Source organism: Copadichromis virginalis, linkage group LG19, assembly GCF_057382275.1.
Source record: "Copadichromis virginalis isolate Kocher_CV1m ecotype Utaka linkage group LG19, C_Virginalis_male_GT1.1, whole genome shotgun sequence".
Lineage (NCBI taxonomy): Eukaryota > Metazoa > Chordata > Actinopteri > Cichliformes > Cichlidae > Copadichromis > Copadichromis virginalis.
This window is the reverse complement of record NC_140636.1, coordinates 20190032-20261216: the sequence shown is the minus strand read 5'-3', so window position 1 is coordinate 20261216 and position 71185 is coordinate 20190032. Positions and strand designations below refer to the sequence as shown.

At 39.0% G+C, this 71185-nt stretch overlaps 4 protein-coding genes and 1 long non-coding RNA gene across 11 annotated transcripts; 3 read left to right on the top strand and 2 right to left on the bottom strand.

Annotated features, from left to right (window-relative positions):
* Positions 1-16587: 16587 nt before the first annotated feature.
* On the top strand, positions 16588-36999 carry spdya (speedy/RINGO cell cycle regulator family member A). Of its 2 annotated transcripts, none has more exons than XM_085442464.1 (7): positions 16588-16661; positions 34564-34825; positions 34916-34974; positions 35055-35140; positions 35284-35455; positions 35677-35887; positions 36497-36999. In XM_085442464.1, the coding sequence occupies exons 2-7, from the start codon at positions 34612-34614 to the stop codon at positions 36553-36555; spliced, it is 801 nt and encodes a 266-aa protein (XP_085298590.1). In that variant the 5' UTR covers positions 16588-16661; positions 34564-34611; the 3' UTR covers positions 36556-36999. The 2 variants fall into 2 exon arrangements, with proteins under 2 accessions (XP_085298590.1, XP_085298589.1); XM_085442463.1 differs by lacking the exon at positions 16588-16661 and adding an exon at positions 33808-33941.
* On the top strand, positions 20503-22535 carry LOC146685973 (uncharacterized). The gene is made up of 3 exons (XR_014916829.1): positions 20503-20930; positions 21014-21370; positions 22002-22535. It is a non-coding gene; the product is annotated as an uncharacterized LOC146685973 (long non-coding RNA).
* On the bottom strand, positions 28282-32707 carry pcare1 (photoreceptor cilium actin regulator 1). Its single transcript, XM_085442455.1, has 2 exons — positions 29352-32707; positions 28282-28405 (listed from the first exon to the last, which is right to left on the bottom strand). The coding sequence occupies exons 1-2, from the start codon at positions 32681-32683 to the stop codon at positions 28282-28284; spliced, it is 3456 nt and encodes a 1151-aa protein (XP_085298581.1). The 5' UTR covers positions 32684-32707.
* On the bottom strand, positions 36746-54112 carry trmt61b (tRNA methyltransferase 61B). Of its 6 annotated transcripts, none has more exons than XM_085442461.1 (8): positions 54049-54112; positions 39621-40471; positions 39423-39525; positions 38323-38513; positions 38106-38197; positions 37351-37553; positions 37204-37275; positions 36746-37111 (listed from the first exon to the last, which is right to left on the bottom strand). In XM_085442461.1, exons 2-8 carry the CDS (start codon positions 40371-40373, stop codon positions 37077-37079), a joined length of 1449 nt encoding a protein of 482 aa, XP_085298587.1. In that variant the 5' UTR covers positions 40374-40471; positions 54049-54112; the 3' UTR covers positions 36746-37076. The 6 variants fall into 6 exon arrangements, with proteins under 6 accessions (XP_085298587.1, XP_085298588.1, XP_085298584.1 ...); XM_085442462.1 differs by having other exon boundaries at positions 39621-40444; XM_085442458.1 differs by lacking the exon at positions 54049-54112 and adding an exon at positions 42762-42816 and having other exon boundaries at positions 37204-37272.
* On the top strand, positions 42850-63344 carry wdr43 (WD repeat domain 43). The gene is made up of 18 exons (XM_085442456.1): positions 42850-43109; positions 44008-44142; positions 44339-44460; positions 47807-47927; positions 48121-48239; positions 48350-48452; positions 48742-48806; positions 51843-52002; positions 54080-54166; positions 54319-54444; positions 56010-56156; positions 56422-56508; positions 56885-56916; positions 57542-57605; positions 58074-58187; positions 59980-60049; positions 62016-62074; positions 62334-63344. Exons 1-18 carry the CDS (start codon positions 42903-42905, stop codon positions 62466-62468), a joined length of 1953 nt encoding a protein of 650 aa, XP_085298582.1. The 5' UTR covers positions 42850-42902; the 3' UTR covers positions 62469-63344.
* The last annotated feature ends 7841 nt before the right edge of the window (positions 63345-71185 follow it).

The following is a 71185-nucleotide window of genomic DNA, read 5'->3' as shown; positions in this document are numbered from 1 at the left end:
TCTTAAGGATCTGGGAACAAAGATGAAGATGATGGCAGGATTTACAATACCACAATACATGTAATTAAAACACTTTATTACCAGACACTGGTTTACAAACAGCATGATTCACTGCCACCATGTTGCTCTAGCTAAAATAGCAGTTCAACACAATAATTAGTTAATACAGTTAAAGACAGGCCACTTGGGGAGGCAACCTACAGGGTGGAGTGCTACCAGTTTCTCACCCTGGACGTCACAATGCAATTCTCACTGCAGCTTAAATGGTGCTTTATACTCATATCATGGTGTTTACACCCATATGCATAAGAGGGAATCTCACCAAACATACCTCACCAGACTGTGTAAAACAGGGAGGTATTTAAATTCATTTTTATATTGATTTTTGGCTGACTTTTTGTGTTTCCTGAAGTTATTTGGCTGCAGAATTACCAAAAATATCAAGAAATGGACTGTAACTTGTTCCCTTATCATGTTTTACATTTTCTTTCATGTGATCTTCAACATCCAACATTTAATAGTTTGATTATTAAAATCTGACAATTCTACATTTTTCCATTCATCCAATAATCTCAACAATATTTGATGTCGATGCCAATAGTAGTTCTTGACACTGGTTAGAAATATGATAGGCTTGCCTACAGGGAATTGTTTATTCTGTCAATGTTCATCTGCAAACATGTTCTTTAAAGTTTTCTTAAAACACTTTTTTTCCCTTTTTATTTTGGGGTCTACAGGGACGTATTGTTTCAGACTTGCGCTTGCATACGTAGAACAAAGAAAGGGCTGTTTTCCAGGCAAATATCAATCTCTGGGGAAATTGCAATGTTGCCAAAATGATTGATGAAAAATAAAGAAAAACAACACCATGGAATGTATTTAAGGCACAGCACTTAGTACTTCACTGCAGTGTATTATACAGTAATCCAATTCTAATTAAAAGTTTTGGTTCAGTCAGAGAAAGGTTTGAAGGTGCGGTGGGGTCAGATCACTGACCTCTGGATAGAAACAAAGCTTTGGGAGTGGAAAGAGAATGTGAAGTTAATCCTTTTCTTAAATATGTTGAAGTCATGAGCATAATGGTAACATAACTGAAAAGCAGCTATAGGATATTAATTTTATTTTTTAAGCATAAATACAAAAACCCTTCCAGTCATTTCAAAGTCTATAGGAAAATGGCTTTCTGTCTTCCTGCTGAGTTCATGGGCTCACTCACACATTATGGGTCATACTGACTCATTTATTTTTGGTATGAAACTGCATGCTCATTGGATAACGACGTGTTAATCACGCGCCTTTAGCCAATAAGCGCGTGGTTTCACAGTCAGACCTGCTCACATCTTTTTTTTTTTAACTAAATGGCAACGATTGCAAAAAAAATCTTGAGCCTTCAGCAGCTTCAGAAACCAGTGGGTGATGTCACAATGACTGTGTCCATCATTTATGCTGCCTGTGGTAACTAGGCTCTCTTGTCCATGACAGTAGGTTGCTTTCCATCCAGATTAACTGTATGTAGTGAAAGCAACTGACAGTGTATGCCTTGCAGCTATCGTCGATTATTACCACACAGAGTGCACACTTGACAATGAAGGCTGTATACCTCCCAACAGATTTGTATTAATTAAATGCCCTGAGGGTAGGTACCACCACAGTGTTATTCCTTTTTATTTTCCTACTTACACATTTTTATCTCTCTTTCACCTACCTAGAGATATCCAGTCCTTAAAGTAGACTTGGTTTAAATGGATACCATCGAATCTGCCTAGGGAATGCAGGGGGGACAGAGAAGCGAAGTCATGTAGTGGAACATTGTTTTAATAGAGCCACTACAGACAAGAGGAAGCAAAAGAAGCACAAAGGGTCAAGAGCTACAGCAAGGCTAAAAAAAGACAAGCTGAAGGAGGAGGAGGAGGGAAAAATAGGATATGCTGACTTCATTAACGCAATCTGCAAATGTACACCAGAGGCCATTGAAACTCTATTCGAATCTATAATAATGAAATTCTTTGTAGCATCAGGTCTTTCAGTGGGTAACTCTCTGGATTACATGGGGAAAATGTAAGATTACAGATATGCAGATTTAAGCTTTTGTGTTTTGCTACATGTTGAATTTCATTTGCAATTCTGCTTAAATGTTTAGTTTTTAATGTAATTAACATATCTCGTTTGATTTTAGTATGTACTTGGTCAAACCTGATGTATTCACAAAAATGTGTATTAGGAGAAGCTGTTAACATGAACAGATATTCACTCATTCCATCTTTAAGTCTGAGATTATCTGGCTTCACTGATTCTTGTGAAGCTGCTTGTAAACTCTGGGTGTATTGATTGGGTTTTGAGCATTTTCATGTTAATGTGGAGGAGTTGTTGGAAAGCATGAAGAGTCAACATCAGAACCATGAGTGATAGTACAGGTTAATTAAGCTTGACTTTAGTTATATTGAAAGTGATACTCCAGGAGGAGAGCTGTTGGCTCAGACAGTAGTCTTTCTTGTTAGTTATTTTGTTTAATAAAGTCTGTTTTATTTAAATAAATCTTTTGGGTCAGCTCCTTTTTGTCACTTTCTTTGAGCAAGTTTGTTGCAAATTTCACATAATGAGAACAGAAGAAGATGCAGAAACCGGAGACCTAATTTCCGAATATTTAGGATATAAATAGAGTGCTAGAGTTATTAGAAAAGGCTAATAATGAACAAATGTGATTTACTGAAAAGAAAAAAATGTCATGTCACACTGTTTCTGCTGCCAAAACCCAAAGTAGAGGAGGAGGAGAAAAGTAGTTAATACCAGACCTTGTAATCCTGGGATAATACAAGACAACCATTTCCAGTTATCATCACAAAGACTCCTGGTCTTATTCTGAGCTTTCTGTGAAGAAATAAGAATGTAAATGCTTCAACATTGACAGGTACAGAATTAAAGTAACTGAGCCTAGAAGACTGGAACAACAAAAGAGTTTAGCTGATGAATGAAAAAGTCACTTTATAAACTCCTGTTTCCTGTCAGGGTATTTTTGAAATGATGAATTTGTATTTGAGGGTGAGTTGTTGAGCTTTATAGATGTTTTAATGGGATCTTCTAAAGATAGCTGCACAGCACGGGTCAAAATGAAGATCTGTACCAAAAGTGTGAGTGAAAGTTAACCTGAATAACCTGATTGGGTTCGTATAATCGTAAAGTTCCAATTTCAAGCTATACGTTGAATACTGCAGGAGGCACAGTGGTGCACTGTTGCCTCACAGCAAGCAGGTCTGTAAGAAGGCTGTATGAATGGTGGTCTGTCTCTGTGTTAGCCCTGTGACAGAATGCCAGCCCGTCCAGGCTGTACGTTGTTTCGCACCCACAGAGATAAGCTCCAGCCCTCCCGCAAAACTGAATTTGATAAGCAGAAGGAAATAGGTGGATGGAAATTGTAGACGTATTGTAGACATCATCATCTTGTTTCTATAACACTCAGACAAGAATGAAAATGTGTTGTGGTTTTGACTGACAGACTAAGGATACTGCAATTTGTCATTAACAGCCAGGCCCTGAAGCATAGTTTAGAAGATGGCTTTAAATCCCAGATCCATGGAGTTATGTCCATCCTTTATATATGTCCAAAAATAGTTGAATAGCCCACTGACTCTTTGTGCTGCTTCTGTCAGACAGACACAACGAGTCAGACATTAACAACATATATTCCTCCTTCATACTTCCATATTAACATCACTTGTCACTCTGCAAAGACTAGAAGCTAGTTAGCATATACTCTGCATGGGCTTTAATGTTCCCCACATTGGGCTCGCTGGAAAAATGGTAATGTATTAGTGTTTCTGTCTAACTCGTAGACATCTCCTACAAAGTAGGAGCTTTCCATCAATATCTCTTAGACTGCAGTTCAAATTTACTAAAGAAGTATGCCACCAACTTGAGGCTATGTTTAGTCCATACTTCTCTAGATCCTGTTATCTCTCACTCCAGGACCAATGACCCTTGCCCAGTCCTCCACCACTAGTGGCATTATCCCACCAGATAAGATCCTCTGTCAGTCGCATCAACCTGTGCGACATTGTGACATTTGGCGAGACGATCAGTGCCGCCGCTTTTTTGCTGACCTTTCACAAAGGCTTCAGCAACACTGTGTCACAGGAGTTGCCCTCGACTGCATTTGTGGCCGACACAATCCTGAACTCAATTTGCGCTCTTGCTAAAGGGTGTAATGATTTTGCAGGTCTAAGAGATGTGCTTCTTTAATTCTCCACTTGCAGACAGGTGCATTCTAATCTTCAACTATAAACATGGATGAGTGAAGGTATTATATATAAACAAGCAAAATATCCATCTTCACATCTCTAGCATTAGATTAAATTGTGCCTCTTATTGCAGCATAACAACAGCGATGGTAAATTTGAGCTTCCTGTAAATAATTGCAAACCTTTATGAGACGTAAGGTATCGCGACAAGAATGCCTTTGGTAACACTGCCACCCAGTGTGCAGAAGAACAGCTGCAGCTATTTACTGCTATTTTTCTCAGTATCAGTGCCTAAATGCTAATGCAGCTCCTTCATAGTGCCAAACTGAAGTGACTTTATTCATTCCTTATATGAGCGCTACTGCAAACATTACACAATAAAAGACTTTTAACTGCATTTATCTAATCAAGTCTGCTCCTAGTTTGTTGATATTCTCAGTCCAGCAGAGTTTACAGACCTTGAATGCTAATGGTACTATTAGAATGCAGTGCATGTCCGCACTGTGCAGGGACTCCAGCCTTCTTGCAGTGAGCAAAGCCCTGACATGTATACACACGCGCTGAACTCATAGTTCTTTCTATAACATATAAACCCACTATTTGTCTTAAGGGATGCTTGGGCATCTTGAAGCTTAAAGATCTATATTTCCTTCTTTGCTCACCCAATCCCTATAACAGTGACCTGTTTGCCCTTCTCTTTCTCCTCTATGTCTTATTTTTATTATTTTATTTTCATTATTGCTTGTTATTACAACGACATCTGATTGAACCTGTTCCTGTTAATCATCAGTTTTCATCCAATCATCGCTCAGACACTTAAGCAATCTGAAAATTCTAACTCTCACATTGTTGCAGATCTTTGATTGCGCTATCTATATGCAAATGATGTGTGAAATTCGACCACAGCTCGTATTTTGCAGGCTTTTGTTGGGAACCTGTGTAACTCAATATCATCTATTAAAAAACCAAGTCACATATTCGGTAAGTTATAAAGAAGCTTTGTGGGGGGGGGGGGGGGTATTTATTTGCAGCAGCCTTGGATAACTGTAATAACAATTTTCAGCACCAATCCATTCAACACATAGTGTGTATGTGTGTTTACAGTTGCCTAGTTGCTGAATGTGCACAGCCTCGCGTTCTCTCCCAGCAGCTGCGTGTTTCCCAAGGCTATCGATTTTCTTATACAGCACATAGCAGAACAGCATGCAAATCTTCCACATGATCAACTCTCAAATAGGAATGAGGTAAGTAACGTTTAATAATTGCTTTTCATGAGGCTTCATAAAAGCAATTATGTTAGATGTCGGATACAAATGCAGAAGATTCAAGAGAATCAAATTCATATAACAGGATAACATGTGCTCACATAGACTTAATTCAAAATGGTTTAGTGTCATCATCATGTTTGAGATTTGTGTATTTAGAACCAGGATGTATCTTTATTAAAATGCAAACCAAGCTATTTTTAGAAGACTACTTTGATTTAATAGAGTGATTGTCTAGCGCTGGTGTGATTATACCAGCTTCAGTTATTCTAGAGGATCAGATTAAGTAGTAGTAGCCAGTATAGTGTAGTATATTACAGCTTCAGAAGTAAAACAGCAACCCTCATCCTGGTGCTCTGATGATGTGGACAAGGAAAGGAAACGTGGGTTTTTTTTATTTTGTTTTGTTGCTTTTGCTTGTTTGTTTGTTTTCTGACTTTTCCTTATCCATACAGCCCAGATTTGTTCATTTTGGCTTTACAGTGATGGAGCTTTCTTAATGGACTTGAGGATAAATTGTTCAGAATGTAAACTCTAAAGTGGCCCAGTGCAGTTAAGGGACTGTACAAACTCATTTGAGTGGAGTCAAGTATAAGACATTTTAATGTTGTATCTGGTACAGAAAGAGAAAGCTAATTAAGACATTAAGATTTTTTTTCTGTATTCTGTCAACTAATATCCCAAACCCAGATTACAGGGTATATAAGTAACATAGTTCCAAATTTTAATTGCAAATGCCTTATGTCTCCAAATCTAGCTACTGTTTACCACAATATTCTCTAATATAAACAGTAATAAGTTAATCAAGTTAATGTTTGCACCCTAGGCACCAATATGTACATTAGTAAGATTAGAAATGTCCAAATGTCAACACTGAAAAGTTATGCATATTCCAGTCAGTCTAATAACTTGTTTTTGCTTTCCAACACTATTAAAACTCTCATTTGCTCTGCCTTTTTCTGACACCTGGTCCTTGCAAGAAATAAATCTGATAATGAAGGTATTTACATAAATGTCAACATGTGGAAACTGATGATGAAGAAATGAACATTGCGAGACTTGCTGTAAGTGCCACTGTTGATCAGTGAAAAAGAATCAGTCTGAGGCGACACAGATTAGATAGGAAGGAGCAGCTGATGTACAGTAGCTACAGTAGCTTCTCTCTTGTGTCTTTTTTACATTGCAAAGCTAACAGCAGCCAATATGTCAACAATGTAATGCTCATGTTCAAATAGATACCCATTCAGGTAACTCTAATAATGTATATATATATATGGCTTATACCACTAATCTTGAGCGTACATATGGTTTCCTCCAACTTTGAGGAATAATCTAAGGATAAATGCAGTACTATAGTGGCTTTTAGCAGTGTAACAGGCCCTAATAATCATATGATTATGTAACTACAGTTTAGCAAGAGTGAAATTTAGAAGAAAGAAAATTTAAACTAACATGTCTCATCTGCTTAATCAAATTATAAATGGTTTAGTAATTACAATGCCTAACATAACAATGCTACATCCATGTCAGTCAGGTGGTGCTACACGGGCTTGTAAAGAAATCTCAAAAGATTTAGAAAAATATTTAATCTGTTCAAAACCTCTTAATTAGTTCACTTGCACTTCCAAGCAGTTCAAAAAAACAAAGTGTAAAGGTAAGGTGATTTTTATTTTAGGAGGTTAACAGCTATTATTTATCATACAGCAACATTTTTATGCAATAACATATCCGTGAAATAGGCTGGAGATGACATCATATACAACCATATATCATAGTCTGACTAGTTGCATTGTGCAGCAAGTGCAGATACTCAAGTATATATAGGAGTTATTTTTCAGCTGTAGCTGCATTTTTGCAGAACGTATATTTGCATCCGTTTGCCTAAAATGTGAGAAACCACATTCATCTTTCTTAAAATGCCAATAACAGCAGCAACATTGCCTGTGCCTGCTATTAGTCAGTGATTCAGGCATGCAGATGAGATGTCTCAGTGAGCCGTCTTGCCACAAATCTCTGCACGCTTGTCACGCTCATGCTCGCCCATTAGACCATGTTTTCTACATCTCTGCATCTGCATCGGTGCGTCGCAGCTTGATCTAACCTTCAGGTTAAGGCCGTTTGACACAGACGGTTATCAGATAGTATTATCATGGAATTGCCATGTCCAGACGAGCACTGAGCACATACAAGGTCTGATAAGAGGCATCCATGGCAGTTGGTGGGTCGTGTTTTTTCTTGAGCCCCACCGGACCAGAGTGTTCTGTAGTTGTAAGCCAGGTGGAGGAGGCAGCCTGTGTAAACTGGATAAAGAGAAACTCTGTTGACCTATGTATTTGCTTTGGTCTAGAATTTTGTATAATGATTAGGCTCTGAGGCCAGTTCAGCAAGATAGTAAGAGCTTTAAATCATGATAGTGGGTTTGCTGGTACAACAGCTGGTGCCATCTTGGAGTACTAATGTGTCATGAGTGTAGAGTTGCCTGGCAGGACTGTATGTGACATTAAAACTAAATTAAAAGTAAAAATACCATTCATTTTTGTTTGTTATTCGTTCAACAAACCTCCAATAGCAGATGGATTACAGAAATACTTGTAGTTTCAAATATTTTACAGTTATAATTGTTTTAAAAATTCCTGTTTTGACTGTTTTTGTACCACACTGTATTGTATTGGTCCCACAATCTGGAAGGTTCTCATTCTTTAGCCTACATCTGAGCTATGATTTTGTAGCAGTTGGCAAATTTTGCTTGTGTGCGAGCATTCATTTCCATTAGTATTCATTTCAACCCATGTTTCAAGCTACTAAATTGATATAGCTCCGACTCCGAAAGTTCAGCTCTATCCGTGCTAAATTCCTCGTTGTTCACTAGCTAGCAGATGTATAGCTGTGTGTGTTAGGATGCCTGGGTCGTTGACCCAGGGTTTTTGAGTTTATTATATTATTTATAATTTCTAGTCTTTGGGTTTTTGCTAGAGTCATGTCTTATGGTTTGTCTCTGTGTAATCCTTAGTTGCTGTCTCCCCTGTCCGTTATATCCCCGTGTCCAGTCAGTGTTTGTGTCTGCCCTGGTCCCACGTCTCTGTTCCCTCTGTTGTAGTGCCTGCATGTGAGTCTGTGTCTTTGTTCAGTCTGTGTTATGTGTTTCCTGTTTTACTTTGAAGGTCTCTGTCTTATCTCAGTGTGTTCAGTTTATGCTTCCTTGTCTCGTCAGTTCTGATTTTCCCCAGCTGTGTTTCCCTCCTGTTGTCCATTCCCTGATTGCTCCCTCTATGTACACTCTTAGAAAGGATGTGTTAAAAAATGACACAAAAAATGTGTTGTTACACTATTAACACATTTTGTGTAAATTTTAACATAACATGTGTAAGAAAATGTGTAAACATTGAAAAAATGTGTAAAACGCTTAACACACTTGATGTGTTGCACAGTTTAACACATTTTGTGTGTTATTTTCAGAATCTAACAACAGGACCTAAAATTAGCAGCTCAGTAATTTGATGCTAGCCCTGTGTTTAGTGAAATAAATTGTAGATTAACAATGTATTATAACTATATTAACTGAATAAATAAAATGTTTAGTTATTGTTTGTTTTCCTTAATCCTTTCCTCATTACTTTCAACAAATAAAACATTTTATAATGTAATGTGGACCAAGGTGTATGGTGTACTAAAATTCTGAAAGAGGATTAATTTTTTATTTCTCAATATGTATAGCATACCAATTAATGGCCATGGCTATACTATAAGCATAAGTATCCACAAAGAACAGGCTTAATTTTGACCGTAACATGTGAATACAATTGAAGCAAAAGTAGAAAATGAAATGAGTAAGAACACACATGCTTAAAATTGAAACAAATTCTGCCCAGCAACATGACATACCGGCGGCGGGAAGGGGGCGCTATCTTTCGCGCCAATGAGACAAAGGAGACAAAGATGGAGGTTACGTCGCCTAGTATGTTGTCAGACCTTACAGTAAGTATCATTTACCAGTTTATCTTAATGTACTGAAAATATGCCGGGTTTCTGGAAGAATGTGAATTTATATAAAATATAGGAGTTTAGAGTTTAAGTTAATTACTGCTTAACTATACCTAGCTAACCTTAATGTAACAGTCTTGCTAACATATCCTACTCTTAATTTTATTATTAGTTCTTGGATTTCGTGCCATACTCCATTAGAGTTAATGTGTTTTGGTAGTATTTTTATGTATTACTTTATTCATGTATTTATCTATTTACTTTATTTATGTATTAGAGTATTCAGAAATTGCTCTTAGAACCAGTGTGGTAGTTGGCTAGCGGCTCCGACAGGCATTATGTTGTCTATGAGCAACGCCAGAGTCAGCACCTAACCGTAGAAGTGTTGAGTAAAATGACAATATTGTCGTTAGCTCTGAATATAGCAAATGTAGTTATCACCGCGACCATTCGTTTACTAGCAGAGAATAGGAATAAAGACTGAGTAACTTTAACATGAAATATACCTCATATTGAGGAGATAATTATTTTTTCAAGCAGTTAAAGCAGTTTTTGCATCTAGTATGATTAACTAAAGTATGTGCACATTCTTTTTTAAGGCTTATTGCTGGAAACATGCTCTGATATAGTTTCTTTTTTATGCAGAACTTCTGAGGAAGTAATAGTCAGTGTTATTTAAAAAACCAAACAACAGCAACTTGACTATGCAAATTATCTTACTTATTTAGCCATGTGTTTCATTTTTTCAGCACACATATGACAACTTAGAATCTGTCAAAGTCCTTGTAACCACTTTTATAGATGAGAAAGAAATTTGTAAAAAAAAAAAAATTCTTATTGTCAGCAGTGCCACAGACATCAGACATCACTATTAGTCAGGATCAGATTTATTCACCAAGTAGCAACTAGAAGATAAAATCAATTTATTTATTATTCAGAATTTCTTTTAGTCATTGCGTTATAATCACGTAGTTAAGAAACCGCCTTCTTCTGCTGCAGCTTTTTGAGTAAACTCGTGCTTTTATGCTCTGTGGAAATTTGCTGTCATGACTTTGAAGATTATTGCAGAGAGGTAAAGTGTCTGGTGTTGCCTTTACACAGTCTACCATTACCACAGAAGAACAAAGTCAACCCCTGAAGTCACTCAGGAAAGCCCCACAGATTCTTAAGGAGTATGAAACCTGTCGGTGCCATCGAGGAGGCTCCTTGTGAAGACTTGCATTGGGGATTTGGTGGAGAGGTGTGGTTAGTAAGTATCGCACTTTACTGTACTTTGTTAAAATTTTGCAATGAATGTTTTCCTTTAAAAATGTTGAAGTGCACAGAAGTAAAAAAGTTTACCTTTGTTTTCCAGTTACCCTCTTAGTGCAGAGAAGCTAACTGTAGCAAAAAGCATCCTCACCACTTTTCCACCCTTAAGTGGCAGGACAGGGGGAAGGATTTGTAAGTAAATTTAGCATTTTAATAATGTAAATTCCACTACATACTGTAAATTGCACTTGTTCCCACTTACTGTGTATCGTTTAACCTTTATCTAATTATTTATTAGAGCTTTTTTTCTCAGTTAAAATTGCTCAGTTGTTACCCATATACCTCTGTCCTTTCTTCCTCAGGAGCCATAACTTCTCCGTTTTGTGGTAAGCTTTTCTTTGGCTGTCACTTCTTCACCCTGACCTGTCTTATTTGGCTCAGCAGAACTGAAATGCTTTTACACACTCACTCACAAAAACTCAGCGATTCTCTGCGCGATCAACCTCTCACATGTTTAAGCTTGCTGCGGGAGATTTCACTTGTCATGTTTGCATAGTAAGCTAACGATTAATAAGACGATGTCAGAGGAATTGGTGCACAAATTATCATCACTCACAGATCAGTACTGTCACTCTCTATACACAGTTCGCACGATTGCAAAGTGAAAGCAAAAAAACAAGCGCAAATTCAAACGCGACTTCAATATGTCACATATTGACAGTGGCTCACCGATGCCAATGACATAATTACCCAGCTACATTTCCGAAAGAATGCAAAAGCATTGACATATATTTTTCCTACAATAGCCCGACGGGCAGGGAAGAGATAGATTTTGGTAGCCCGACTGAAAAAATCGCTAGCTCCGGGACGTCGGGCTAGCGATATTGCAAGCCCTGTATCTGATTGAGGAATCACTCATCTTTGGAAAAGAGAGTTTATTACAGAGAAATGGCTCTTTCCAAAATAAAAGCTATACTATCCGCTTCTTCTGGGCTATATTCTCAGCAGCATAAGGAGAATCATGTGCTAACAGCTGTCTAAATGACTCGGCTAAAGTTAGTAGCATGCTTGCTTTTTTTTGTCTGCTTCCACTTGTCTTTGCACTAGGATGATGTCGGCGTAAATGTGCAGTCATATTCGTTGTGTTCCCACTAGTGCTTTCAGGTTAATCTCGTTGAAATGACCTTAACGCCACAACACGGCAAATCTCCGTTAACGAGCTACCGCCTATCGCGCCGTGCATGGGGCTAGACGGCCAACACATTAACGAGCTAACTGCGCTAACACACTAGTTCACACCAATGTAATTGAGCATTGCATGGCACATCCAACATACTGTTTTACTTTAGTCCATGACTCGCTTACCTTCAGGGTCATACGTCACATGAAAACCAAAATAATTCCAAACGCCAGATCTGAATGAGAGTGGGGGAGGTCCATGTTGCAAGGAGAGCTTAACTTCTGTCTCACTAGCTTGCCCTGCGCTCTTCCTTCTGACTATGCTGTCTGTGTTGAGCGCTCAGTGGATCTGCGCTCGACAGTGCAGCCTAGGCGGAGTAGTCGAACACAGATTCACTGAGCGCTCAACACAGACAGCATCGTCAGAAGGAAAATTGATAAAATAAATTACAAATGTTGTATTGTTCGATACATATGCGTACCGAACCGAAAGCACTGTATCGAACGGTTCAATATCGATACGAATATCGTTGCACCCCTAGTATTTACCTGAGGAAAGCATTTGTCTACACCTCACTGAATACTATCTTTATCTTCCCCCATCTCCAAGCCTGGAACAAGTATTGCATCGCTTTGCAGTGATCCTGAAGCATCATCCACAACACACCAACCCCAGCTGATATGCATCGGTGATCTAAAGAGGGCAACCAGGCAGTACATCATTGTTGCTAAGAATGACAGAGTAACCATTTCTCTGAATGATGGCCTGACGTGTGCTGTGGATAAGCTTTTCAAACTGTACTGGGTATGTAACTTGTCCTATCCAGCACCACTTGGCTCCGTCTTCACCTTCTTTGAGTTTGTCTATGACCTGCCGCTGTCCACCCAAAGGAAAACCAAAGTACTGGAGCTGATTGCACAGATTAAAGGATGCAAGTAAAATGTTCACCTGTCCAAAATGTAGAGAGTCTCTGTTCACAGAGGTGAGAAACCTCATTTGGCATCTTTGTCAAATACACTGCTTATCAGGACTGACCATTTTTATGCCTATGCAGTGGAAAGGTCAGACAATATGAACTGATTGGCTGAAATTTTTGATTTTTGTATTTAAACCCAAGGTACAAAATTGTATAACCTGGATGCTATATTCGCCAAAATGTATGTTTTTCTGTTTGCATGCAACTGCACATTTGTTAAATGTTGACAATTTGTTGAAGATGACAATTGTTACCTTTAAAAATTTTAATTCATGTATTGTCTGGATTATATCAGAACATTATATATATATATTGAAAAAATTGAAAAATTGAAAAAAGGGCAATCATATATATGATTGCCCTTTTTTCAATTTTTTTTGACATTTTAATGATCTAGAGAGATAGAAAGCTAGTCAGATATGAATTTTGTTTGATTTTGTAAAGTAAAAATTGTGATATAGCTTTGGCTAAAATTGAATTTAAAACATTTTAATTGAAAAGATTCTGACAGTTGTTGTTCATTCAGTTTGTAATGATTTATAATATGCCAAATAAAAAATGGAATTCAATAAGTGTATAATATATACCCATCTTTTTTCTCCTTTTTAAAAAAAAATTGAAATGTACACATTTTAACACATCTTTGTGTCAAAATAACACATCTTTGTGTTTACATTTTTTAACACAGAAGATGTGTTAAAGGAGCAGACACATTAATTGTGTTAAAACTGACACATCATGTGTTGTCCCTAATCTGATGCAGCACATGTGTTAAAATTTAACACATGATGTGTCAATTTTAACACATCCCTTCTAAGAGTGTATTTAAGCCCTGTGTTGCAGTTTGTCATTGTCGTGATCTACCCTTATCTTGTTGTGTGTTCTGTGTAAGGTTATTTTGTAGTCTCAGTTTTGTTGCCCTTTTTAAGTTGAGCATTAAAGCTGTTTTGAGTTCAAGTTTTGTTTCTGGAGTCTGCACCTTGGGTCCTTTTCCTGCCTGCACACAGCCGTCACATAACAGTGTGTGTCTGTTGCTTTGTTTGGCAACTGGCACTGATGGGGTTTTTTTAGAACTTTTATGCTCGATCAAAGCTGCTGAAAGCAAGCAAACGATATTAAAAAAATGTGCAGTCTGTAAATATTCAGGTTGAAACTACAACTACTGTAACAGTCAGAAAATGGACCTGCTCGCCCATGTGACCAGACATTCGACGGATACTGCAAGTCCTGTCTTATAACACTCGTGGCTATTTTCACTATTGCAAAAACTGTTAACTGATATAAAAATTACCAAAAAAAAACCAAAAACCTATTATATAAACTAAAGACTAATATTTTAATCATGTATAATATTTGATATTTAATATTTAATCTAATATTTTTAGGCATCAAGCCATTAAGTGATGTAAAATTAGAAATACCAAGGGTGGGTGGAGGAGCTAGAAAGGATACGAAAGGGGAAGCCAACAGTAATAATTGGAGCCCTCGGGGCTGAACTGGTAGAGTGACTCCAGCAGGTTCCAGGAACGACATCCGAGAACTCTGTCCAGAAGAGTGCAGTCCTAGGAACAGCTAAGACACTGCAAACTCCCAGACCTCTGGCAGAGGAGGAAACAGGGATCAAAATACTGACGGTCTCATCTTCTCACAGTTCCTTCATTCTCTTGCTCTCCAGTATTTTTTACTGTTCTCCTCCCTAATCCCCATCCCAGATTCTCTATTCCACAGATAAAGACTGACTCTCCATCCCTCACATTAAATTTTGGGGGACAAAGATGTCAGTGCTGTTGTCCTGACTCTCTAGAAAAGGCTTTCCTCTGAGATCACCAGAACTCGATCTGTGGACATTTTCCAAAAAGTAGTTGAAATAATAGTTATTCAAGCTTTGGGGCTTTGACTTGTTACTTTGTCATTATTATTATTATTATTATTATTATTATTATTGTTGTTGTTGTTGTTGTTAATATTCGACAACACATTCTACTTCCTAGAACACAGCCGCCATGAAAAGACTTGGATTGCCAACTGATAAAGAGGGCAGGACTTCCAGATATCTGCATGTGCAAAAACCTCTCTGAAAAACTTGTCCATAATTATACTGAGTTTATTTATCGAAATGTACATTTTATAAAGATATAAAGCTTCTCCATCACCTAGTGACCCTGAATTGAATAAACAGCTAAGGGGATGGATGGATGGATATGTTTTATAAAACTACTTTAATTGTGTGGTGCCTGTATGTAAAGTAATTAACCAAGAATAACCTCAGGCAAGGTTGTACTTTTCCATCTTAGGGGAACTATGAAGCTGCACCCACCAATTATCTTTAATATGAAGTGATTTTTAATTCAGGTACCTGAACGTAAGGAGGGGAAATAAAACTCAGCATAGATTGTAAAGTTCACAGACAGATGGTTAAATAATCAATTAGAAAAGATGCAGCATATTGGAGAGCAAAGAAAAGTAATGTGCCTCATTTTAAACATAAGTTTTATGTTATATTTTAAGAAGTTGCAAATGATGAAGAAGAAAGTTTCAGAGCTGATGGGCACTGACTGAAAAAAGCCTGCTCACCTCTAGCTAAAAGAGACATCGCTGTCCTCAAACACACCTAGCCTTTTGGCTGCTGGGCTGAGATTTTATAGACAGGGACCCGAGTTGTTTTGCAGAGAGGATATGGGCAGAGGGCAGGAAATAATTGTGTCAGATTTATTTCCATTTTGCTGGAGGGAGCTGTGGGACATCTAGTACTTGATTTCTGAAAGAGCAGACATTAGCTCCTGGAGGTTGCTTTAATCACTGTTTTCCAGTGGGACATAGATCTGGGTGCTGTATGCATAACAGAGATGATAAGAAAAAACTGTGCTTGCATATAATGTGTTCTAATACTTATAGGCCTGGAAAGGTGCTTTGAGCTGCATCGCATGCTAATTTAAAATGAACCAACTACAGCATGTTAATGGTGTTAATAATTGATTATCTTAATCAAAGCTGTGTATGTGCTGTTCAGAGATACATCAAACATTAAAGATACAATTTATTTTTCTAAACTTTTGCTAAAAGCAGTCATTTGAAATTCAATCAGTTGAAGAATGAAGAATAGCACTGGAAGAGGTCATAGAGGTCATTTTGCAAAGTAGTAATAGACTTATTGTTTAGGTTGGAGGGCTCATTCTCATGATGGATTCAGTAGACCTGCACCTTATTAGCCATTTACATTCATGAACCATCTTACACAATGGTTGCCAGAAGGCATTTAATCCCCCAACAGCTTTCTTGTTTTACATATTAATTGTATAACTGTTTAGTTCTACAACTATCAGAATTAATTTTCAGCTAGATGACATCATTAATGGATATTTCTGAGTGTGTCTACTTACTGTCTGTCCTCTACTTGTTTAGCCAGCGTGGGTGCAGCCCTATGTGAGGTGATGTGAGCCAGTCAGATGAAGACATCAAATGCCATTGCTGGAACCGTGACACCCACTGAAGAGCTGGAGAGCAGGGCAAATGTTGATTTCCCTTCCTGACGGGCTGAGCAAACATGCAATAACAATATGGAGTAGGTAATTATGATGGGAACTCATTCAGTAAATATCACTTTAGCTCCATCTCATTAACAGAGGAATAAACCACAATGTTGAACAACATTAATAGATTGTTTAACTCATCATTAACCTCCAGTGCTTAACTTGCCAGATTCCACATTGTTTTTGCGCTGGAAGGAGAACCGGCGTGTCGGTCTTTCAACACAGCAGCTTCAGCAACAAAAGGTACTGTCTGTACCTGGTTTTCTCAGCAGAGGAAAGCTGCCCACACATTTATTTTCAGATCTAGAAAACACCGGGTGCACTGGCAGTGTGTGTTTAACATCCCCTCTCTGTCATCGCCCACAAGAGATAAGAACTGTTAAACATTCAGGTGCTCATTTGAGTCTTCCAGGCTAGCTAAAAAGAACAGCTTTGTAACAGCGCATTGCCTATTTGCTAAATATACTGCTGTGACATTTGTTGTCATGGATTTTCTCATTACGTGTGATAGCACGTGAACAGAATGCAAATCCACTTTGTCTACAGTATATTTATTTATATATGATTTCTAAACTTGTGGGGATAGGTTAATTGGATAATCCAAATTGCCACTAGGTGTGAATGTGCGAGTGAATGTGAGTGTGAATGGTTGTTTGTCCCTATGTGTTAGCCCTGCGACAGACTGGCGACCTGTCCAGGATGTACCCTGCCTCTCGCCCTATGACAGCTGGGATAGGCTCCAGCGCCCCCCGCGACCCTGAAAAGGATAAGCGGAAGCGAATGGATGGATGGATTTCTAATATTCTATATAACTTTAATTTATAGTTACAACACTGGAGCTCATTGTGTATACAATATGTTATTTAAAACAAGTTTCACTGCATGCAGGTGGAATGTACTTACTGTACTCTTACTGTAAATCTATGTGCATGAAGCAATCAATTTGATGCTGGTGAAAATTATACATCAACCCATGCCTTCATCGATTGTTGGGGGGAGGTAATTTTCTCTAATAAAAAGTTAAAATCAGTTAAAATAAAAAATTCATAGCACAAATTAAAGCCAGTGATTAAAAATGTCTTGTTGATTAGAGGAGAATAGCCAGACTGTTTTGAGCTGATAGGAAGCCAATGGCAACTGAAATAACCACTCATTATAACTAAGGTATGAAGAAAGGAGTCTCTTGAAACACAGCATGCTTAACCTTGAAAGCAACAGAAGACCTGCATTGGGGCTTCTGAACACCATCTCCAGCGTCTTGTTGAATCTATGCCATGAAGACTTAAGGCACTTGTGAAGGCAAAAGAGGGACTACAAGCGAGGTGTAACTAACAAAGTGGCCAGTGAGTGTATTTGATTTTGACAAATTCATACTCTATGCCTGGCTTCTTCGCAGAACAGTTGTTTTTGTCCCTACATTTACATTAACCATTGTTAACTTTGCAGGTGATGCAACAGTAACTGGGCTTATGTCCAACATAAATGAGTCAGCCTACAGAGCGGAGGTACAGAACATGAAGAGCTGGTGCTTGGAGAACAACATGTTCTTTATTAAAACAAATGCCAAGTGGCTTATATTAACTATAGAATGTCAGAGAAGGCCTTTTCGTCAGAAGAGACAGTGTAAAGAGAATGCCTAACACATCTCACAGGGTCTCACGCAGTCTACCAACACTGTTTCAGTCTAGAAACTACCACACATGAGCTACTACTCCTGTAACTATACTGAGGACAGCTTACTTCATAGACACATGTTTACTACAGCATCACAGTAGTTCTATGGTATGAATTCTCAACTCGTCTCAATATCTAGATCTATAACACAGTGACAAACACTGTTATCATTATACCACAGTGTACAAGAGCTAACACATTTTATAATATTTACTTATTTTTTTACTATTACCAAATACTATTTTTTTGCTAGTTATTTTACAACAATTGCTTGGCAAACTTAATGTTGCTGAACGTGTGCAAGATTATTGAACTTTCTGTAACAAAGCTATGCTAGTCCCTTCTATCTTTATGTTCACTTCTATATGGAAATCCCTGAAACATGAATCATGGCACACACCAAATCATTTGTGCTCTAAGCAAATTTGCAATGTCTGTTGTTGTATTGTAAAACTCAGAATCTAAGATAACGAGTGAGAGAGACATGAGTTTGAATTATGCTGCTGAACTGTAACTAATATAAGCCAGCTGAGTGGAAACAAACAAAATAGTTCTCCCATTGTTAACTGTATTTCTACATGAAAATCTGTCCCATGACTGTAACTATGGTGAGTCAACATGTTCTTTAAGACTTGTTGTTAAAGAAAGTGTTGCACTTTTACTTTGACCTGTCATTTCAGGTTCTTGCATATAGGCCCACTGTCCCAGTAAGTAACTTCCCTTCTTCTGTATTCATAAGCCATGAAACAAAATGGATACTCCTTTCAATCAACTTATGGATTCTTGATGTTCACATTGTACTGGTCTAGATATTGTTAGTTCTCTTGTGAGTTTTTTGTTTTTTTTGCCTGTCCCGTTTGGCTCTTTTGACATCAGAATTATTGTCTAAAGGCGAAGAAAGATGCCCAACGTATTTGCTTTACCAAATTTTTACTTGTTAAATACGGGACAGACTGTGGAAAAGAAAGGGGAGAAAGAAAGACGGAAAGAAAAACAGCGGAGAAGAGGGACGGGGATAAAGGGCAAAAAACAAAAAAAACAGCAAAATAAGCAGACAAAAAATACATATATCAATCACCTGGATCACCTGTTGAGAAAGAAAAAAGAAAACAAGCAGACGAAAGAAAAAAAAGAGCAAGATAATAAACAACATCACGATGATCTATGGGAATGTAACAGTAAATGCTAAATATTAAACATTATTGTGCAGCACGTAAGATCGACAGCGCAGTGTGGTTTGAGGTAGGAGCCAAAAAGGGTGTAGTTTGTGTGTGTGAGTCCCCGTGTGTACACCTGTGAGCATGAGCGCACTTGTATTTAAAAGGTTCCTTCATGTAATGATCTGCTAGAGGGTGTGGGGGAGCCACTGCCCCGTCCTCCAGGGCATGAAGCAGGTATGGAGGAGATCAAAACTCCAGACATCCAGAGGCCCCCAGAACACAAGAGACCAAGGAAGACCAACAGAGGGGCAGCCGCGCCACTGTCCCAGAAAGAGCTGAGGAGAGCCCCAGATGAGGGGTCACTCAGTGGCCGCGGAGCAGAGGCCAGTGAGCTCTGCCGGCTCGGTCACTCTGGCAGCCAGCTGTGCCAGAGTGACCGAGCCCCAGGCCGAGAGGCCGAGGGCATCCCACCCCCAAAGTGGCCCGAGCGAGCCCCAGGCCCCAGGCCCCGATAAGCAGCCACCAAGGAGTGAGCCGGTGTGTACCTGGACGCCCATCCCCAGACACAAAGAACCACCGGCAGGGGAAGTGGTGGGGGAGATAGGCCTCCAAACCTTGGAGGGCCTGAGATGTCCCTAGAGAGGTGGCGTCTGACACCCAAACTGACATATAGACACAGACATACAAGCACACACAGATACAAACATCCATTCCCACCCTCGTGCTCTCATATGCAATTACTCAACACTCTCCCAACGCGGAGACAGACATAAAGAGACACTGTACACACGATCACACTCCCCAAGCGTACTCTAAGAGAGAAGCAGACCGCCCCGACTCGGCAGCAGCAGGGAGGCCCCACATTCCAGACCCCATTCGGCCAACTTCTCCTCCCAGCCCCCCCCCCCCCCCCCCCCCCCCCCCCGCTCCAGCAGGCCGCAGAGAACGGGGGTGTGTGAAGACTCCAAACTTGTGAGTTTTCCTAAGTTGTGTTCTTACACAATGGCAGCATTTGTTATTTTTCCATAACTAATAATTATGCTTTTAATGGATGCTGTTTAGCTACGGCTTCATTATTTACATTTATACTGTTCAAAAGCTATAAGGAAATTAATAAACTTCATTTTGTATCCCTGACATGAACTTAAATGGTAAATTTACTGTGTTTAAAGAAAATTTACCAGGGTTTCTTAAAGGTCTAGTGTATTCTTCATCTCTTGACTTTGAGATACTATTTAGGAATTGTTAAAATGTATCATATCAACTGATATAACACCATCCTGAGAGTCTGGAACCAGCTAATCAGGTATAGCCTGAAGCTTATCCCAGCTATTATAGGGCGAGAGACAGACAACCATTCACACCTATGGGCATTTTGGAATCACCAATTAACATATCCCCATTAAGTGCACTGTGGACTGTGGGAGGAAGCTAGAGTACGTGAAGACAACCTGGGCAGACACTGGAAGAACATGCAAATTCCACATAGAAAGGCTCTGGACAAGTAGTGCAGTCAAACTAAGGACCTTGCTGTGAGCTAAAAGTGCTAACCACTGCACCACTGCGTTGCCATTTCCTTAAATCTACATTCATTTTTATGCGCAGCAGAAGGCAATGACTCTGCGAAAAGAAGCCGCTGGATGACAAAATGACCTAAAGACCTTAGCAGAAACATCTGGTTAGTTTATATTTTTAGTCACTAGTTTTAAATCTTATTGAATGCAAAATGGTGTTTATTATGTAAATTCTGATTTCTTTTAGAATCTAAAGAAGGAGTAACTACAGGGCTTTGGAGTTGACGTCACACCGCAATGCATTATGGGAGCGCAGCGCCATTTTCGGGGTCTACGAATCAAACCAAACACACTGTGTTGGAACGACGACTACAAGAAAGATGCTTAAAAGCAGCTCAAAAGAGAATGAACTGTATAGAGACCAATTTCATTCAGAGGCGAAGCGGCGGTACTTGCAGAAAATAGCGTGCATTGGAAATGTGGACCCGTATGAAATAAGGCCGTGGAGTAGAAACCCTGAAGACCAACCGCTATTGACGTAGCCTGACATATTCTCGTACCTTGTCTGTGGAGTCAGCGCGTACAAGTCGTCATTCAAGCAAAGGTAAGTCAGCTTGAGTACTGCGAGTGAAATGCGTTTGATTTCCCTGCAAACATTCAGATTAGTGCAGCATAAATTCATTCATGAGGGGAAATGACAGTGAGAACATGTGGAGGCTGTTAGGTGGATAACATAATGAGTTCAGTGCACTGATGTGACACTGTCCTGAAGGATTGTTATTCTTTATGGTTAAAGAAATTGCACTAATTTATTAATGTTTATTATAAATAATCCTTATCATACATCTTGCTTCCATGTTTGTATCTTGTGTCACTAAAAATACATTTTATTTTAATTTTATATATTGATCAATGACCTGCAGAATCTCCTTATCATATTAAGTGATTCATAATTGTCACTTTATGCTTTCTCCATCTCTAAAGTGATGACATCCTTGCATTACATCCTTTAGGTTCATTTTCTGCAGGCAGGTTTCTGACAGAGAACAGGCAGATTTAGAATATAACATGCAGCGTTCTATAGATGGATACATAAAAAAAATGAAAAATTACATGTATGTGCTAACTTTCTAAACACTTTGTTACATTTATGATAAAGTAGATAAAACACATTTACGTCGGCCTTGGCTCATTAGTTCTTGTCTATAAATGAACTTTGTCTGTGTGTGTTTCAGGTCCTGCACTCTCAAAGACTGAATGAACCAGCATTGCAGCCATGGGTCACTGTGAGCATCACAGGGAAGGTTGAAGCCGCCCACTGCACCTGTATGGCCGGAGTCGCAGAGACCTGCAGCCATGTCGCTGCTCTTCTGTTTAATGTAGAAGCAACAGTGTTGATCCGTGGCACAAGGACTGTTACAGATGAACCTGCATACTGGGTTTTGCTGGGTAATATTACCAAGATACAGCCAGAGGTTGGCCATAAGATAGACGACTTCTCTTCAGCTGCCCAAAAAAAAGGCTCTTGATCAAAACATAAACAGACCATCTGTAGTGACAGGTAAAAGGAGGGGTCCTCAAAACAGAAAAATCCCACCTGCTACTGTGGAGGAGTTGTCACTGCTATTGGATACTTTGCTGGAACACAGTAAAGCTGTGGGTTGTGGGAATGACCCATAATGTTTTATCTAGGGGTCTAGATTTATGCCTGTAGTGCACTGTCATGTAAATAATTTGCATTTACTGAATATATACTGACTGAGTCCCGCTGTTCAAAAGTTGAATAAAGAAACAAACTAATTTTTGCCTCTTTTTTTTTTTTTATTGAAACCACCTTATAGAACATCACATCAGTTACAGTGTAGAATCCATGTCATTTATAGTTTACAAATGACAAAATGTTTACACAAAATCATGAGTGTTTACATGACATCACCCACTACTAACATTATTTACTGTATCTTTTGAAAAAATACAGCAATTTTAACAGCACAATACTTAAGAATATTTAACAGGAGCAGGTTTCATTTTTCCCTGGTTTTATTATCACACTGTTCATCAAAACGGCAGCAAACCTTCACCATCTTATCCAGAAGGGTCACCTCTTCCCCCTCACATGGAAGAAGTAATCTGATTGGCATGGTGGTATGTTTGCAGCAGGTCCCTTGTGTAGCGCTGGAACCCAGTCACGATGTTTCATCCATTTCATAGGCTGGTTTGCTGCAATAATGCCAAATAATTAGCATCTGTATAGATAGAAGGTAGTTCTGCAAAATCACTCAGTAGGATGTTTGTTCTAATTTGCTATGACCTCAGAGCGCATCGAAAATAAAACTAATAGGCTATAAAGAGTGATATGAACATATTTAGAACTTACCGGAATGAAAATGTCTGGAGCACCAACAGATATTTGGAGATGGAAGAGAACTGCACGTCAGCTCGTCTCACAGCTGCTATCCAGGCTAGACGCCTTCGTTTGGTAACATCAATACACGAGCTGCCTCATGTTGCTTCCAGGTTGGGAAAGAATGAAAAGATAAACCATTTTCAACCTTATTCTCTTGCCGGTGTTGTGTGTGACTTCGCTCCCTTTTCACTTGCGCTAGACCCCCAAAATGGCGGATCGGGCCAAAATCCTTTCCACGCCCACCCCCCGTGACATCACGCCCCAAAGCCCTACTGACTGAGCGTTCAGTGTTTCTCAGCCAGATTCACCCAAGACAGCAAAAACATTCAACACAAGGTGTACAGAGTGGATCTACAAACCACTGAATGGTATTTTAGATTTTTTTTATATACAGAGTATGTTCACAGAGTTCCTGATAGTAGTTTTAAGGAAAGTGGGTGTCTTGGTTGCATGAGGAGATTTATTCATTTTGCATGTTGATTTCAAAAGCTGTCTTTAAAGAAAGTAAAATCAGAGTGGGATTATTATTCATAATTCACACAGACATTAGGACAGTTAGACTCCCACCACTTGTTTTATATCATCCTCCTTCAGCATTATTTTTTGGCAATAAGCAATAAGTCAAGGCCACATGAGGTCGTTTTATGACAATGCTTCACTGTAAAAGCCATGTAAAATGTAAAAGCCAGGGAATACACAATAGTATACATCAAATCAACAGCAGTATTAAACTATACCATATTTTCACTGATCCCTATTGTCTTATCGGATATTAGTTTATTTGTATTATTAGGCATCATTTATACACAAAGCTGGTGGGTGCATTGCTACATTATTTGAAATAAATCTTACATAAAAGAGTAACACAGCATATATCTAAAAGCACTGTGTCTCACTTTCTGAGGGATTACTGAAAGATTCATTGGAGTAGGACAATGAAGACTAAGAGGATATAAACAACACCATTATGAATAAATCAACTATTCTTATGTCAGTGTTTGCTTATCAACATGAAGATTGTTTTATTTAGTCTATATCCTTTGGTATAATCTGCAAGTTTGTATTCAAGTTCCTTCAGAGAGGCGGGAATGAATTGGATGTAGCACATTTATCACAGTCCTCTGTGTTCTCTGTATATTTTCTCTACTGGGAAATTATGCTTCAGAGACTGTATAAGTCATTCATTGTATTGTCTAACACATTAGAGCATTCACTGATAACTCATAATCTAAGCAAAACAAACAATGGGGAGATTATGCTTCCATCTGTGTCTTTGAATCATAACCAGTTTCCACTTGATTGCACAGGAAGTGCAGCCTGATGGGAGACAGATTGTGAGGCGAGATGCTCCTCTGGTGGAGAACAGATGTCATTGCAGGCATGACTTCATGTAGCCTGTCCTTGATAGCAAGTGAGAGGACAGAGAGCTACTAATCCACCAATCAGATTACTGCAGCTCGTTAAAGAGAACATTTCCTTTAGTAAAGTGTAAAGAAAATGATTATTACACAGACATATGCAGTGGCCCTTTGTACTGTTTAAACATAACTTTAATTTGGATATTTTACATCAGTTATTTTCTATATCTACTAAAGAAAAAACAGAATTGTAGATTTTGTGTTACTGCCCAAGATTTTATAAAACAGTAAAAAAAATGTACATCCTATAACAATGTTTGAGAATAATTGATCTTAGTAATATAGCAATATATTATAATACAGTAATTCAATTTTATAGATATTCTATTTTATACTGTGCTGTAAAATCAAACGTCTCTAATGTATATTCCCCACTCACCCTGTAACCATTCGTTTACGCTTTTTGCCAATTTTCAAACAAACAAGTCATTACGTTAGCCTTGAAGACCTTCGTGGATGTAAGATGAATATTAATGGATTGTTGACATGACCCCACGTTACACCCCTTCAAAGTCTTATCAGAAAATTGTAAAAATCTTAAAATGTTTCAATCATGAAAAAAAAAAAACATACATGGAATTGCACTCAACAGCCATTTCATTAGTTAAGTCCTGATTAAACCCTTTTTTGGTCTCAGTTCTTTGTGGCATAAAATCACCAAGAGACCGGAGACATTCTGCTGATTTGCTGGCTGCACATCCATGAGTTTCCACCACATTCTAAGGTTGCTCTGTTATATTGAGATCTGGTGAGGCCATTTGAGTACAGTGAGCTCATTGTCATGTTGAAGAAAACAGCTTGAGAATATCTGAGCTTTGTGACATGCTGCAATATCCTGCTATAAACACCCATCACTGTGGTAATCATGATCGGATGTGCAACAACAATACTTGGGAAAGCTATGGTGTTTAAACAATGCTCAGTTGGTACTAAGGATATAATATAATATAATATAATATAATATAATATAATATAATATAATATAATATAATATAATAAAGAAAACATCTCAACCTCAATTTTCTGTTCTAAGCTGTTCGATGTATTGTGCATTCAGAGATGCTCTTCCATATACCTTGATTGCAGTGAGTGGTTATTTGAACTACTGCCTCCTCTACTTTAATTTACAAGGCATTTCTCCCCCTCGCTGAACTCAAAGCAAGATCAGTTTTCTTGGGTATATACTGACATATATACATATACATTACATACATATACAGTATGTAACTTTTATACCATCTCTACTTACATTTTAGCAATTTTATGCTGTGCTGTACAAGTCAAGCCTGTTTACTGTGTATAGCATTGCAAATCAACACTGAAGATGACAAAGCCTAAATAAGAAAACATATTGAAAAAAAGAAAGATTTCTGAAAGAAGTCACAGTTTCACTTGAGGTTGGTTTTAAGAAAATCGTGACATTATTTTAACCAGATTCATGAGGTCATTACCTGGATTACTTTCCCTTGTTGCACTTTGCTCATGCTTGTTTCAGTCCAGTTAGATTGTGGAGGCTGGATGAAGCACACAAATACGACAAGGACAATATTTTCTTAAAAGATCATTAAAAGACCATTTCTACAGGATGCTTGTATGCTAAATGTAAATGAAATGAACGTGTTGCAATGAAAGAAAAAACAACAAAAAAACCCTTCTGACTCATGGATGGAAAAATAAATGTCTATACATTTTTTTTCTTGTGGTTCCCATCTGTGTTTTTTCCCTCAACATTAAAATAGGCTGTTTTTTTCCTGATGAGATATGATTACAAAAGTATACAAAAAGTATTCTTTCCCTATTCTCTTTTCTTTTATCCTTACATGAAAGCTTTACTTAATTATCAGTTAAGAAAACAGAGGATTTTTTTCAGTAAAGGTATATGTTCCATTTCTAGCCAGGATTATGGAAAAAGAGAAAAACGTGTAGGGGAAAATAGGACATTTTTAATAGCTAATTTGGCATTTTTAGTTTTCTAAAGTGTTAACATACATAGAAGAAAAACTAAATATACATTGTAGTTACAATGTAACTACAATGTATATTTAGTATATAGTTACTGGGGAAGAAATATGTAGCATTCGATTTATCTTTTTTCTCATTATTTTGAGAACTTGATTTAACATTCTTTAATAATAAAAATATGAAACTGGAACCTTGAAATCTCCTTATAATTAGAAAGTAATTCATAACTATAAGAAAAGATTTGTAACTTGTTGATCTTTTCTGAATACAGTGAGGATTAATGTAATAGATGCCGAGAGTGTAAGACGCTGTAACGTTAGGTCCAACCATTTCTCTTATTCTTAGTTGCATTCCCATTAAGTTCACCAGGTCGCAACTTCTACTTTTCCATTAATTACAGGACATTAATTTCAAATTACACATTGTTATGATATTTTGATACCACGGTAAGCATTTACAGGATATTGTTTTATACAGGAAAACTGTTACTCAATAAGGCCAATCTACTAGTTGTTTTTCTCTTTCTCTGTGACCCAAGAATTAATGTGTAGGACTCACAAGCTGGTACCCCAAGGTCGAAAACACCACAGAGATGAGACCACTTCCTTACTCCCATCCTCCCTTTTTCTTTATCTCCTGGAAAAGGCTCGTTAAAGGCTAGGTGGTTCGTTTCAGAATTCACTAATGAAAGAACTCTGTATTTTATGTCTAGGAGTGTATTTTGCTGGGATGATCATAAATTATAGCTGAACTGATAAACTACACACAGGATACTTCTTTGCTCACAAGGCAGGAAGACGTTTCCTTATTTAGTCTGTACCGGTTTGAACTGGGAAAGCTGACACACGAACCTTTTTTTTCATCTATATAAACTGCTGTGTATCAAATAAACCTTTGAGTTGATTTGGGAAGGCAACCTGAAGCAGTCTGTGTTTCCTTGTTCTCCCAAGCTGCTCCCGGCGCTGTAACTAACCCAGCTGAACGGCATACCTGAGTGTTACTTTAAATAATTAGGAATCTTAGAAGGAAAGGACAAAACTCTGCTTATCGCTCACGCCACGGAGGAAACCCGGGACGGCAATTTCCTTCACACATAAACATAATTTGCCCCCTAAAGATAAAATGCTGGCATCACCACTGTGAGCATAATAGCATAATGATGTTAGCAAGAAATACAGTATCCTAAGTCATTTTCAGGGATCATGAAACACCTAAATGCAGCATTATGACAGTTGTTATTGATAGTACATGCAAAGTTGGGATGGAATTATTTTTATTACAAAACAATAAAAAATAAAAGACAGAATAATAATACTACAGTTTAAAAAAAACATGAACATACTTTTTATTTATGAATTTTGATGCCGAAATGAACTTAAGGTAAATTTGTGAATACTTTGTGATTAAATACCAAAAACTTAGTCATTAGTGGGAAGACAATCTATAAAAAAAGAGGAAGACTAAATTGTGATGTAAACATGAAGCTCAGGAGCATGTTTTTTTTTTTCAGATACAGTGCAGACATGAATGCAGTGAAAAACACCAATGAAAGAATTACAACTAATAAAACCTGAAATACATATAATTATAAACACTGTGGAGGTGTGTTACAGCAGAAGAGTGGATAGAATTAGCTCTTCCTCTCTTCCAAGTGGAATAAACAGCATCGACTTAAATCCTCAGTAAGGCCTGCTAATCCATAATCCTCCTGGCTCTGCATTGGCCCCTTTAGTCCTTGTGCAAGGCACGTCCAACAACACACAGGTCTGGGTGTGATGCAGAGCGTGTTGTCGTTCTGAGGTCTGATTGGCTACCCCATGAGTCATCATCTCTGGTTGGTTCATAGTTTAGCCTAAAAGAAAGAACAGAAAATGTTGTCATTAGCAATTAGGTAACTGGGCCAGGTGAGTCCGAGTCACTTGGTGCAATACTGACTCGTGAAGTACGAGAGATTAAATGTTTTATATAAATCTAACGTAATACAGTAATAACAGCAGGGGAAAATCAGTGGGAGGTTGGAGCGTAGCATTAAGTACAGAGAGTTATTTGTTGCATAATGTATCGTGAGAATGAGCTTCTGTTTGAGAGACACCTACAATGTAAGCATTTTTTATATTTAATATAATTACTCTTTAAGTGATAATGTGGCCTAAGAGTGGCATCACTTCATATCAGAAAATCTCTATGAACTGAAAAATAAGTCTACCAAAAAAGACAAAAACTCTGTCATTATATATGTTGCTGCTTAATTTTCTTTGTAGCAGTTTCTATCTGAATCACCAAAATCTGCAACGCTTGTGAATCTTTGGTCATGTCTAACTTTTCCTGACGGTTACAGAATTAGACAGACCATCATTTAACTTGAATAAAAAGCTGTCCCTTTACATGGATTAGGTAAAAGCCATGATTTAGAAAAGTGCATATCCTCCAAAAACATTCAAAATAGGGAACATTGTTTCAAGGTGTGGGACAGGAGGACAAAGAAAAGAAATCCTGTGCAAGGAAATCTTGTCACCCTGCTTTTATTATATTGTGATATTCAAAAATCTTTTAATTGCTTCCCAAGTGGACCCCATGCCACTTAATTGTTATGTATGTTATTAATACTGTTTTCTTTCCAAAACCATAACCAAGTAGGTGTTTTTAAAATAAAATAGGGTAGCTCCTACCAAAGAGGGGCATTTGTCCAGAATTTCTCTCAGAACGTTATATAAATTTAAGGTAAAAAAACAAACAAAAAAACAAACAAAAGTCATGAATAATCATTTAAGAGAAGTACAAATGTGGTAAAATCTCACCCCTGTGAATATATCGCTGGTTCACTCCCACAAGTCTCAGCCACTGAGATGCGTTGTGATTGTTGTGGTAGACTTAGACTCTGCCTCCGGTCTGAATGGCTACGTCTGATAAAGGGTCGTGGCCCATGGACAGATGCAGGAGTCCTCCCACGTGTCTCAAAAGTATGTAAGAGGAATGAAACTTTGGTTGAGGTCCATGCTTGCGGGGGCTTGCTTACTGAACAAGGCTGGGCTTCAAACATGGACAGAGAAACGGGACAGAAGACTGAACGTGCATTACTAATTGTCCTAGCACTTGATGAGTCTTCACTGCTATTTTCCCTTGACCATCTTTGTACTTTTGGCGAAGCTGGGGGAGATGGTGCTTTGAAAGGGTATGAAGCGACTGAGTTTGAGCTCGAAATGTTCTGCTTTGATACGGGTGGGCTGGGGAGTCTCCTCTGAAGAGCAGGTGGTGTAGGAAGTGTTCTGTTAAGAGAGGGGCTAGATGAAGAGGGTGGAGTAGGCTGATTTTTGAAATTGTGGGGACTGGGAAGTCTTCGATGTAAGCTGCTTGGAGTAGAAGGTGTGGAAGGCAACATTCGCCCTCTAGACACAGGTGGGGTGGCAGGTGTTTGGCTAGTCTCTACCGAAGCAGGCACAGAAGATGCTGTGGTGTTGAATCCAGGCACTGAAATGTTACCACCATCTTGTATGTCTCTCAATTCTGTTTGAGTGACACACGGTCCTACGTAACTTGTTGACAATTTCTCTGACTGAGAGTTTGAAGAGGGTTTTAGTTGTATGTTCTTTCTGAGTTGCTGATATAAGGAATCCTTTTTGATTTCCGAATCTGGTTGATTGACCTTAGACAGAGGAAATGTCTCTTGTTGTTCCACTCTAACAGGGGAAATGTGTTTGGAGGTTTGTGGTAAGCCTCCTTTGCTTGGCAGTACCGTCACTGACTGAACTGAGGCCTTCAATCGTTGTGATATTAAACCCCTTTTCAACAAAGGTGATCTTCCTACTTTTGTTGCACCATCTGCTGCTACACTAGTTGATGTACTCTGAGCGCTTTCAAAGGAATTGTCCAATAATACTTCCATTGCTGGTGGAGGAAGACTATCCAGGTCTAAATCTGTTTTCTCACATGTTGTAGATTCAGACCTACAGCTAGTTATCCCAGCAGTCAGCACAGCTTCTACATTTCCTAAACCGGGTAACACTGGAACACCACATTTTCGCACACCTTTGAGAGGCCCCAGGACTTTGGGACCTTCTAGTTCCTCTATTCCTTGACTGAATGTATCAATCAGTTTTTTGACTGAATTCCTACCTCTGTGAAGGCCAGAAGATGGTTGGGGTGATAAAGGGGGGCTAGGAGGTGGAGTGGCTTTTATAAGACCCTTGGGTATATTCTTGTCTTTTTGTTTATCATCATCAACTTCACTGGTTGCCTCCTGTTTTTTACTATTGGACTTTGTAGGACTTGCCTTGTCTTTAGGTGGTTGGGGGTTGTTTTTCTTTTCTAATGAAGGCTGTCTCTGATTTATTGCTGGAGATTGTGCTGGTGAGTTTCCTTGGTTTCGTTTTAAAGGATCAGTCCTTGTTTTTTTTTCTTCTTTGCTTTTATTTATGCTCTGCAATCTCCGGTTTAAATCTTTCTGGGTCCTTTCTAGTTCAAGAAGAGTAGGATCTTCCCCTTTGCTCCGAAGGGAATCTGCTGACCGGGAACGCTGACCCCTGTTCACCGGGGTCTTTTTCACTTGTGCCTTTCGTACAGCTGCTGCTGTTTGAGGCCTCCTTGGAGATCGTACCTCATCATCTGTCCAATCCTGTGTGCTAGTTTTTGTGCTCGTTGATGCCTTTGTTTTAGAACTAGGGTTTTGTGACGATACAAACTGTATCCTACCACTTATTGCATTTTTCATTTTCATAGTCATTTCTAGATTTTGAGGATTTTCTATCCTCTTTGGGGATAAACGTCGAGGTTCTTGTAGCTTACAGTCTACAGGAGAACAATTAAATTGCTTTTGAACTGCTTCTTGGATATCTCCTATATCTCTGTCCACCTCATCATAATCATTGACATCCTCTTCCCCGTACTCTGTGGAGACAGATCCGAGCAATGAGTCTCTTTGGTCATTAGCCATTATGGTACATGTAGAACCTAGTGAGTTGAGTGAGGTAAGGGACACACTAGGACTTATTTGACCCCGAAGCTTTCTCCTTGACACTCTTCGCAGAGGACTGACAGGAGTAGCTCTATTTGTCCCGGTAGACTCACAACTCTCTCGTCTTTGGCGTCTCTCAGATCCAGCAAGGGATTCATTCTCAGCCCCAATTCCACTGTCCTCACTAAAGAGAGCTGAATCCTCTGGGCCAGGCTTGTGCAGAGAGGCCATTTCAATGCGGGATAAGAGTTGCATTAACCTACTCTCTGTTGCACGTTTGACTTTAAGTTTCTCCTCTAAAAGCTCTGAAACGGAGGCAAAATACTCCACTGCCTCTTCTAAAGCACAGTCCCCAATTCTTCCAACAGTCTGGCTCACATTTCTCATTCTCTGTGTGGTGTACTGAAGCAGCTGCTGCAACAAATCCGGTGGGGGTTCGATATTGGGAGAGCCAGACTTCAGAGGGGTAGAGGATGAGAGATTTTTCATTTGGCTTGGCCAAGCAAGATGTTCGCCATTTTCTTTTAAAAATTTTTCTCCCTCCTCCACCATGTCTTCTAGTCCCTGAATTATTTCCTCGTAACGTAGAGCCATGAAGGCAACCATAGGCTGAACAGAAACCTGAGTTTCAGCTGCTTGTTCTAAGAGTCCAAGCAAAACATCATATTTGTTTATGCTAGGATTCAAAAAGGCATACGCAGCTTGGTGAGCTATTACCAAGGGTTCTGGAAAGTCCACTTTGTGCTCTTCAGATAGCTTGTCTTTGTCCTTCTTTTTAAGAACTTTTGCACCTTTGGCATTTTTCTTTGGTTTCCTGTTAAGCCTTTTGTCTGCCACATCCTGTTTGTCATTGTGTTTCTCTTTCCTCTGTGATACTGTGCTTTTTTCTGTTGCTTGATTCCCCAGCTTATCTATGTTAACTGCTTCCATATTCACTTGCTCAGTATCAAGCCTCTTTTTCTGTGGTGTCATGTGTGACTCTTTCTGAAGTACCTGGGTTTGTCCACCTGTCTTCTTTTCCTTTGTAGCTCCATTTGTAGCTCCAGATGAAACATGATTTTCCTCATCTTCAAACTGTGGATCTCTGGGGTTGTCTTGAGGTGCAGGGGGTAGCATTCTCCCCTTCCTCATAGCACCCAGAGTGCCAAAATTGTTACCTTTAGATGGTGAGCAACCCATTTCTGCTGTACAGGGTGTTTTTTTCTCTCTTCTCCCTAGATAACACTAATACAGACAGTGCAGTCAATTGTGTAAAAAAATAGCAAAGATTCTTAGCCACCAGCTGTCATTTTCAGATGGCTAATGTCGTTGACTCGTTGAGTAAGATCCCTTTCCGCAAGTAGACTGCCAAAACAAAACATGGATAAATCCATTTTACGAATTGCTTCCAACTGTCACAGACAGACAGAATAAATCCACAGTTTGGTGGCCATGTTTAATAAAATTTCCTTGGAGCATGTTCGGAAAAAAAACATCCCTCTGCACCTTATGAAGGACAAGCAGCTGAAAGGATTAGTGAGTCTTTCAGTGAACTCCTCAGCCTGCACATATGTCACGTTAAGTCATATAAAACTCACCTACTTCTAAGAACTTAAGCTCATTTGGGTAATGAAGGCTGGCTTCAGGTGGGTTTTTTATAGCCTGCAAAACAATACATCCTAACTTAGCCAATAGAAAAAAACAGAAAGAAAAACACAGCATTTTGTTTTCATCAGAATTAGAAAATGTGCTACACTGATTCTATTTTATCCACATTTGACAACATTAAATCAAATATAGTTGCGTATTACACATCTTTCCTTCAGCCACTTTCTTAAACAATCAAATGAAGTGAGAACAAACCACCAAAACTAACTACTACACTAAATAAATAAAGTAAGAGTAAATAAAGTTCATGATTTACTCCTTTGTGATTTTGCCTCCTACAAATTAACTTGCAAAAGTTTCCCTTATATAAGATCAGTTATCCCCAACGTAAAATAATCATTTGTTACAGCACCTTGAATGTAACTCAAACACAATAAACAACCACAATACACAGAAAAATAGCATAAATAAGTAGATTGGTAGCCTTTGTTGTCTATTTCAACAAAATAAAATGAAATATAACAAAACAAATATCTCATTAAGAGAAAAAGTCATTAGAAACTGATATGTGATTTTTACACTCTAAGTGCTTGGTGTGTTTTTAATATAGTATTCTTCATATTTAAATTGTTTGGCTTGTTAATAATAACTCCACACAGAGATCGCCATAAGCAAAGAAAACGTGGCGCCAGTGCGTGCTCGTCCTCGCGCGCAGGTGCACCGCTGGCACAGATCTCGAAGCGCGCTCCAGAAACTGCCAGAGCTGCCAACAGCAAACTACTATCTCGTCTGGTCAGCGTCCTGAAGCGACTGCTTTATACTCACTTTCATCCTATAAAACGTGTTGCTGGTTAGTATGAGAGTAAAGCTTCTCATAAGAACAATACTTATTTAATTTTTTAGCGTCTCTTTGTGCCGCTAAAAACAGTCGTCACTTAAATTGAGTGATTTTTTTTTTTTAGTCAGTTTTCTAGCTAGCTGATAGCTCGTGTTGCTGAAGAGCTGCGGGCTTTCTCTTTCTTTTACTGCCTATTGTTAATGACGTACAGATAACCTGCCAAACTTTAAACACTTTAAACTCTTTAAACTTATTCGGAAAAATTCATTATTAAATAATGTTCCCATTTTTCTACGCGGTAATCCAAATCATTTAGGGAAATTAAGCATACGTGTCATTCTAGTTTTGCTTTAGTCACGCTCGTGAAAGTTCGTATTGATAGAGACACTATAGCAGACCCCTCCCCAAGGCCTTAGTTAAAGTAATTTTTGAGATAATTTAATTTTTACATTGCCTCTTGAAAAATGTCTGAAAAGAGAGAAACATTTAGCTCTTTAAATGTGTCTTGAGGGCAAATGATGGTAAGAAACTCGAATTTGGCACAATTTAGTGGACCCCTTTGACCCCCCCTCCAAAAAAAGTGACAGTCTATAGTGATGATGCTCACTGCTCATACTTTTTCTCTCATTTGCAGTGATAACATACCAGAGGACTCCTTTCTGCAGATGATTCAAGCTGAAGCATGATGAAAACTCCTCCCTCTGTTACCCTTCGGGTCAAACGCAAAAATGTTCGCCCAATCAGAAGAAACCTCAGCCTCAGCAGACACCGTGGTCAGAACACCCGGGGTGTGGTGTGGAGTATCCAGTCAAACCAGGGTGACCTGTATTTTACCAAAGTGCCTCAGTCAACTGTTGTCCAGCGGCAGGAAATGGCAGCATATTTCCATCTTTTTGGTAGATAGATCTAACAAGAAAGCAGGATGCGCTCAAGAAAATGTGAAATTTGGTTTAAATTCTCATATATTAACATCTCTTTGTCTACAGAGGATGACCTGATAAAAGACTTTCTAAGGGTGGATGGTTGCTATAAATTGACAGACAAGGTAAAGTTATTACTTTGATGAAAGCTACAAAACTTTGTTATGCTTTAAAGTGACACCATCTTTCCCCTCTATTTCATCAGTACCTCCTAGCCATGACCTTTGTGTACTTCAAAAGGGCCTGCTTCACTAGTACTGAATACACCAGAAAGAATTTTTTCATTGCACTGTAAGTTCAGAGAAAAGCCTGAAAATCCTGCTTCTGTATTATATTCTGTCATGAAAAGGAAACTTTGTTTGCTTCTGCTTTTATATGTGATATTTCTTGGCAAACCTACAGCCCTGAACTCGGCTTTCGCTCTCCTCCTGTAGGTATCTTGCCAACACCATGGAGGAGGATGAGGAGGAGAGCAAGTATGAAATTTTTCCGTGGGCACTGGGCAAGAACTGGAAAAAACTGTTTCCCCGCTTCCTTGAGCAGCGAGACAAGCTGTGGGCTCGCATAGAGTACAGAGCTGCTGTCAGCAGGCGCTGCTGTGAAGAGGTACACACAAGTATAATTGCCTGAGGAGACTGATAAATGGTGCTTCTCTGGGAATTTTTAAGGGTCTTGTTTTTGCTGCGCAGTGCCATTTTTATTGCTTGGGTTTAATGCCAGACATTCCATCTCTAGTGTCTGTGAGTGTGTTTTGCAGTGATGTGATTTATTTATTTTGTTATTTTTTTCTGTTTGAGCTGTATTTATTTCTTCGACCGGTCTTCCAGGTGATGGCCATTGTGTCCTCTCATTTCGTGTGGCAGCGGCAGCGTTCCGATCACCATGGCGGTGCCCAGCGGCAGTATAATGATGGCGACCGTGTCCGTTTTCCCCGTGGGCCCTATGCCTCACCTGTGTCCTGTTCCCTATGTAAGCGTGACACCAGAATAGGCCACACCTCCTCCCTCCAGAGGCTCAGCTGTGCAAATCCCAAAGGAGGTACCAAGTATATATAACTAATGCTGGTGTCTCTGTTTACTGTGTGGTTTATAGTGTAAAGAGCTGGTCAGTATAGGATGCCCAGTTAAGTTTAAAACCAACGTTCAAGAAGCCCTGCAATCCAAACTGCAGAAATAATTTCCTCTTCAACAAAAACGCATAATGTTAGTATTTTTTGCACTTGAACCTATTGTCCCACTAAGTGGATTAGTGGGATCATTCACTCACTCATCCAAATAACTGAATTCAGATGTTCCAATCACTTCTATTGCTACAGCTGCATAAAATCAATAGCCCCAGGCATGCAGACTGCTTCTATAAACATTTGTGAAAGAATGGGTCACTCTCAGGAGCTCAGTGAAGTAGTACTGTGATAGGATGCCACCTGTGCAACAAGTCCAGCTGTGAAGTTTCCTCGCTACTAAATATTATATAGTCAACTTTTAGTGGCTTTATAACAAAGTGGAAACGACTGGGAACGACAGCAACTCAGCCACAATATAAGGAACACAGGACACGTATTTACAGTGCTCGTATGTATACAGATAAAGCTCTGCAGTTAAGATTTAAACTCATACCTAACTACATGTTTCCATCTTTTTTTCTTAGGGAATGACTCTTCCTGCAAGTCGACATTGAACACCTTCATGGACTGGATTAATGAGTAGAGCATCAGCGACTTCCTGTTTAAATCAACCAAGCAGTTAATGCTTCCTTTACTGGATTTAATAGCACTTTACTCTGAAGTAAAAGTCTGAATCCCCAGTTTGTCAGTCGCCTCAAAAGTCGCCCTGTGTTGGTATTTATTTATTTATTTAACTTATTGTGGACTCTGTCACATACTATTTTTCACAGATGTAAATGAGTTAAGCACTGGATGCTGTCAGTTACACAGAAGGGTTTGTTTGTAGTTTGTATTGGTGTTGTGTTGCCAGTGTGCTGTTTGATGATCCAAGACTTTTGAATTTTCATAGTCTTCATTGCAACCTGCTTCAGTACACTAAACTGTTCTGTTGCTCTTTACTCACACACAGATTCTGTATATTCACTATGCCACAGAGCCATTTTCACTAAGAAGGCAAATTTTGCATTAAAGGACAAATCAGTTTTGACTTTTTATTATCTTCTTTAAGACAGTTTATTTGATGTGTAACAATCTGTGTTCAGGGTTTCCCCACAGGTAGAAATGTTACTGCACACACTTCCTCAGTTTCACCAGGAAAGCTGAAAAAAGGCAAAAATTACACATTTAATATTTTTAATTATATCATCATACAATAACTGATACTGGGACTAGATGCGTGGTAACATCTGACCTGTGTGGCTCATTTGTTCAGGGTGAGGTCGAGCAATGTAAGGGATACTCCCAAAAGGTGGGTCGGGGTCTTCTGAAATGACAATCAAACTTGAGTGGAAATACTCAAGGGGACTCTGTGAGACTCTGCCGTGTTACTTTTAATCACCTTTGTCACTCTCCTCCGATGCCTCGCCGTCCTGACTTAGGTTTTCATCCAGGATTTGGGCTTTCTTGTTGCAGTATCGTCCATCCTTCTGAAGGGCTGGAGCCACCACCCATTCCCGGAGTGGAAGCTCTATGACGCGTTCACACAGTAAAGGGAGTGTTGAACATCGAACTCCTTCCAGCAGGTCGGTGACTTGAGTTATGCTGTGGTATATAGACACAGTTAACAGAGCAGAAAAGACCAATATTTTTAATTTCTGAAAGGTTATTTTTTCCTCATGGCACAGAAGCTGTAGCGTATTTGGTCTCCAATAAATTAGCTAATGTGTGCTGGAAATACTAGCAGGTTAGCTTTGGTACCTTCAGACAGATCAAGGCGGGCTGTTTTCTCCTGTGTCTATTCTTTGTGCCAAGCTAACATTCTCCTGGTTCTGACTTGATATGAAACATACCGATATAACAATAGTAGTATTGTCTTCATCTAATTTCAGCCAAGAGAAAAGTGTTTCGCTTCAGAAAGCAAATAGCTGTTTCCAATGGGCCCTTCTTGTGCTAAGGCCAGTTTCACAGCTAAACTATAGAAATCTGGATCTACAACAAATTTTTCTTCTTTTGCAAGTTTTCCACTTCTCTAGAAAATGTAACCAAGCAGGTAATATTACATAGTGACGAAAAAAAATGTCTAAATCTGCTGGGGTGAGAGGAATAAACTACATTTAGTTTATAAGTAGAAAATGACACGGTCGAGCTTCATACTTGGCGAGGTAGACGGCACACACAGCTCCGGGGTGGAGATGTGGAATCACAGTGGGTAAAACCAGGTGAGGGTTGATCAGATCAAGAGCAACCTGCAGTAGAAATTATCCACTTGATAATCAGATCTACGTCTAACCAATGATGTGTTCAGGTGGTGTTGTACTGATAGAAGGACAAAAAATGTTACAAATGAGGAACATTTCAACCCGACACTGACCGCATGAAATCCCCGACCAGCAAGGAGCGAAGAGGCTGTGCAGAGGTCAGCCTTGTGAAACTGGACGTTATCGGGCCACTCCTCCCCTCGTCGCAGACTCCATGATGTCCTCCAGCGGTTGTAGTTAAGCACAGCTCTCCTGTGATGATCCTCCCTGACTTCTACGCTCAGCACGCTGCCCTTAGAGCCGACTGGGGAAAACAAAAACATAATCAGGCTCCACAGCAAGCAGTTACACTTTGTCTAAATGATTTTTTCCCTGAGGAAATGTGACATCCACCACTTTCCTTCACATCACAGATTTGACTTTTATTGGTTTTCATAAAGATTAATGAGGACAGTCAGCACTTGAGAAGTTGAGTCGTTCCCTGGACAGCAGTTCAAATGGAAATTTGATCCACGCTGTCACCCTTCATCTTTGCCTTATTATAAAATCAGTTCACATAAAACTGTTCATTTAATATGTGCTTTGTGTTCATTTAATGTGTCAGTCTGCTGTAAATCTTCTATTAATTTTTACCTTATGGAAGCACAAGGCCATTGTGTTTACTTTTTTTCTACTTTTTTATTTTTTATTTTGGGGTTTTGAGCAGAAATGTACAGTTTATATCCTCTTGTGATTAGTGTAATGAATGGGCTTATTTTGCTTAAATTTGAGATGTAGCTAAATTATTTAACCATTTGAACATTTAGTCTGTTTATGTGGGGGGATAAAAGAATTCGAATAATAACTGTAGCTTATGTTGTTGATTTATTTTAAGTAAAGCCACTTTGAATTTATAAAAACAGACACTTTTGGGAGATCATTAATTCACATTTCCAAATCTCACCCTCCCCACGCCTTTCTTAGTTTTCACCTTCTCTTATCGGAACCAGACCCTCACTGAGTTCTTTGCTCACTCCAACTTCCATTCTCTTTCAAAAAATTTTGCCCAATCATATTTGAGGGTGTGGTCCCGGCTAGTGAAATTGAGTGAAATTCTTTCATTTTATCACCTGCCTGCATATCCAGATATGTCAAATGGAAGAGAAAAACAATCTGCTATCAACTTCTGTGTGTAGCGAAACTGGTGATCGTGCTTCCATATACGAGTTCAAACCTGCTTTTGACAGGAATAGAGACATGGCCCCCGATCCAGATCCTGACTCCAGGACACAGTCTCCCTCTGTGACGTCCATCATCATTAACATAGAAGCTGCATCCTGAGGAAAGAAAAACATTCAATAGATTATCTGTCAGAAAACTCTGAAGCTGAAAGGCAACTGTGTACATATATCATTCATTTACTGCTCTCTACCTTAGGGTAGGCAATTGCAGGTCCCCGCTTCATACACAGCACATAATCCTCCAAACTAGCTCGCCTTATAAAGATGGGGACCCCCCGGTGGGTCTTCAGAAACAGCCCTGCTGGCTGCCCTGCAATGTCATTGTGCAGTATGACCCCCCAGCTGCTCTCCAGACGGGCCCCTGTCTGCAGCTGGAACATCTTCCTGAATTCCACGCGCTTCTTTCTGCGATACTCTGCAACAAGCAGCTCTCCACAGGTAAGCAACCTTTCCCCGGGCAGAGCCGCCCACACCTGCTTTTCCCGGTGATGAACTGAGCCGGTGTCCAACTCTTCTGCTCCAACAGGTGGACTGTGAGCCTCATGTTCAGACTTTTTAACGATATCCTCATCCCCAACTTCTACCTGCGTGCGATTTGGGACTGATCCTTGGATCTCTGCCCCCTTATCTGACTCCTGCTCTCTCAGCTGCATCACCTCAGGGCTCAATGCGTCCTGGGGCAGCAGGCCACTGATCCTCTCCAGCGGGGACAGAGGTCTCCTCTTCCTGGATGTCACCTTGGTACTCAGGCGTGAATAGTCGGAGGTGCCCTCCTTATTATCGTTACGCTTCACAGCAGCACCTGAAAAAGTTCTTGTGTCTCTGACACTTTCACTGAGATTCACAAGTAAATCCCTGTGCCGGCTGTGTCTCTGACTGGATGCCCAAATTGTCAGCGTTCTGTGCGTAAACACAAGTCTGTGGAGCGCGACTTTCAAAGCCATTGCGACATTCAAAAAAGTGACAAGGTGGAAGCTGTGGTGTCGATCCCATCCAGTAAAGAAAGCAGAAAAACCTAGAATGACACAAACAGCGTGTAGACCTGCGGATTAAAAGCCAGAGCAAAGAAACATTAAAGGCTGCTTAAATGGAACTTACGCTGTAAAAGCTTTCAATCAGTTTACATCCGTTTCTCGATAACCAGGCTGTTTACAGACTCAAGGAGGACACCATGCTGGACACTGACATGTGTACAACGTCACAATTAGGCGACTGCTGTAATGATTAAAATCTACCGGCAGAGGGCGATGTTGTAACTTATATGCCTCATTCAACTATGATTTAAAAATGTAAAATAAAATGTAATTTTGTATCATCACGCCTAATTTAATATTCCAAACTTTTCGATGAATAGACTTTTTATTACGGTGTGACTTTGAACTCTTTGGATTATCTTTCAAACCGTTTCCATCGACAGTTTTCGCTCTACTTTACAAGCATAATTAATTTCACACTAAATTTCACAATAAAAATGTTTTCAACAACAGGAGATTTATTTAAATGGAGAACGAGAATCATTTTAATGAATAGAAAAGTTGAACTTACGTTAACAATTTTGTTTTATTTGGAAAAAAAATAATTCACAAATGTAGGTTTGTCAATGATGTGTATAGTATGGAAATTTGTTTCTGCCACGAGGGGATGCAATCCATAACTTGATATTTGGAGTTGGGTATCTCAAAATTTCAAGTTTATAAGTCACACAGATGCGTGATCAGCACTACTTGATAAGTTATTTAAAGCTGTTTAGTCTAAAATGAAGCATCCCACAAATTATTCTCTTAAAAACGAATTAAAAATGTATTTTTAGTTTAGCTCTGACCCCTTTTACTGGTTTATTGCTTTGTACAAGTTGAATCTATTTTGGGTTTTTATCTTTGAATTTACTTATTATATATTAGCCTGTGTTATTGGTCGGTGCGAAATAATCTGCCATTTGTTGTTAATTTTTGAATACACATGATGTTCAGCACAATAAAAGGAGGAAAAATGGGCAAACAATGAAACTTAAAATAATTATTTAATGAAAATACAACGCTTGACTTTAGTATTTTAGTACTCATAAGAAAAAATTAAAAGACGTAAGTTAGTAATCTAATGTTTTAAGTAATAACCTAAAACATTAACATCATTGGACAGCCTGTTCTACAGCTGAGAATATAAAACTGAGTGCTTGAGAGCTGTCAGTTGTAGAATTTGCAAATTTGGAACAACTTTTAAGGTGAAAATAACTTCAAACAGTAACACGTCTAAAAGGAAAATTTCTGTCTTCTTGACATTTAATTTCATATGACATTAATATTTTGAAAATTTGTGTTGAGTTTATGTTATTTACAGCAAAAAAGCTGTATCATTATTATTATTTATGAACTTGCATATATAAACCTGAATGTGGACATGTACACTGGATGAGTTCATTTGTTGGTGATGCATTCAAGAGCCTTGGGAGAAATTTACAGTGTGGGGATATGAGGATCCTATAGGATGATACAGAGATAAGTACCCTACAAATTGTGTTATTTATAGGTAGTTGTAAAATAAATGGGAACACCCAAGTTACGACCTATTTTGTCAGTACAAGTAAATGCATTGACCGATTGTAAAGGCTGATATTTACAACTAAGGATATGCTTGCTTTGGAGGGAAACATGAACACAGCATAAATCAACCTGCTTGTTGTCTGGAAGGAACAAGATTTCTGTATTTACGCTGCCCTACAGATATGTGGTGGCTAAAAAAAAGAAAGAGCTATTATTTAAAATCATACATTTAATTCATTTTTATTCTATTTACCATTGATTAAAAAAGGAAGAGATATATTCTTTTTTTAATTATAAACTGAAACAAAATAGTTATCCCAGTGTATATATATGTCACTTTTTTTTAATGTTGAACATGCTGTATTAATAATACAGCACAATGCTACCGTGGTTTGTCTCACAGCAACATTTCTGTTTTATCTTTGATCATTTTATACGCACGAAATCGAAAAAAATACTTGATTAGTACCACTAAGACACATGAAATACAAAATAAAGAGTAGTAAGAGGAAACAGGAAACCGACACGAAACAGCAAGGAATTCTAGCGGATAGATCCTGACTATTGCTGGCTCTTGCACTGATATTTGGCAAGAGAAATGACTGTTGAACAGAGCAGTGGTTAGCTGCAAAGATTAGGTCGATACGAACAGGGTTAAAGGTCTACTTGACTGAGGAGACTCGGCTGATGAGAAGTGTTTTTTCGGGCTAATTGCTGCACTGTAAGAAATCATAAAGTGTGAACAGTTAGTTATTGACGACTAGGAGGCAGTAACGCAACCTGAAATGTTACCTGCTGCCGGGAAAACCCAAAGAAGAACGTAATACGAAGCGAGTGGGAGGTGCTGGGACAAAGTGCGCATGTGCTCAGAGGGCCACACGTGGGTTGTGTACACCACGGCGCACGCACGCAGACGCAAGTAGCGCTTCAGAAATGGCGGCTGACGGTGGCAGTTCTTCGCTGCAGCTACCCTGCGTTTTTTCACCTAAATCACGACAGTTCTTAGCGCTGTGTGCCCAGGATGGCAGACTTCGAATTTGGAACACAGATAGTAAAACACTTCACCAGGAATACGTGCCTTCAGCTCATCTGAGTGCCACCTGTACGTGCATAGCCTGGGGACCATGCCGGACAGTCAAGGTACGTGAGGCTGTTGTTAGCGTCAGCAGCTAGCGAGGCCCGAATAAAGCCGCATTTGACAACGTGATATAAAGGAGCAGTTGTTAAATCGAGAGAAGTGTTACTTTTCAAAGAGTGAAGTTTTTACTCAGCGCGGAAGGCCCTGGCGTTTGCCGTTTGAAATGCTTTACGGAGCTGACAGACGTGGTTAGCGGCGGAGCCACGTTAGCAGCTCGCTAGTTTTCCACAGCTGCGAAGAACGCACATGTTAGTCCCACATGGTGGTCCAAGCAAATGACGAGCATGTCTTAATTTCGTATATTATGGCGAAGTTAGTCTGAAAAACTCTGAAAGTGGCGACTTTAACTAAAAAAGATGTTTTTCTTTGTTTTTAAATGGTTATTATGGTGAATTAACGAGTTATTGAAGTTAGCATCAGCTCAGCGGAGCGTGCCACCATGACACTTCTAGAAGCAGGGTCCGCTAGCTGTACCTCAGTTTATCGAGGGGTAGTTTGTTAAAAGTTTGTTACGAGGCCAAAGTAAACATAAATTGGGCGCTGAAAGTACTGCAGTTTTAAATCCACGGATGATAACTGAGATTAGAAAACTAGTTTTCTGTTCTCGGATTCAGTTTTATGATTCTTTTAAATGTCATTAAGACGAGAAATTGTTTGCAGTTATTCTTTTAGCAGTCACTGTGCTGCCGTAGAATTGGTTTAATATGTGGAACGTTAGTACTAGGCACTAATGCCGCCGTATTCAGTGATGCACTGGTCCTGTTTTCAGTCCCCATACAGATTCCTGGCTTTGATTATATGTTAGTGTTGACTTGATACCAGGACCTGAAAGAAATTCTATTAATTCTAATTGCTTTACATTATGTATAATATCATCACCTTAAATATGCTTTGTGTCAGGAGGGGCCTCAGAGGAAGAAGAGGAAATCGGAGGCGGTGCAGGTGGAGGAGAAGGCAGACCTGTTGGCCATGGGCACAGCAGCTGGAACTGTGCTCATCTATAGTACAGCAAAGGGAGCATTGCATTGCACCCTGGTAAGTTTGGGACCTTACATGGTTTGCAAAGAATCGCTTCTTTGCAACCTTATGCAGGATGAAAAATGTTATGTTTTTCTTTGTATTTCTGTCTTTTGTCAGAGTTAATATTTTTTTTAGTGTTACACTCACTTTTTTTCCCCAATATAATAGGACTAGTTGTTTACAGTTGCTAACTGTGCAATTTGTGTGCCAGGATGGAGCCCACAGTGGAGGAGTGAACTGTGTCCAGTGGCACCCTGAAGAAAGCTTATTATACAGTGGTTCAGATGACACAAACATTGTAGAGTGGGACTTGCAGACTGGCAAGACAAGAAGGTCAGTAACTACTTTCTCTTTGGGATAGTTTGTTTAAACCAAGAACAAATGACCAATCACTGATCAATACATTTCCTGTAATGATAACTGGTTAAAAACTGGTTTGTTAGCCTGAAAATTATTTCTGATATTTGCTATTTAGGCTCTCTTTATTTGTTCATGCTGCAACACAGTTTTTTCAGCTATAATACAATTAGTTGCCATTGTTTTATAAAAACCTGTTTTAGGTTGTTTAATAGATATCCCTTTAAAGTCACACAATGTTATCTAGTAATGTATTTGTCAGAAATTGTCTTTGTGCAGCCAGAACTGTTAGAAAAGAACAGTCCAACACGGTGGTGGACGGTGTCATGCTCACTGTCACAGGCTTCTTTAACACATTTGGACTTGAAGTGCTTCCTACATTTAAACAAGACAGTACTTTAGAAGCATAAAAAGACATCTGTAAACACTTGAATGTTAAGAGAAGTTCTAAATACATCTATGTGACATTGCAAGTTTGTTTGTGAGAAACACTTGAAGAGTTCACACCTGAAAATCTGTTTTTCAAAAAGGATGTCACATTCTGGGTATAAATCATGTCCTTCTTAAAGTGTTTATATTTTTGACACTAAACTATCCTTCACATAGAGCGTATATTGTAATATTACCTCTTAAAATTGCACTGTTTCCAAAAGGACATTGTTTTCTTGTTTTTCCACCTGTAGAAACAACACTGGTGGTGAGAAAAGTAAGAATGTGGTTCCAGCTTAAGCATGCCTGTCTTTCACAGACCCACCAAGGCCTAAAATACACCAGCATCATTGAACGTTATACCATCAGACATTTACTATCACTATATTTCATCATGAAAGCCTCTTGTCTGGTGACAGATATATTAGCTACACAGGCACAGTCAGCAGCAACAATCATGAGCACTAATGCCACCATGAATCTTCACTTGATGCTCAGTAAAGCCCATTCGAGGTGCACAAAGTGGGTTGGAGAGTGTTTGTTTCTTGCTGTTATTAGGAGAGAGCACCAGTAAATAGTATGCTGTTGGCCATAAACTTTTTAGGTTCATCACTTCAGTAGGAGAAAGAATAATGCAGTGATAGAAAACACCAAGGTGTTTCTCACACATCACACTTCACAAGTCATTATCTTCTTTTTGTTGGTGCAGTTAGTGGAGCATTTCGTTTAACTGCTTGCATCAACCAAACGAGTTCTACTTTGGTTTAGAGATGGACCGATCCGATATTACGTATCGGTATCGGTCCGATACTGACCTAAATTACTGGATCGGATATCGGAGAAAAATAAAAAATGTAATCCGATCCATTAAATATCACGAAAGCACCTCACAAAACTTGCAACACGCCGTAACTCGCCTCAGAACGTCGGAGCAGTATGCATCACGTGATAGAGCAGCTGTGGCATGCGGGACCTGTCGGTGGTCTGGATAGCATTTGGAGCTTCGCTAGCAACCTGGCATTTCATCTCCGACAAAGTTATCCCCGAGAGAAGTAAAGCAAGTGTGTAAGTCCATCTCTGAATGTTTGTAAAGCATTCCCACGTTAAGCTTAACGAGCGACTGCCTCTCGCTCTCCGGCTGCTACTTCAATCGTGAAACTGCTTAATGATCAGCTGATCGGCTTTTCTGTCGCGAGTCTGTCTCTCGTTTGTTTTTGGTCCACTTTGCACCAGAAAGAGCAAACCAGCGGCTGAACAACAGCAGCACGTTTAAGCTTGATAAGCTGTTGTTACAATTTATTTAATATTACTTTCTACACCAGGATCTTTTTCTACGTAGCTGACGGCTGGTAACTGTGCAGGGGCGGATCTAGCAAAGTTTAGCCAGGGGGGCCGATAGGGCATTAACTGGGAAAAGGGGGCACAAAGACATACTTTTCTTTCTTATTCTCATTTAAAATGTCGAGCTTTTAATAAATAATTATCTGACACCCAGAGTTTTAATTTGATGTAAAATGAATAGAAGTCAATTACTGTATATAGTGACTATTAAGTCTAATATATATATACCCTAGTAAGCTATAGTACATTTTCCTTTGGGAAGGTACCATCTGTGCAGTCTGCAATTTTGCTGAAGAAAGATGTTGAATCTATTTAATATTTCTTGAAAAATAATTGATTTCTGTACATTTTTTTTCACACTGCATCAAATTAAGGTTGATTACGTTGATTAAGCATCATGAGGTGGAGCGTGAGGGGTGGTTCCCTATTTTTTCTTTATTTATTTTTGTTGTTGCTGGGAGTTGGAACCCTATTAGTTAGGTTGCTTAATATTTACGCTAAGTACTCTTTAAAATACCAGAATAGGGAGGATGGTGTAGGTTTAAGTTTATTAGATTGATCAGTATTGCTGAACTATGAAATATTTTTTTTGTATACAGGTATAACAGAATAGCTTTAGTGTAGTTGTTGTTTTAAACTTGAGTATGAACTTGCAGACTTGCAAAATGCAGCAAGATATTTTAAAAAACAGTTTTGTTGATTAAAAAACATTATATCGGATTCATATCGGTATCCAAATTTATGATATCGGTATCGGACATAAAAAAGTGGTATCGTGCCATCTCTACTTTGGTTGTTGTGTGGCCAGCTGTCTGAAGGTTGTCAAAGTGGTGCAAGTGCCATTCAGGTCCAGCTTTCCACATCGATCTTTGCTAACCTTAAAAAGACTTTCAATTTCATTCAGACTTAAATGGTTTTTCACTCTGTGCTCACTAGAGCAGTTTGTGATTTAAGGGATAAGAAAAGGGTGTTGTTGTTTTTTTTCTTGCTGTTTTTAAAAGGTTGAATGGGCTGCTGATATTTAAAGCTGATCACGAGGAAAGAGGAGAGGAAAGTGCTTTAATGTGGTTTCTATGACATCAAAAAGAAAGCATGAAAAAAACTTAAACTTAGGAGATGTAGTCAGCTGCCTCTCCAATGAGTCTTTCACCCTGCAGATGAGCTCAAGCTTCACTGCCTTGGACTGCAGTTGGTCTTGTTCTTCTCTTCAGCGAGCTTCACATACTCACACATGACAGTACTCTGCCTCATGCAGGTTCTGGTTAGTGGCCTTGCTCACAGTGGCTCTCCAGAGTGGATTGAGAACTAGAAGATGTAGTCCTAAATACGGGACTTGAAATATGTATGACTGCAGGACAAGATTCTCTCTGGAGAAGCAGCTGAATGAGGACAGCTACAAAACAAAAAGTCTAAGAAATGGAGGGGGGAGTGCCAAAATGAGCCACTAGATGTGTGTGGTAGATGTTAATATATCATGGAAGCCTGCCCCGATTAAGTTGTTTTATGGGAAAAGCTAGTAGTGAACCTAAAATTGTCATCGTCTCTCTCACAGTAAGTGGAAGGCAGACCATGCAGCGGTGACCAGTTTGTGTGTGAGCCCTGATGGTAAACTGCTGCTGTCAGCTGGACACATAATAAAGATGTGGGACTTGGACACCAAGGAAGTTTACAGGGTGAGCTAAATTCCAGATTCTTTAAAAAAAAAAAAAAATTATTATTAGACATAAGTCACCTAATAAACTTGGTTTTAATGCAGATATGTTAGTCACACTCCAGAAGAGTCAGTATTGTATTATAGTGTTATAATAGTGCTTTACTTAGACCTGAACTCAGCTGTTTTTTTTGTTTTTGTCTTTTTCCTTGCAGAAGTTCACAGGCCACTCCACGGCTGTGACGACCCTGCGCTTTGCCACCACACGACCCCCTGACAGCAATGGCCTCTACTTTCTGTCAGGTGCTGCCCATGATCGACTGCTCAGTGTATGGTAAGTGCAGAGTTGATTTTAGTATGTTTGATGTTGTGTAATTAAGTGCATGTATGAAAATGCACTGCAGTCAGATTTGCATGACTTAATTCAAAGCTATCTTACTGAAGGCAAGTACGAGAAGATGGAAAAGACAAGAACTCAGTGGTGTCCTTCACACTGACGGATGAGCCGCAGCACATTGACCTCGTTACATCCAACAGCAAGGAAGAGGTAATGCATTACTTCTCCTGTATGTTAAATTACTTGCAGTTGGTCTTTAACAGGGTAAAAGATAATAACTTGAAACAGAGTCGTAGGCTCTATGTTGATAATTTTCTTAATTAGGAAATGAGAAAATATTCATACGTTTTTTTTAGCAAACGCTTAGAATTTAATGATTCAAAGCATTTGCTAAAACGTGTCTTCTGTACTGCGTTTCTGTTAGAACTTTTGTTCTTAAATATTTTTTCATGTTAGTTCTCGTGTGTGAACATTTTGGGCTTTTTTGTGTGTTTTACAGGCAGTGAGGCTGGCAGTGGTGTGTAAGGATGGGCAGTTGCACCTCTTTGAGCACTTTTTAAATGGGTAGGTTTCTAAAACACTAGTTTTATACAAGACAATGTACGGCAGTGCAGGGTAATGGGATGAAATATTTCGGCAATAAGCATTCATCTTCTGCTCAAGAGAGGCTGTGTTGCACTTTTCATTGTTTATAACATTGTTTATTACATCCAAGTGGCTTCCTACAATCTTTGATCTTATACAAATGCAAAGTGGACAGGTTAAAAAAAAATCCTGACTGCATTTATCAAACCATAGACTGCAGTAGAGCCATGGGTAGGCAGGAAAGTATGGACTGACTGCAGCGTAATAAGACCAACATTTGCATGTGCATTAACACTAGCACTGAGATTAAAAAGCTAGTAAAAGTGAGACAGCCAAAAATAAAATGATCCAAAATGATGCAGAGAAAGCAAGAGAGAACAGGGTGAAACGGAAGGGCAGCATGAAAAATTAATAAATAAATGTGTGTTTTGACACGAGCAGGTAGCAGAGTGTCCTTGGCTGAAAGCAATAAAGAGAAGAATGAGTTGCACTGCACAAATAGTGCAAACTGGAGAGCTGCCAAGCAAAATTTAAGCATAAAAAACATTAAATTCTACTCTTTAGAAAGATGTGTTTTAAATGTTTCCGATCAGAAATTCTTAAACGATACAATACATACATTTGTTCAGTTTTTCCTTCTGGCCATCACAGGAGAGCTCACATTGTCTCGGCCCCCTTTCTGCTAATAGTCATCAAAAAAGCAGTTAGTCACTCCGTGGTGGATGAACTTGACTTTTACTTTCAAGGATCTATCAAGGATCCACCAGCCCACAAGGTGTCAGTTTTACAAGAGCTTTTATTGTTCACTAAAACGAGCACAACAATGAATGGATTTACTGTAATCTCAACATTAAGTGTCCAAGTAACCCTCCAAAAGCCGGTTGCTTTCTTGCAGCTTGTTTTTGTCCAAGTCATTGGTTGTGATGTTTGAGAGAAGACTGGCTCACAGAGGACTTTGTGTAACTTCTGTTGCTAATTGTTCAGTTACACCCGTCAGCGTCAATCTCCACCCTGCAGTTTTTCAAGGTCCCTCAAAAGGACCACATCTAAAAGAGATCCTACAGCAAGCAAGCCAGACTGCCTAAATGGCCCTTTCAATAGAAAACAGACTGCTGTTCCACTTTATCTAGACTTTGTGGCACCAGTGCCATCCTTTTGAAAAATTAGTCTAGAACCCTGAAAATTGGTGCATTTGTAGCTGAGGAGCCCCTTTTCCATTAGTACCTACTTGCCAAGGTTTTCAGGGTTTTCCATTAGGTCATAATACCTGTACCAGGTACTAAAATAGTACCTGCTCGGCCAGGGTTCCAAGTGACCTGAGCAGGTACTAAAATGTGACGTCGTCAGACAGCACGCCACCGATTGGTTGGTCATTGGCACCGCTCAATGAGTCGGGAGACTTCACAAAAAAATCTAATCGCAGTACTACAAAATTTAAAATGTATGTCACATGGATTTCAGGTTGTATATATTAAATACCACCAAGTACATGTTCAGCAATTTTGTATGCTGTCTAGGGCTGAACGATTATGGAAAATAATCTAATTGCGATTTTTTTGCCCCAATATTGCGATTGCGATGCGATATGCGATTATTTTTTAAGGTCTTTGTCTTCTGTATTATTAAACAAAGACAAGCAATACATCATATAGTATGGCCAATACTATATTACATTAATTTTAAACTGTTCTTTCCTGGAAGACAGACCTCTGTTATGATGACATGAGGTGATGCATGAATTGATGACTGACATTTTTATTTAACTTCTTCAATCACAACAGTATATTTGAACATACACAATAGTTTATTTTTAGCTTACAAACATCTGAGCATAAAGTGCTGACAAGGAACCCTGGTGTAAACATTAAAATGAAAGTCGGTACAATGTGCAGATTGCAGAAATATACATAAACAAAATCAGTGGCTTTACCACACTCAGTTTTTCGACATCTGTGAACTACTAGACAGTCATTCAATTAAAAAATAATATTAAATAAATAAAACTAATAAATAAAAAATACACACATCTTACTGATCTCTGCAGTCAGTAACATTACACATAAAGTGCAAACATAATAGCAATTGTATAAACACACACACAAACACGCCTTTAAAGTTTAAAGGCGTGAAATTGGACGGTCTAGTTCTGATTAGCGTCACCGCTGTCTCGGTGGAGTTTAATAAACTCGGCCGTCTGCTTCTTGCTATCTAAAATATAACCAGACACTGGCGTAAATTCTCGACTGTCTCATACTTCTGTTTAATAAGTTTTCTGTTTGACGTTTAGTCAGCTGTGTGAAAACCAAGGAGGAACCCACCCGGGGGATTAATAAAGTTTTATTTTATCTAATCTAATAACTTTAATCTCAGCCAAACCGATTTACTCACGAACAAACAAAACACTGAAAAAAGCCCAACAATAACATTTTTAGGTTGTCTAAGTGACTTATATATTACGTTTAACCCGAGCAGCGAAACTCCGCGGTGATCTGAAAATGATGTGCCGGGAGTTGTGCCGTTCTCGGCCGCATCAGTAACCCTCGAGCTCCCGGCTAGCTGTCGAGCTGGTGGGTAGCAGACGCCTCTGAAAACGTCGAAGCACTTTTGCAAATATGGGATATCTTGATAAACCGAGCAGATATTTGATGTTTACACAACTACTTTCTCGCCTGAAAATATGTTAAAAGTTTATTTTGTGACCCAGAAAGATTAGTATGAGTAATTTTAAAACTTAGTAGCGGCCGCCATTGCTGGAAACTGGAGTTTGGCTGGGCCGCGCTATGAATTCTGGGATATGGTAGTAATTTGGACAGCCTTCGGCGCGTCGCTGTGACGTAATCTGTCTACAAATGCGGCCTCAGGAGGATGCAGCCCATGAATTTGGACATGTCCAGAGTATAATCGCAGCCTTTGCGGTTAGAAAATTGCACTTGATCATGTCGCGATATTATCGCAAATGCGATATATCGTTCAGCCCTAATGCTGTCTATGCTAATGGTTGGTTTGTCCCCTCAGCCCCTGTAAGAAGCCCTTGTCACCATCATGTACGGTGCAGATGTCAGACACAAAGGAGTCCCCGATCCCAATCCCACTGCTAGCAGCGGTGCTTGGAGCGGATACTCGAACTGTGATGCTGGCGTACGGCAACCACCTACAGCCAGTAATGGAGAAAGTGGTGAGTCTTCTGAAGGAAACCGAAATACACAATGTTATATAATAAGTAACCTGGACAGTCATGTGTTTTCTTTTTGTGTGTGTTTTTTGTTTGTTTGTTTTAATAGCCAATAGGACAGTTCTTTCCTCTTATACAGGAAAAATTTCAACTAATTTACAGTCTTTATTTAATCTGGGAAATTTAATGAAGTAAGTAGATGTCCTGGTATATCATCTTGTACAGTATAATTAATAAAAGATACTTTTTTTTTTTTTTTAAATCTACACTGGGTGCCCTTCCTGGCACAGCCCCAAAGAGATTTGTGTCTCCTCTAAGGATCAAGTTGGGGATCTCTCGTTTATTAGGCAAACACGTAAACCACTATACAGAAACTCACATTAACACCACAGTCATGCGTGGCTATCAGTAACCTGATACGAGCTGCATGTTTTAATGAGCACCTTGATCACTTGAACAAGAGTCATGGTAGCATTCTTATTGGACCCCATTAAACTATATTAAAATATTACTTTAAAGACTACATCAGTATGAATACATGTACTAGAATTAACAGATACACACATGTCAGTACCTGCCTAGTGTCTCTACAACAAAGTTTCTTTAACACTAAAAACGGTGCTTGTTTTGAATAGGGCCATTAAGACCAATAACCTCTACAAATACCATTATATGTTGACAGCTCTGTTTCTAATTTGCACTGTGATGCATTTCATTAATTCCAAGTTTGGTCCTTCACTTTCATAAAGTGTATGTGAGGGACATGGGTAGGTCAAGCTTGGTGTCTATACCTTCTAAAGCCGTAGTCTCAAGATTGGCCAAATTCTCATTGGTCAGACAATCACTAGGATTAGTTTCAGAAGAAGAAAACCATGGCATCATTAGCCTTACAGGGTTGGTCAATAATTCTTTGGCAGCGCAAGAACGGAGCACCTGTGGAAACAGATTTGGGCTTTGTCCATCAACAGGAGACTGCTAGGGCTGATTTGGTTCATTTGAACATTTACTACACATTTGTCCAACGACGAGGAGGTTAAATGTCTCACAGAGTAGTGTAGTGAAAGATAAACTTATGCTGAATAGCCCTAAGACTAAATATGTCATTGTGCCCTTAAGATCTGCAAAGGCCACAAAATCCACACTTTACATAACACGATTTTCACCTCTTCATCATTTATCAAATATTTGTGTGTTTACATCCAACTGTTCTCTCTGAGGAAGCTGCATCAGGCTGTGCACTCACCGGGTGAATTTCTTTAGGAGCACAGTAGAGAGCTTTTTGTCGTGATTTTATAGTTGCTTTTCTTATTACCATTTTTAGTTTCTTTTAGAACTACTTTTATCCTTTGCTGTTGGTTGATTCTCTCCAAACAGAATTTCATTGCGTCTTTCTACAAATAGAGAATGTTAATTCTTAAGTAGTGAGCTCAAATTACAAACGCTGTCATCTTCAAAGAGAACATCTGTGTGGCTGCGTTCTCTTAAAAAGGCTGGCCAAACAGCTGGAGTAAACTTTGCAAAAAGGCAGCAAGGCACATCTCGTCCGGCTCTAGGGTCCAATGAAAGTATTAGTTATGGCAACATTAAGCTGGATGATCAGTGTTCTCTCATTTAAAATAAAAAAATGATTTATTGATTAGAATTGTTTATTTTTGTTCATGACATGAAGTCCATAAGTTATTCATTAATATTTCATGTGCTGCTATCACCATTTGATGTAATTATAGGCGGGTGCACACATGTCTCTGGTTATCATTTCATTCTAAAATGTGATGTTCAAATGATTTAATACAATCCAAGTAATTGCCTTTTATCTTTGTTTATAAGTCCTTTAGGCTGATAAGGCTGCCGGTAGCATGTACCTCATACACTGGCACATTTTGTTAATTAAGAGATAACATATAAATGACAGACCACTGATTTAACAGATTACTGCATATCTCACGTCTGAAAAAAGGACTTGGAGGTGATGAGCGCCTGACAGTGTACAGCTGATAAATAATAATGTTGTTTTTGTCCGTAATATTCATCAGGTTTGCTCACACTTACCTGTCAACCTTCTTTCCTCTCATCTGTGCAGGAGATCAACACAGCAGAGAGACATGTGTGTTTGACCCGGGATGTTCAGACCACTTTGTCCCTTTCCATGGAAACCACAGTCTCCAAGGTAACAATCAAGTCTTCATTTTCTTCACTATGTCAAGAAGACTGGTCTGGACAGGTTATTTGCCAGTCCATGTGCACTCTAGATAAACTCCCAACAGTTCGAGCCACAGAAGTGGAGGGTGAAAAAAAAAATTATGAAATTGCTTCTTCCAGGTGAAAACTCCAATTGTGAATGCCAAGAGCAAAGTGCTGGTCCCAGGACTTCCTGGTCACAAAGCCCCACTTAAAGGAACCTCACAGGGATCAGAGAAGAGGAAAAAAGACACAGACACCAAAGAGGTAGGTTCAGCCTCCGGATGAGTGCATCTGTCAGTCTCTCTGATTCTGACAGCTTTTTGGCTTCGGCCCCAAAACGACTAAATGAGCATTAATGTCTCCACCACATTGTTGGCTCAGTGATTAGTCACACACCAATCAGTCAAGAGAGGCTGTTAATATGGGCTCAAATTGTGGTCATAAATATTTTGTACTTGTAAATCAGTTTTGTACTTGTGAATCAGGATTTGTATGTGTAAAAAGAATTTGTGTGCATAAAAAAGATTTGTGTGTGGACTTAGCCAAAACATACGTGTGAAACTCTGCTCTCAAGTTTCAAGTTACAAGTACAAATTTTGACATTGGTCAATGTCATGTCAATCACAAATTTAACTGTCCAATCAGAGAACAGATGGGTTTGGCTGTCGATGGGGCGCTTTTTTGAACTGCAGGTCCTTGAAGGGTAATACAGTTTGAAGCTGGATGATCTCTGTATAAATATCCGATAGCAGCTAGGTCCCCTAACTTTCAGTAGCTGTTGAAAGGATAAAGTTGTGGTATATCAGTGGTTAGAAATACCATTATTACTTTAGGATTAGTTTAACACAAAGTCAGGGCTGACCCGCGACCATTGCTGTGAGTCACAGTGCGCAGCATAAAGGTACTTTCACATCGGACGCAGCATGTGCTGCTAATGCTAACTGCTAACTAAAAGCCAAGGATCCAGAATTTGTTGCGCTGGCTGCTGGGCTCTGTGGGTTTTTGCGGCAGCGCTACCTGTACTACATGCACCTGCTCCTTGTCGTTTCTATCTCTGACTTTATGTCCTCTACAAGAGTTTGTGGGAGTGGTTTTTTTTTTTGTTTTTTTTTTTACCTTCAAATGTTCAATAAAAATAAAAACTCGGACCACCACAGACTGTTTTCCTTCGTGGTGATGAAGGAAAACGCTGGGCTGGGATGTAAAAGGGCATTTATTCCCTCAGGACCTGAAGCTCCATAAAGCACCCCTCCAATAGCCAAACCCATCTGTTCTCTGATTGGATTGTTAAATTTGTGATTGACATGACATTGGCCAATCAGAAGAAAGGAAGAAAAATAGTGTCAAAATTTGTACTTGAAACAACGTTTCACACGTATTTTTTGGCTAAGTCCACACACAAATCTTTTTTTTTACGCACACACAAATTCTTTTTACACATACAAATCCTGATTCACAAGTACAAAATATTTATGACCACAATTTGAGCCCATATGTTAACAGGTGATTTATTATGAGAAGGACATTGTTACAGTGAAAGTGCATACATCCTCATCCAACCCACTCAAAAGCCTGTTTGCATCTGATCATTTATCATTCTGCAGTAGAGGGTTTCTTTGTTTTTTCTTAAAGTTTTGCTTCCTCATTCGACATTGTTCATTCATTTGAAAGGTTCAGAAACTCTCTCAAAGATTAATCACACTAAAATTTATGCATATGTGGTATTTTAAGTGTTATAGATGTTTCTGTTTTTGATGTAGTTTTGGTACTAAACTCTGTTTTGAAGTTTGCAACCCCCCTGGCTAAAAGATAACTCTGCTTCTCTGCAGATGTCAATAGCAGAGCGACTTGGTGAAATTGATCTGTCTACAGTCTCTGAGAAAGGAGCATCTAAAGGGACGGCTTCGTTAACGACAGACAATTTTGCAGTTCTGCTGGTGCAGGGCCTGGAGAGCAATGATGCTAGCATCCTGAACGTAAGTTCTCCTTACAGAGTCTGATGAAAGGCTTAAAACTTTGAGGTTGAAAACAATCTCAGTTGATTCCGGTGATAAAATTCAATATCAATCCCCAAAACATCTTTCAAAAAAATCTTTGAAACCATCTGTGAAAGTGTTGACTTTGATCAACTTCCCACAGTAATGCGAGGTGAAAATAAATGGAGCCAATTCTTCTGGCACGTCTTGGGTTTTACATTAACTTGTTCTGTGCAAACTTCTTTTCCCCCCTTTGCTCCTAAAGAAAGTTTTCCAGACTCGCAAAGAGATGGTAATAAAGAAGACGGTGGCTCGGTTACCCCTCTCTGCAGTTCTACCATTAGTGGAAGAAGTAAGTGTCCCCTTTATGGTCAAAAAGCAACATTTTGTGTTCCTGTGAAGGGATGGGATGGTCAGGATTTTTCAGCTTTCATCAACTTTTTAACATTTATATCAGCACCTGGTAGTACATATTAGGCTCCACAATCAAAATACAAAAACTAGACAAATGTTGCACAACCTGTGTGGCATATTAGAAGTTTTTGGCTCTCAGTTTTTTTTTTTTTTTTAATCTTTGTGCCGTAGCATCTAAGAGCTAAGAGTCTTGAACTTCCCATTCCTACTACAAAGCTACATTAACCTGCATCTATGTTTTGTCCTGTTGTCAGGATTTGTAAGTAAACTCATGTTAACTGGAGTTTTTAATAAACCCCGTATCTCCTCTGCAGCTCACGAAGAGGCTCCAAGGGCACCCGTTTACGTAAGTGAAAGCTTGACGGATCAGCTCGGCATTTAATTAGCTTGAGTTCAGTGTTTGTCCACATCAGACATTAGTCACTGATGCAGTTATTTGTACCGCTGCTTTTTATTCTGCGTGCCTATGGCATATGGCATCATAGTGAGTGCTGCAAGAATGAGGCCAAAACTAAGAAGTGAGCTAACATCTTGGAACTGTGTTGGTCTCATTAAACATTTCATTAGATGATCAACACAAGCTTAAGACATTTTTGCTTTTGTGCTACAATACACAGAATGCACAAGTAATTCCTCCCATGTGAATTTTAAAGTTAAGGTGTAATACATTAAAGGTGTTTGCTATCAAACATCTAAATGAAACTATGGAAAACTGTTGGGAGAGTTATATGGAGGTTGAAGTATTTTGATTATAGCATAACATTGGCATTTTACATTTATGCTTCAAAAATGTTTGTAGATTATCCTGCTGAACAAAATATTCAAGTGAAACCTTAGTATCCCACAGAGCTTGTGGAAGAATTGCTAACTAACTGAAAGGTGAACAAAAATCACTGTCCCTGCCTCACTCCGAGTATGAAGCTGGCCTGCTCCCTTTGCTTGACAGCATATACATTTGTTCTTTCTTACAGGGCAGCCTTAATGGTACGGTGGCTCAAGGCTGTACTTATGCACCACACATCATACCTAGCATCGGTGAGTTCACTCTGCCTGCACTCGCTTTAATTCCTGCACTGTCATTTGTGTAGTGACACACGCCAACAGTGCTTATTGATGCATAAGGCCAGAAAGCAGCCATTCATATTTAATGAATGCATATTGGGATGTAGATTCGTGTTGTCTGACCATCAGTGTGGCTCTGACTAAAAATATCCTCACAAGCAGGAGGTGCTTTGATTGACATTCAGCTTTCCAACCTGCTGTTCATACCACTCTAAACAAGAGGAAAACTAGCTTTTTGTTGACCCTTCTGCTTCCACAAAACAGCTGGAATGTCATTATAATTTTAAATGTAAGCTGAAGCCTGGCTTGCTTCATGTAAATATCACCTGAAAGGAATGGTTAGCAGAGGAGACAAAGCTTTGGCAGAAGCCACTTTGGGTGCTTTCTTGTTGTCTGCTGAAATGTTTTTACCTTCAGCTGATCTATCTGTGTATCCAACAGCTGCCAGACCTTGTTACCCAGCTGGGAGTCCTTTATCACATGATTGAGAGCAGAGTGAAGATGTTCCACAAGCTAACAAAGCTGGATGGGAAGCTTTATCTCCTAATGACACAGGTAAGTGCCAACATATGCAGTGTTGTGCACAGTATCATTAGCTTTAAGTATTTTCAAATGACTGGATTTTGAGTGTTCGAGGGGTGAGTCGTGTGTCAGGGACGACTTGGATGGCTTCCCTCACGAAGCTGCTGTGTTTAGCGGCACCCTTAAAATGCAGAATGTCCTCCCCGCTCACTCTTGTTTGACGTTTAACTGTGAAATACATCAAATCCAGGATCCGGTGTGAGATAGAGGCATGGTTTGTATTTGAGGACAAGTAAAGGATGAATATAGTGAATTGTGTCAAAACAATAAAAGCCTAATGCTTTTCTGTTTAGATTTATTTAGAGAGGAAAGTTTGAATGGAGTGTTTTTTTTTTTTTCCCCCTTTCCTGCAGTTATGCTCCTGTAGGCAATGTCAGTTTTACATTATGTTCTTCCAGTAATGTGTACATAATGAAGATCCATTTTACTAGTAAATATTACAGCTTACTCCTTGAGGGAAAGACTTCTTTAAATAGGCTGTGTATAAATAACAAATGTGCCGATGTATGCAGAATGATTGTGTTATGTTTCAACCTATTATTGAGTAGCTGCACAACATTTGTGTGTAGATTTGTAAAGAAGCTTTAAACATTGGAAACATGTAACTGTAGTAACAAAAATGACATGATAAAATGGAGACTAGGCTGTCCAAAACAAAGGGTCTTTCCTTATACATACATTAGAAATGCGACGCATCATTCAAATCAGTGTTTGAGGACGACAGTCTGACTTCACAGGAGCTTTCTTTATCACACAAAGAACGCATGTCATTGTCTTCTCCCCACTTCTGCTCGTACACACCTGGGAGCTGTGAGGCTGTGAAGACGCAGGCAGAAAAGTTTGAATGTTGTTTCTAAACATTTGGTGACTGCTTTGAGAGCTCCAGGTGATCGGTTTTGTAAAACTGAACTCGGCTTTGTATTGTTCAGCGTTTGATCGTGAAAGATGCTCTATTTATCCCTCAGGAGAAATTATTTTGCCACAGCAGCCTTAAATGCAAACCAAAAATCCCGGAACTTAAATTACCCAAACAAGATAAGAAAGCAGACAGATTAGACTGTGTAACTACACTGTAACAAACAGATGTCACACTATGCATGTACAATTTTATGTAGATATGAAAAAATTGCATCCTTTAAGGCTATTTTTCACAGTCTAGTAAATAATCAGCCAACTGTAAGGTAGTATAAGAATAGGTTGCATATAGTTGAGATAAATATATCCATAGCAGTGTGACATTTCTCTCAGACACAGCCAATCAAGCAGTCTGATCTTGGATACACCAGAACAGTTTATGCTATTTGTATCCATAATAGCTCCTGAAAGTATATAATGAGCACTCTGGCAGTGTACACTTTCAGTAATAAGATGACGTTTGCTCATTATGGCAGTTTCTTTATGAGCTGAAATGGAAGGGTATAAATCCCAATGTGGCAAAAACATGTGCACACACTGATTTGAGTTTAGTTTGTAGGTTTCTGGTGCTGGGTGTGTTTGGTTCTTTTAGTTTTGTTTCTTTAGTAAAACCAATAAACCCCCCCCCCCCTCCCCCTTTTTTTTTTGTCTAGTTGTAATTACAAACTGCACACATAGTAATGCTGTATAAGTATGTGATATTGAAAACTGTTTAAGTGAAAAAACATTTTTCTTGCAGATAGAACAAGAAAACATGTTTCAACCATGTATTTTTAGTCATGTTTTTAATGTTGAGTTGAAAAAAAAAGTCTTGTGCTGTATCTAAAACTGTTTTCCCTTTCACCACCAGATGGCGACAAGTGACAGCAGCAACGTGGTTTCAGATGTTGACCACACAGCTAAGCTGGTCTATGAAGACGGTAAGTGTTTGTTCTTCTGTTTAGTTTCACTAACCTCCCCAATCCCACCTTTCTCCTCTCAAACTTACCTCTCTTGTGGCATCAGTTCCTTCAGATTTCATGCAGATCATTGTTACCTGTGAATAATGCAGTCCATCGAGCAGAGGGTGTGGTAGCTAGCTGTATTAAAATAATCATTGTTTTTTCAGCCTGTACTCTATCTCTTGTACATTTTCAATGGGTGATTGACTGGATTGACTTCTTGAAGGTGATGGAGTGCAACAGGTCACATCGATGCCCTGCTTGAGTCTCCGCACTGCTACACTATTGTCTTCTCATTATTTTGACTGGCATTCATTATCTTGTCATTTCACCTCAACTCATCTGGGACTCTGGCTGAAGACTGCGCTGAATCGGTTAAGATTTATGAAAACAGCGTTGGCCATCATGCAGCCACTCTTGGCAATGCATTGCACGGAAACATGACTCCTGTTGCCTGGCAACCTGACCGGCAGCGTTCAGATCCTCCCCTTTGAGGGAACAACAAGGCCCCGCTCTGTTCGCTCTCATTTCTCATTACCGTACTGTATAAAACGCTTTAGGTGTCGCGGATAAATACAACAAAATAAAACTAGTACTGGTGCATAAAAAAATAAGATTTATTCATAACACACGTGAAAAGACCCAGGAAAACAGAGTTAACGATAAAAAACGATAACAAAGTAACGCTAAAAACCAATAAAAACCCTGAAAACCATACATTTCACACCCGAGCCTCAACTCTCGCGGCCCGGTACCAAACGGCCCAGGGGTTGGAGACCGTTGGCTAAGAGCATCTTACAAGGATGATCGTGCACTTCAATTTGTGTCCACTTTTCTTTACATGGTTTGTAAAATGGAGCTTTCTTTAATGTCAGCTGGCGTCATTACCGAAGAACTGACCAGCTTCTCTCACTACTTGGCCTTTTAGACTGTACATAAAAGATGGATGAAGCTAAGAAAAATGCTGCAGTACTGAATTGCCTTAACCCTTTGTTCTGGGCAGCTGGGGACAATGGCTCTTGAACTTTATCTTACTTAATCTGACCTCAGTGATATCTTTTCTGACCAGTTTATGGTCTGAGTTGTTCATTTCAGTTCATGAAACGGAATGTTTATCTTTTAAAATATGGTAATTGAGTCAAATAGGAGGATAAAGTCGGGTATGCTGCCCATTTGAGAACCCTTTGATGGACGGCTAAACAAAGGTATTTGAAACCATTAATCAAATTCTTCAATAATGCAGACTTTGCTGTGTAACTGTGCAGCATCTCATCTCATCGCATTGTGAATTGCAGGAGAGTGTCAGATGCTGTCTTGCGCTGTTGAACACTTACATACTGTAAAAGCATTTAATGGCTTATTTTATAAAATCCTGAATATAACTTGATGTAACCATGTTGACATTGTGCTGTTGTAATTTTTACTTACCGAGGCTTTAAAAAGCATCGATTTTTGTTTTTTAAAATGAGGCAGCAACCCTCTTTATGATGTCGCCCTCGCAGTGTCCCATATATTCACGGTGATTACTCCTGCCTGGTTTTACTGTTGGACAGCATGTAAGCATATTTACAGTTATGACATATAGCAGCAGAGTGTTTAGCGAGGTCTGTAACCAAGCCTGGCTGGTCAGTGTGCAGGCAGCAGACAGTGGCTGGCTGATATAATGGGACAGATAGAACCATCAAATCATAATGACCTCCAACACTCCTGCATCATAAAGTTCATATTGTTGTCACAACTAAATGGCCCTGCTGTAGTGTTGAAATGCAAATACCTTCCTTCACTCTGTATGAAATGTAAAGAACTGAAGCATGAAACACTTCCTTCCTTCTTTCCTTCCTTTCTTTCTTTATTACCTTTGTGGAAGGTTTGTGTTTGTGTGGAATAAAAACTTGTTTGGCTTTGTCAGCTGAATGATTTGTTTTCCTTTGCCTGCGCTTTTCAGAGTCATCTGATGAAGATGAGGCATCTGGTGATGAAGGTCTTCCCGATGAAGACTCTGATGTAAGTTAGACTAGAAATTTACATTCTTAATGAACTGTTTTTCCAGCTCTTCCTCGTGCTATTTTTGCACATTAAGGCAGTGTAAATTTGATGAGACACAGCAAACAAATATCAGCCAGTGCCATCTATGACTTTGTAGAAGCTTTGCAGATATTAGGCAACACTGGTGCTGGGAAGGAAAACAAGTAGATTAGTACCCCTCATGCTGTCAGGCTGTCCATTTCTGAGTTAAGCTGAAGTCTTATATTTGTGTCCTCAGCACTGGGAGGAGGATGAGGCGATGACAGAAGACAACCAGGAGGAATCGGAAGACGAGGATCCCGGCAGCAGAACAGAATCCAAAGCAAACGGCGAGGAGGATATGGAGCATGAAAACGAGAGTGAAGAAGAATGAGAACACAAACACCAATCAAACATAAAACGGACCTGAAAGAGTTACATATACTTTCATTTTATTTTCATGCATTTGATTTTATTATTGGAATAGAATGCAGTTTTGCAGAATCAAGGGACACATTGAAACGAGGCCAGATGGCCCCCCTGCCTCGCTGCAGCTCGATTCAGCCGTGGGTTTGGAATTGTCGAGCTTGTCTCTAAAAACTGAAAGTTCCTCGACTGATTTCGTCCATCTGCACTCCGACTTTACACCCCGATGTGTTTGCATTGACTGCCAGGCTAATTTGGTTGTGTTTAGTTGACCTACGTTCTTGAACCTGCATTCCAAATTTGATGTCATAATGTTAAAATGGTATAAGTATGCATGTTCAACTTTTCATTTACAGCACTGTGCGATCGGTTTATTTTAACTCAACTCTGTAGGCTATTTGAAACACCTGCAGAAATGCAAACACGGAGCAGGAGTGGAGTTTGGATGTAGCTCCCCCCATCCCGGGGTCTGTGTTTGTGCAGCATACCAGAGGTGGCATTGCCAGGCAGGACCATACATCATGTCCCCCGCAATGTAAATCTGTATGTACAGTGAAGTGTTTGTATGAGCTCTTCCCTCTACAGCCACCCCCAGAAAACCTTGGGATTAAATGAACTCCTGTAAAGTCTCCTAAATGCTGTTTATTTTTTCTTTTTTGTTTTTTTACCGCCTTCAGATTTGTTTCAGATTTGCAGCCTTCTCGTTTTTAAATGTGTTCTTTTTGTGTTTAATATCAGGACATGTCTTTATGTCCACTGCCTACCACCCATAGTGACAGGGGCAACAGAGGACAAGAAATTGTGAACTTTGCTCGAGTGGGTGAATAAATGGGTTTTCAAAGTGGCTTGTGGTTTCCAGGGTCATGGACATATTTTAGAAATGTAGGCAGCTTCAGAGTTGAGATGGGTATCTTTTATAGACACTCATTAAGAAAAGATTGATGTAGCCTCTATTTCTGTAAAATGAAGCAAATATGGAAGTGCCTTAAACTTGCATTTATTTATTTATTTTTTTTCTAATGGCCAGCCTAGGGGGGGGGGCAGCAGCTCCGGTTACAGAAAATTGTCTGATTCTATAAAAGTCTAAGAGAAAACGGTCCTACAGCTCACTTGATTTATGACCCCAAGTAAAAATTTTCTGATGGGTTTACGGTCTCAGTCGCTAGTTTCAAGTCTTATTGAATACAACATAATTTATTTTTGCCTTTTAAGGCATTTGTTTGACATTTATTTGAAAGTGGGAAGAAAGTGAGGGAATGACGAGCAGCAAATGGCCCGGGGCGCACAAACCAGAGCAGCTACAGAAAAGACTTAAACCATCAGTACATGCTTACTCTCCCAGTTTAAAGAAGAATTCACAAGTATGTGTTAGGCCAGGGTTATAGACAGTTTTTTTTTCTTTTTTTTTTTAAGAGGACCAGAAAGTAAATGAAGAGCTACACATTGAATAAATAGAAACATGACACAGACTGCAGAAACAAGACAAAGCAATTCATTTTGATTGCCAAAAAAGTGCTTCAAAAGAAAAAGGAAAAAAAGGCCTGGATCATGAATCACCTGAGATCGGTTTCGCTCAGTGAGAGTAACTATCACACGTGATACCATCACTACAAACCTACATCATTAAAAGCTATGGTACATGATAGATTTTAATTCCCACTGGAAAATTCCTGTGCCCTTATTTTAAAATCTCACCCACAACTAATTACCTAGTAACCCCTCCCCCTTCTCTATTTCACTACTGGTATCCTGATTATGTCACTATCGTAGAAATCCCCAAAGGCTCTTACCCTGCCGTGTAACAGAGTTCAGCTACACCACTGGCCTACAGCTGATGACGGTGTTTCTTCTGTTGTGGAGAGATCTACTGTGAACTGGAGGGTGACTCCAGAACCTGCAGCAGGTGGAGAACTGTTTCATGTGTAGCTCACAGATGCTGCAGAACAAGGTCTGACAATGCAAACCACAATTATAGACAGCGGAGTTCAAGCTTTTCCACGTAATGAGAAACTTACTGGAGAAAGTTGATATGCCTTTATTTATGGTCACAAAGTATAAATGATTTGGAAGTGCTACAGGCTGGTGGATTGTCCAGGGTGTACCCTACCTCCTGCCCCACTACTGCTCTTGTGTGTTTTGTCTGTACTGGCAGGGCTGTGGTGTTTTTTTTTCAAGATCTTCTTGCGGGTAGAAATTTTTGTGGTGCTAAAGGTACATGTGGATGACTGACAATGAATATGACACCTGAAACAAATGCAGAACATCACATTTGCAGAGGCATGATGCAATTTACTATACATCTGAAAATCTAAAGATTTGGGATTTGTTTAAAAAAAAAATGTTAATAGTTGTAGTATGTGTGACGATGCTAATTTTTGTTGAGCTCCCTCCACCCATTACAGAGGAGATAGAATGCATATATACATACACTATGATCATTAAGATCATGATCAGCAAGATGCTGTGGTTACTTTGTGAACAGACACTACTGTGTGTTTAGTGTTCTTAGCACCTCAGTCACATCTAACTGACCTATGAGGTCTGCTTTCAAAGCAACAGGATGGCTATAATACTGAGCTTGAGGCCACAAAACAAGACTTCACAAACAAATGACATCACACTGGCTACATCCTCTTTATGTCCAGTCCTTAGCTCGGTGGTTCGCAGTTGGAGTATGTGATGTTGAGAAACATCCTATCCTGTCTAAAATTTCAAAATTGATGTATTTATACTTTTATAAATATTTAAAAAATTTCATGATCTGGTATATTTTTTGGCTAATCCATTGAAGTGAATATCTGAAGGAGATCTTTACTTCTCTCAAGAAAGAATGACAGTTGACAGTTGCCCCGAGGTAGTTCCACCGCCCTGTTCACAGTGGCCTAATATAACCTGAGGTGTTATAAAGATAGAGATGTTTTAGTGGGTCACATGTTTACACTTACAGTGTACTGTTCATATCACCATGGCCCCTTGCAGTATGAATGGAATAAGGAATATCAGGGCTATAAAGATATCCTGGTTCTCCTCTATTTGGACAGGTAAAACCAAACTACTACAGCATGACTAACCTTATGAGAATGGATAACTTTCACCTCTGGAAACTTCTAACTACTGTGAGTGCTCAACTTCCAATTTTTCTTCTCGTCAGTCTGTATGACGTCATAGGGATCTCACCATATTAAGGATATCATTAATATGGTGCTTTTAGCCACAAAGCACTTCTGTTTGTGAGGGGAGCTGGAAAAAGGTTGGCTTAAACAAAGTGTCTTATTACTTTAAAACACTGGAAATAATGTATAGTGTACTCAAAATAGGTTTGACTTAAACTCAAGAGTAAATCTGCATTTTTTAAAAACAGAATCTCATTTACTCATTTCAGATTACTAATTTGTCATTACTATTATTATTATTTACTCCACCTGTTAGTGTTCCTCCTGATTACTTCTGGTAAAAGTGAGACAGCTGAGAAGCACGTCTGTTATTTGTTTGGCTATATTGGTTTACAGTAACAACCAGAAAGAGGTCTCTGTGGTCTTCTCTTGTGGCCCTAAGGTACAATAAAGAGAGTGAGCCATCTGATTGTGCCAGACTTTAACCGCTTCTTCCTTTGGCCTACTCATGCTCTACCTTTCCAGCAAGTTTCATTAAATTAGGCCTGGAGGAACAACAGTTGTCCAAAGAAGTTTCAGGGAAAGCAAGAAGGAAGTGGTTTAATCTCATAAAAACCTTCCGATTTATTGTCGTGGTTGTATTATAACATCAAATAAATCAACGGTGAAATAAAAAGTGGTATCTTAAATATTTATAAGCCGACAGATCACATGGTTTGGATACGTGTACCTGTTTTGCATTTTTGTTGGCCTTCATTTTGCTCTTATTTCTTTTTTATTCCTAAGTTTTATCTCTCTGTTTCTTCTAAATGTACCTCCCTTTTAGAGACTGTGTACAATATCAGAGTTTAATTTGGAAAATGGAGTGAATTTATGATGTCTGAAGTGGAGGACGCTCTCTATTGCCGCAGTCACTTTGTGATTTAAGCCGACAAGACAGGTGGGATGCTCTGAAAGTCCCCCAAAGTGCCTCTTTTGTCTTGGTCATATTGTACACCACGGGAGGACTATCCATCATAAATTCACCTGGTGTTTTTAGTTCTTCTGTGAACAGGCTTTGAGCTGCATACTGTACTGTATATAGCCTGTATAAGCACAAAACCGAATATGAGAAAGTGCAGCCATGTCTTTTGTTGGATACAGGTCAGGTCTTATCCTTTCAGTGAAGGAGCCTTTGATTAGGCAGAGAGAATCTTGCTGTTGTAAAGACTCCTCTCAATAAAAAAAAGAAAAAGGCACCATTAGATTGTTTATACTAGCAGCTCATTAACAATCCATAATCCACCATTATGCTTAATTTTTAAGCAGCTTCTAGTGGTTGTGGGAAACAGCATCAAGTCTTTCAGAATAAAAGGTCAAACTTTCATAAAATGTCTTTTGTTTTTAAAACTCTGCTCAGACTTCTGTTGCTTTTATTTGTACTGGTAACATTTAAGAATGATACTGGTAGATGGGATTCTAAATATCACACTATAATTTACATCCAAATATTATGTCACATTTGACCTGATCTCACTTTGACATTTAAAATATGCCTTTTGTTAAAGTTGATCCCAAAATGTGTTATTTTATTGCACTACAGACCTCGTAAAGTACGTCTGAAAGGAACAAAGAAAACAAAATGTATATTTAGAAAATATCATATTTTTCCCTTAAAAGTAAAGACTGAGTGAGAGTCAGCTGCCATGGTGGTGGTTTGTGCTTGTTAGTCTGGAATTATTACATTTGGATTTATCACATTATTAAATGTATCTTAAAACTCAATGGACCATCTACCAGAGTCCTCTAAAAAATAAAAATTCACCTTCTCCTTCACATTTATTTATTTGGGCTCTTTCATTTATTGAGATGTGTGTTTTCTGTTGCCGCAAATGACCTTTCCAGCTAAGGAAAGGTGGAATAACATGTTTACTACAGGTAGACACTTTTATTTATACTCACCAGTGACTTCATTAGTACAAGTACAAGGTTGGGTCTGCTTTTGCCATCTGAACTGCTCTAATTCTTTTTGACACAAATTCAAGGTGCTGGAAACAACAGATGTTTGTATGTACTGACATGATAGCATCCTGCAGTTGCTCCTTATTTTTTGGCTGCACATCCATGATGGGAATTTCTAGTCCCCTCAAACTGAATTGAGATCTGAGGACAGTGGAGGCTATTTGATAACAGTTTATTCATTTTTGTGTTCAAGAAACCAGTTTTAGATCATCTGAGTTTTGTGTCATGGTGTGTTATCCTGCTCGAAATAGCCATTAAAAGATGGGTACATTCTGGTCATAAAGGGTTGGATATGGTCAGCAACTGGTTGCTATACTGGTGACCAACTTGTGACTGGTCAGCCTGCTTAAGTAGGCTGTAGAATTAAAACAATGCTCAGTTTATATTAATGGACCCAAAGTATGCCGAGAAAATATTCCCCAAACCATCACACTATGTTGAGTGTTGTTTACACGAAATTCTGAGCCTGGCATCCAAATGTCACAATGAAATCGAGACTCACCAAAACCAGGCGATTTTCTTCCTTTCTTCTGTTGTCCAGTTTTTGTCAGCCTGTGTGAAATGCAACATTGTGTCAGTCTACTGTTGTTAAAAGAATTTGCTGGCTTTTTTTTTAAATCATTGTTATGCTGATGATATTCAGCTTTATATCACTATCTTTAAATCTCAGTGTGTTTCTAAAGTTTTATCTGTACAGAATTGTTTTAACTGCATAAAATCGCGAATGTCAGATAATTTTTATTCTCAGCAGAATGAGAATAAAACACAGATCTTTAGTTGCATTTCCCAAAAACCTGATGCTGTTCATCAGAACATAGTGTTTCTCCGACTGAAAACGCCACATTCAGATGAACAGATGAACCTGGATGATTGAGCATGAAAGCATCAAGACTTAGTTGTGTTTCTTTCTCATTCATCTCAGTTTGTATTTCAGCAGTAAGTAGTTGCAACATCATCAGATAATTGTGTTAATGAGTGACTAAATGCATGTACCTAATGAAGTGTCTGGCGAGTGTATACAGTAGTTATAATAGTATAATAATAACATTATATTCATCATTCTACACTTAGGCTCATCATGCGTAATTGGGCAAATTTCCAGTTTGAAAATGAATTTTGAAAAGAAAAAACCAAATAAATTAGAAAACAAAAACAAATCAACACAAGAAGTGTACAGTAATACAAAAATATTGACAGCAAAAATATTAACCTATAAAATATGTGTGTATTTAAAACTGAAAACATTGTCAGCCATTATTAGAGAGAACTGTTTTAGAACTCATTAAAGCAAAATCCATCTTGGTGGAAGTCACCATGGGTTCATGTGATTCTTTTTTTTCCCAGATTTACTGGTTAGTAGCCACACTGCTTTATCCACAGGGTCTCTAAGATGTGGGAGAGCTGTTCAGTCTGTTCATTAAAAGCTCCCAAGAGAGACGTCTTCCTGTCGTGGTATTGACACCACTTCAGGCCTATAAGAGTGTAGATAATTCAGAGAGGAGATGTTAGCTCATTAACAGAGCTTGTGGTTGAACTGTAGATGGTTGCAGCTGGGGAAAGAGAAAACCCCGTCCTCCTCTCAGTGATCGTTGATTGCTGGTTACCCGGAGTCATCAGTACTAGTGGTTAACCATTCATGAAATGTTATATAAAATGTCATTGTTCCACTAATGCTTTAATTGTGTGAATGAACACTAGGCTTTCTGCACACTGAATAATGTATTTATGAGTGTGCATTAATAATGAATAACATGCATAATTCATAGCTACAATAGTTCAAACTTTTTAACAGCACAGCAACATTTTAAGCAATGAAAACCAGGCAGCCAGTGTTTTGTCATCTCATTATCTCCCACTGTTACAGACTTTGGTAAAGGTGTACCGACAAACCTGCTTTTACAGGCACCGTGGGCGCTGACCTGGAGTCAGGGCTCTTGACATGATGCAAATGGTATGCAGGAATCAAAGAGCAAAAGTACCAGTCCACCCACTGTGTTGCATCTGCTCCACCAAGGTAAGAGAAGAGAGGTTGGTCAACCACTTGAACTGACCTGTATGTTATGTAGAAATATGTGGAGAAGGTTTTGAATAGAACTCGGTGGGAAAACATAGATTTGGTCTGTTAAAGAAATTCATATCATGAAAATAATGAAATTGTTTGTGTTAGGTATGAGGTGTCTGCTGAGAATTGGGATTGACCGGATTTGAGGAATTTTAAAACTTTAAAAGAAAATGGATCAATTAAATTTTAGCCTGTGACCCCACTTCTAACTACTTTTGACTCCGCCTGCTCTGGCTGAAGAACTATTACATCATTAAAATGTTGCCAACAGGTTTTTGTTAGCTCCCTTATTTGTTGAGGGAGTTTCGCTTCAGTGAGAAAATATGTGTTCTGTTTTCTTTTTAATTGAGAAATCTCAGGCCTCCCAAGACACCTTTGGTTTAATGGTATTTAATAGGAATAGAACATTTGGCTTTCCTGAATGTGAAAAAATATAAACTTAGGCTTGTATTGCAGCTCCATTACTGCCCGAGTTTTTTCCTGGCTCAGATGGAATGTTTCGGGGGTGACTCACTGAAGTGAGCAGGATTAGTCTGCATACAGTAAAAGCTACATGATTTAAGCCTCCATCATTTAATAGAGGTTTATGTATTGTTCCTGTTATTTCTGACTAATGTCTACACTTACTTCTATTAGGTACGCTTATTAGATAAATAACTGCTTGTTAATGCAAATAATTAATCAGCAAACCCTGATTGCAACAGTAACTCAAATAATAAAAAAAATGATACTTGTTACAATCAAGATATATAAAATAGGATCTCTGAAAGTGTGACAAAGACCTTGAAGCAGAAGACCACACCCGGTGCCTATCTGGAAACTAAACTTGCAGTTCTCATACGCTAATGCTTGAAGTGTGTCAGATTCATGCAACTTCTTATTTTGCATCTAGCAGATCAGGCTGTATATCTCGCTCTGCATGTCTAAACTCCCTCCGGTGACCGCAACAACTTTCGACTGACTCGAAGGCTGTTTATGAATGTAGTGATTTGTTCAATTTCTGTTTGGCAGAGTGGTGCTTTCTGGTAGCCTTGAGTGGTCTTTCTTCCATCTATACAAAAACTGCAGCCCACATATCTTTGCAGTAGGTTCCTGTATTACTAACCCCTGGTCTGTATGTGAATGCATGGTCTACTTCACTTCATGTACTTTTTGCCACAGCAGATACAATTTCTAAAATATAACTGTAATGAGAGAGAGCCAAGTGCAACCACTAAAAAAATCATAAAAGTACATTTGTGCACTTAGCATGTATACATTATGCTTATTCTGATTAGCTCTACCTGATGTTTTCTATTTTTGGTCTATCAGTCTTAACACATCTGTTGAAGTAACACAGGTAAAATAGGTATTCAGTAACACAATAAAAAAGAAATACATCATGCCACTAGAGAACGTTCCCATTCAATAATAAAGCCCAGAAAAGCATCAATCCATACAGCAATATCCAAACTGTACCTACTGCTCTTTTTTCCCAGCTTCTGTCCATGCATGGAATGGAAGCATGGA

What these genes read in the sequence shown, in the direction of transcription:
- pcare1 (XM_085442455.1), bottom strand. Translation starts at nt 32,683, where the DNA reads ATGGGTTGCTCACCATCTAAAGGTAACAATTTTGGCACTCTGGGTGCT. An exon ending in CCAGCGATATATTCACAGGG is followed by an intron (nt 28,406 to 29,351) that starts GTGAGATTTTAC and finishes TCTTTCTTTTAG; the next exon opens with GCTAAACTATGAACCAACCA.
- spdya (XM_085442464.1), top strand. Translation starts at nt 34,612, where the DNA reads ATGATGAAAACTCCTCCCTCTGTTACCCTTCGGGTCAAACGCAAAAAT. An exon ending in AGCATATTTCCATCTTTTTG is followed by an intron (nt 34,826 to 34,915) that starts GTAGATAGATCT and finishes CTTTGTCTACAG; the next exon opens with AGGATGACCTGATAAAAGAC. An exon ending in GCAGGCGCTGCTGTGAAGAG is followed by an intron (nt 35,456 to 35,676) that starts GTACACACAAGT and finishes CCGGTCTTCCAG; the next exon opens with GTGATGGCCATTGTGTCCTC.
- trmt61b (XM_085442461.1), bottom strand. Translation starts at nt 40,373, where the DNA reads ATGGCTTTGAAAGTCGCGCTCCACAGACTTGTGTTTACGCACAGAACG. An exon ending in CTGGTCGGGGATTTCATGCG is followed by an intron (nt 38,198 to 38,322) that starts GTCAGTGTCGGG and finishes TTTCTACTGCAG; the next exon opens with GTTGCTCTTGATCTGATCAA. An exon ending in ATCGGAGGAGAGTGACAAAG is followed by an intron (nt 37,276 to 37,350) that starts GTGATTAAAAGT and finishes TTGTCATTTCAG; the next exon opens with AAGACCCCGACCCACCTTTT.
- wdr43 (XM_085442456.1), top strand. Translation starts at nt 42,903, where the DNA reads ATGGCGGCTGACGGTGGCAGTTCTTCGCTGCAGCTACCCTGCGTTTTT. An exon ending in GACCATGCCGGACAGTCAAG is followed by an intron (nt 43,110 to 44,007) that starts GTACGTGAGGCT and finishes GCTTTGTGTCAG; the next exon opens with GAGGGGCCTCAGAGGAAGAA. An exon ending in TTCCCGATGAAGACTCTGAT is followed by an intron (nt 62,075 to 62,333) that starts GTAAGTTAGACT and finishes TTGTGTCCTCAG; the next exon opens with CACTGGGAGGAGGATGAGGC.